Genomic DNA, 72,089 nt, shown 5'->3' with positions numbered 1-72,089 from the left:
GGAACTCAAACACAGCATAGGTAATGTTGGTCACGAGCTTTATTGTCTAACTTTGTCCAAACATAATTATCATGAGTCATCGTCAAAAGAACGGTGTCATTGTATGCTGAATTAAAAAAATTAATTTCCGTCTGTAGTTTCGACATCCACCATCGTTAGATGACAATATGCAATCAATCACCCGAGTATTTCCAATGCTCCAGTCGTTTCCAGAGAAGTCCCAAGCCTAACAGCTACCTGATCATACCCAAATCTCAATTCTTCCTGTCAGTACTAGGGATCCCTCCAACAATTTTTCCTCTTTATGATTTGGGAATACCTACTCTGCATGAGCAAGGTGTGCGGAATTAGCGCTCTTCAGTAAAGAGTATATACATGCGGACAGTTTAAATAACAATTCAGGTAGTTTGGAAAGGTTTTATTCATTGTGCTTGCGTATTATTTCCGATGACGCATTGTGAAGCAATAATTCCTTCTATTTATTTTGACAATTTTCACAAAAAAAAAGGATTTAAATGGTAACAATTGATTTAATATTGATTTGTCTCCTTTGTCTTCCTCCGGAAGTGATTTCACGTTTACTTCAACAGATATTTATCTTATTTGTTTTGTTCATTTACATTCCTTGATCTTTTAGTTCTCATAACAATATAGCACTTAGGGAAGGATTAGACTGAAAGCGTTTCAACGCAACAGCGTTTAAAGGCATAATTTGCCATTTGCAGATGAAACAAAAATCCAGCATTAGTGCTTTAACATAGTTTTAAAATGTGAGTTAGAGATAGAAACAACAACTGTAAAAATTTGAATCAGTAAAACAAATGCTAAATATTGTTAGTACATATGCAGAATGTGAACGATACTGCAGTTACATTTTATTGAGAAAAAATACTGGTATCTCCTAATATTTTAGGCTTTATTGCAAACCTACACAATCATATGAATGAAATGTGATATCTTGAACATTTTTTTAAATCACTGCTCCCAAAGGTAAACAGGACCTTTAACTGCTGCATGCCCTATTACTTTCCTACCAATAGTAATGTGTGTAGCTTGTGCTCATTCAACTCATTGACATAAAAAGGGTTAAGTATATAATTAATCAAATGGTGTAAGTTGTGATCCATCCAGGTAACGATCAATATATAAAGGAACCAAAATTAAATCCTTCCCGCCATCAAATCAGACGAGTTGATGAAGCGTCCAGGATCGGACGTGAAATCGTTCTCGGAAGTAAAACAGTAAGTCCAGATGAATTGATTGAATTTTGGTTCCTTTATATAATTAATCAAGTGATTAGAAGATTTTTTTCTACTTTTGCTTAAAACAGGTCACTTGATGCATCGATATGATTCTGTTCAGTTGAATGGATCATTTTTTATTTTATTTTTTTTGGGGGGGGGGGGCAACAGACCATCAACTAAAAATAAGTGACTCATAGATATAATGTACAAGAAAAAAATTAAAAACAATATGTCTATATCAAATTCTATGCAACTCCTCATTTTACTATAAAAAACAAACATTTTATGTCCAAAAAGAGTGAGGGGAGAGACCGTCTAAAATTGTGAATTCATACAAGACGCCCAGGCTTATACGAAAGGAAAGATATTTTGTTCTTCTGTTCTGTTTTCGTTGAGCACGACAAGCCTATTGCCTATTATTGTCAAGTTCCAAGTTTACATTTTTGTTCATATCGCGTCAAAATGTGTGTTTGTGTGTGTGTGTGTGCGTGCGTGTCTGTGTGTATGTGTGTACATGCTTGCGAATTGGTAGTTGGAAAACTTGACATACATCACTCTATCAATATCTATTCGTTAAAAACGATACAGCAATAATCATGATATATTATGTAAATATCATTAATGTAATAATGTTATATGTTATCATTTTATTGTGTAAAAGGTGTTATCGCGAAATGAAAGTTTGGAATATAATTCAAGGAAACGTATTCTGTGATAACGAATAACCTTATCCCATTTCATGGAGCAACATTTATGTCTAATTGATCCCATAACTGTTAGTTAGTAGGACCATTATGTTTAATCATTTCACGACGTGTCTTGAACTAAGGCTAGCGTTACCCTTATGTGAAGACAAGCTTACATCTTAGGTTTCCCCGCTCCGGTTCCACCGATTCATGCGTCTGAAATGAGCCAGGGGATGCAGGGAAGTCATCAGAGAGCTGAAGACAGATCTGTGGGGTGTGTGATGAGGAGGAGCATGTTGAGGAGATGAGTGCTAAAACGAGATGGATGCAGTGGGTCTATTCCGGCACCATCCTCATCATCATCCTGCTTAACAATAAATCATTTAAAAAAAAGAAGACGTCTTGAATGTCATCAGAAGTTATTTTTGACGTTAGAGTCTGATGATGGCAGTTTAGTGTTATAATACAAAGTGTTTGTTTCTCAAGTAAATATAACATGCAGACATACAAAATACCATACAAATGTTCAGATCTGTAGTGAAAACTACAGGGGACTGCATTCTACACTGCAAAAAGTCCGGTGTTAAATGTGAAACACCGAGCTGGTGTTAAATTTCCGGTGCTCATTAATGGTATTAGATTAACACCTCCGGGTGTCATTTCAAAAATCAAAATTGTTTTTTGAATAGTTTCTTAGTTACTGCACTTCTTGTTAATTTTTAACTTCAACAAGACGATAACGAATTTGCCGATAAAGTACTTGATTTTTGAAAAAAATGAGTAAACACATTTACACCACAGTAACACCAGTTGGTGTGGTCCCCTATTGAAGCTGGACGGGTCTTATACCATTGAAATTAACACCACCAATATCAAATCAACACCATGCGGTGTCATTATTGAATTAACTCTAGCGCAGTGTCAAAAATATCACCAGCCACAGTGTCAAATTATTAATTAACACCACGAAGTGCAAGGTGAACTCTTTTTAACACCGTCACAATACATTTTCTACACCTGTGGGTGTGGTCCTCTATTGAAGTTTGATCGGTGTTAGATTTAACACCCATGGTGTTAAATCTAACACCGATGTTTTTACAGTGTACAAGCCAGGCTTTTTAGCAGTGTCCCCCATTTCCGACATCTTTTCTGTGTTATGATTCAGTTACAGTTTGCCCATACATTTCTTTAACTAAAAGAATGTTTTGTTCCATTGTAAGAAAAAAAAAAGATCTGCACTTAAATCTCATTTGAATATGTAAAAGTCACATTGTACTCTATTTTGTTAATATGCAAATGTCATATTCTACACTTTTGTCGGAAATGAAATAAAATGAAATAAAATGAAATGAAGTAAAATTAAATGAAATGAAAACGTAAGCCTTCCTCTACTTGTTTGTTTGTTTGTTTGTTTGTTTGTTTGTTTGTTTGTTTGTTTGTTTGTTTGTTTGTTTGTTTGTTTGTTTGCAGTCTCATATTGGAAGGAGATGAGCCCTCGGACCTCTCTCGGTTTATTCAAAAGTTGAAAAAAAAAAGGAATGCCTTTGGTCCATGACTTTCATAGGCAGCACAACACCCTTCTCATTGACAGTCCTTTTTGATAGGCTAATATATTGTTTCCATTTGAAATTTGATAAACAAACAAACAATGTGAAATCATATAGGTGAATATAACTGAGTAGGTAAATGGGAGATATATAAGATGATGACGTCATCACCTCCATTGCGTAAGTGGCATATTTTTGTAAAATAGTCTCTCTACCATCCTATTGTGTTTGTGGTCTACATGAATATCTACTAGTCAGATTGTTTACTTTCACTCTATCAAGGTCAACGAGACCAAAAATGAAAGAGTGGCATTTTATTTAAAGACAAACGGTCTTCTTTCCTTTCATTTCATTTATTTTCCATTTCTAAGTGATACTATTACAAAATAACAATGACGATTTGCACAAGCAGGTGAATTGGCAAATTGGGATAGTAGGCCTGCAATGAAGTAAATACAAATACGTACATTTAAGAAATATCAAACAATAGTACAATATATGAATATATGTACGTATGCAGTGCACACCTGCACATTTTCGATCAGGAAGATGCTACATTGAAATCAGGACATGGATGTTTACATACGTGATTCAATGGTCCCTTTTCAGTAAAGAGTCTGGAATAATAATAAAGATGAGAACGGGTATACGACACTCCAAAGCCCAGGCAAAATGCAAATGCCGACGAGTGTGCATACCATTAACCTTGTCTGTGCCAGTGAGTCAAATTTGCACAAATTTTGCTCACAAACCTATGGATAGGTAACCGTTGTGACACACAGTGGGTTAATGTAGTTTGACACTAGGTTATCTCTTGATAGTTCACCAGATTTTGCCTCTACTGCCCAATGATGTATGGAAGTGACCATAAGATGTCCCTTAGTACAATGTCCTTTTTTCTGCAGCTGTTTAAAGCTGTACACAACTGAGCTAATTTTATCTTTATCATATCAACATAAATAAAATCTCATTTCTAGCTATTAAAAAAAAGACTCACAATGTAAAACAAAGGATCATCAATTGTTGAAATAGTTACGTAAAGCTACGGTCACAAAGGTTCGTATGAACGATGCGTTCGTACGAATGTCACTGTTCGTACGAATTCTGGAGTTGTAGAGATTCGTACGAACGCTCTTTAATTCGCAAGAACAACTTAAGACCTTTTAGAGAAACGAAATGATTTTCAGTTACACAATGGCCTTAGAATTCGTACGTTTTTTCGTAAGAATGCCTGGAGTTATTCTTTCGTCAGGCTTACGGCCATCTTACAATTCATTTTTGTCGTAAGATGGTCGTACGTGCAACTCACGGCACTCTCAAGTCATTCGTAAAAAGAATTTACGATTTATTTTTTGGGGGTATATTTTGTCGGGTTGTTAAAAAGACGCTGCTGTGTCCTGTCGAAAATTCTGTAACTGTTGACAGTTTTATACTTCAATATTTCTCCTTTGGGGGTTTTCCCGTTATCTCATCTTCACCACTATCACCCTGCCGTCTTGATGGTTTTCCCTCCTCCTCCTCCTCCTCCTCTTCCTCGTAATCTTCCACAGCCTCCTCCCTGTCACTTTGGATGTCCACCATCTCTTGAGGTTGTTGCTCCAACTCTCCCCCTCTAGTTCCTTCCTCCTCATCTCCCTCCTTTTTTTTCTTCCCCTTCCCCCTTTTCCCTTTGATTGCCTTTCCTTTTGGTCCCGTATTTAACAGAGATGCTTTCTGATTGAACACCTAGAACAGAGTGAAGATTTGATCTTCGCGCGTTTGGCTTTATACCCCCTAAAACACGTCAGTTACACAAATTGTGTCCCTACGCCTTACGAGTCCCTTACGAACGCCTCACAAACTCGAAGAGTTGTTCGTAAGGCGTTCTTACGAAATACGTAAGAGCCCACTATGAACGACTTAAGGCGTTCTTACAATAATTGTAAGAATTTAAGGCTTCTAGAATTGTCTCTCGACCCTACAAAATCTTGCATAGTTCTTACGATGTTCGTACGACGTTCGTACGGCCGCCTTACGAAGAGAGGGTTTCGTACGAAGTTAAAAAAAATCTTGGACAAGACCGTCGACCAGGCTACGAACTTACAAACAGTCTACGAACGGTCTACGAAAGCTTGTTTCGTACGGCCTTCTTAAGAAGATCTTACGAAATTGTCTAAAAATCGTTCGTACGGCGTTCGTAGCAGTTCTTAATGGTATTTGTGACCGAGCCATAACATAAGTTCCCTGTTTGTGGTCCCTACCCATATTAGTATTCTCTAGACTGCTAAAAGAAGAACAAGAACCCTAGAAGTTTTGTGAAGAAGTTTTATGTTGTGGACATTCTTTTCTTTTGTTCTTTTCTTATTCTTAGAAGAATCCTCTTAATAAATGTCATCGTCGCTGGATCATAGCATCATAAGAGAATTTGATCAGAAGCGCACACGTTCCTAATTTTGGGATGGGGGAGGAGATGCATAGATTACAATACTGTATAGTCAAACTTTGAGTGTAAGTCAACAGGAGACTTTTGAGAACGTGAAACCGTCAACTTATATAGGCCTAGCTGACACATTACTGTGCTTGTTACTGTGATATCACTGTCAGGGAAAGCATGTGAAACATAAAGTTTTCTATTCATAGTAGATGATTTCCATAAATTCCCACTCTGATGAAAACTCTAAATTTAGTTCAATTCAATTCAAATGAGATTTCATTTCCAAAAGCACATTTTTGTTGATGCAATTTCAAGGGGAAAAAAGTACAATGTATTACAACAATATATATGCATGTTAAACTAACCTTTGTGTTATTAGGAAAGAGAGGCCCACGTAAAAGACGAGCTTGCAGAAAAGAAAATTTCTCCGATTATTTAAGTGATCTCTATTTTTACTAAAGCTAACATACAGGGACATGTGAACAGGTGTTGACTAGCATTTGATACTGACTGGCAAATTTGTTATTTTGATTTTCTGCGATATGCTGAAAATAAGGAAATAAAAGTTCTCTTATTTGCATCGTCATTTCATAATACAGTGGCTCTACACGTGTTTCAAAATTTTCATCATTTTAATAGCCGAAGTAAGCCTCTTGTTTGGAAAAGCCGCGTTTGTTGTTCAATACAAAATGTCTACAATGGAGTTTGATCGTAACTTTGGAGATGCACGTGTTGAACGAATTCATTTTAACTTAAAATTGCGGATGAAATGAGGGCGAAAACCAGCGCTTCAAAGGAATAAACAAGAGAGACGACACTACTAATCAGCATAAAAACGAGATTGGGCGAAGGGGAGCACGTCGAGTCGTATCGGGCTGCCGAGGCCGCGGCGGAGATAAGAGCTTCATCAGGGTCGCTCGGTCCGCTTCGCATAATGGCAGACGACAAACGTGGAGGGTGATAAACGACGACTACTGAGATGCTTCTTGTTCTCGCTTCCCGCCATCATGGTTGGGCCAGATGCGAGGATGACAAAACAAAAAAAGCCTGAAACTTGTCGTCTGCGTCGAATGTTCGTCGAGATGAGGAGGCAAGTTGGTGTATTCATTACCCTACCCCAACCCACCCCACCCCTTCCTTTTTAACGACTGATTCTGATAATGAAGTATGTCCCGTGTGATGCTGTTTGTATATGGAAGGGCTGAAAGATAAATTGCGATTTATCAGGGATGAGTTGCAGAGGGAAATCTCTCGAACGACGGAACTCTACCATGAGGCGGCTGAAGGAGAAATGTTGTCGATGAGAGAACGATGCAATTTCACCCATTCGACTTTCACGAGAACATGGTAAGATCGAGGACACGATTGCAACGGATCGAGGCGAGAATCCGCATCAATTGGTTTCCATAGATCTAATCAGACGATGATTTGACAAAGATGAGATATTTACCCCCCCCCCCCCCCCCCAAAAAAAAAAAAATAATAATAGCTAGGGAATATTTAATATTTGCAGTTATGTGGTAGAGACTTCGCTGGAAAGAGTATGGATGGTGAATTAGAATGATTCAGTATCACGTGGTAAGGCTGTACCAGTAGCTCAGTTGAGTCGATTGCCACATATAGTACAACAACGTCTTATATCACCCATCGGAACACGACCCATCGAGAGCAGTTGATGTGTCATTTAATTGGATGTTTAAGTGCATTCGAGGGTGGTTGCCTGATTTCAAGAGATCAGAAAAGTCATGAGAAACGTAGTCAAAAGATCACATTTATGACAGCTTTGCTGGTCACATATCACTGATCACCTACATGTTTCTACCTCATCAGCAAAGGCACAGAGTGGAACAGGTTACAAAATGTGTTATTAAGAAATCCGAATATGCCAATATTACAGATTACATCCTTGTCAGCTAAACGAATCATGGCTAAATGTATATTCATCCATATCTGTGATTGTGGTCTGGGGAAAATAACCCCCTGGGCAATTACCCCGGACCCTTCCTTGACCCTAACCCTTATTCTAAGCCTGAGCCTAAACCTAACCCAAAGCTTAATCTTTACTCTAACCTTATCACTAACCAATATTTAGCCGGAGGGTAATTGCCCTCTTGGGGTAATTGCCCTGATACGATATACAATTATCAAAATATGCTAATTGATGCCAACGGGCGCGAGCGACTACGTGCTGAATATAGTATGACAATAATAACACCAGTGATTTAACAATACTGACGACAATAAAAAATGACACCTGCGATGACAAATTCACTTCGTATGGACAGACCTGCATCAATTATACCGCAAATAGGCCTCCTGAACCACATCAATGTATTTCTTCTTGCTTTCATTCCTTGAAGGGAGTAGATTTTTGTTTCCATGTTTCGCTGTTTCTAATACTGCCTAAATGAGGCAACATTCGCATAGGAACAACAGTACTTAACGTCTTCCTCTCCAGGCCTTTTCCAAAGAAGAGCGCCCTCTTGAGGAGGGACAAAATGATAATGATAATGATGATAATAACAAATACAGCAAAGGTTGACAATAGAGGGCAGCAGACAGCAAAGTGAAATTGAAAGGTTGTGTAATGTGGGTGTCTCCCATTATCATATTCTTTTTTTCTCCAACTTTACCAAAAGGACCAGATACATAATAAATGATGCAACCAAATGTCTCAGTTATGTGTGACAATGTTAGAATCCATCATTTTACTGTTTCAGAATAAAAAATGGTAATATTTTCCGTCGCTGTACTTGTTTTTTGTCACTATTACGAAATGCGCACTGTTTTCTCGTCATAATAGTTATTCGTTTATACATATATTGTATAACAATCTTCATGACTTGTATTTTCACATTATTCAACAATATGAATTGATAAGTGACTGTGTACTTTGTATTTTGATTTACTTTTGTTTGATGGAAATAAAGTGTAATTGAATTGAATTGAATTGAATTGAATTGAATTGAATTGAATTGAATTGAATTGAATTGAATTGAATATCTGCAGCCTTCATGCCACGAACAAACTGTCAACAGGTCAACAATGATCTATATCAGTAATTGTAATGTATGTAGGAACGATATTTGTGTTGTCCCCACCAGGAATAATAGGGAGCTTTAGATTTTAGACGCGCGGACTTTCAAAGGGAAAAAAAAAAAACATAGTCTGAGCGTGTGCAGTAGCGCACGTCAAGTTACTGCGCACGCTCAGACCAGGTTTTTTTTTCCCTTTGAACGTCCGCGCGTCTAAAATCTAAAGCTCCCTAATGCCGAATGATGCCGACCCCAAGGAGACAATAAATAGTCAGCAAACGGTATTAACCAGGCACATTGCATCATATGAAGAATAAGAATGTTCCGGTCACTACCTATTTGATTTGAAGTCAGTTTTTTTCATAAACAGTGATTAATGAACTTTATATGCAATACCTTTCTTACTTGATTGTTTTGAAGACAATTCACATTGGCGTATCTCGTTGATGGCAAGTGTTTATAAAAAGAAATAAATGACATTATGTTGGCGCAGTTGATGTTTTGAAATATAATCAAACTGATGTTAATGAACCAGCAAATGATAATGCTCATTAAACATTAAAGCCGACTCGGTGTTATCTCACGTACTTTTGTACAAGTAACCTTTCGTTATCTCAGCTGGTTAGGCACCATTTAATTACATTATTGTTGGCAAATAGCGCTTTACATCACATCGTCAATAAAGCAACTTATGGAATTCATCAATCATGTTCAAACAAATGATGAACTTGGGTAAATCGGTCAATTACCACCATTTCCCTATGTTGCACTAATTGAAAGTATTCGTTTTCCCGCTGTCAATATTGCTACATATCGGGCTTGCAGTCAGGTAGATATGCTAGCAAGCACCATTTATAAGGACGGTGAGTTGGCTCAGTCGGTAGCGCGTCTGCCTCACGATCCTAAGGGCCCGGGTTCGAACCAGAGTCTAGACTGAGCAATGTTGTGTGTAATCATACCGTCCCCTCTCGCAAAACACTCTGTCCCTCTGATAGGACATAAAAAATATGGAGGTTCCGTGTATGAGAGAGTAACAACTCATGCACGTAAAAGATCCCACTTCATTCATTCATCGCATGGTGTTTAACCCGGTGAAGTGGTCCCACCTCACATCTAACTGGACCCCATAGAAGACCAGCTTAGCGTAGCTGAATATGAGCTATCCAGCCATCTTCTCAGATGGAAAATGAACAATAATAAATGAATTAGCAATACATGCTTGTCTCAGTGACTGTTGGTACCACTAACCTTTTCTGCTCATGAGCAAAGTGGAACTCAGAACTGGCCTATGAAGGGGGAATTTTTCATGGTGTCTTTAATTTTTTACACATTCAATATGTTGAGGGCCATGATTGCGCTCTTTAACTGCCTTACCTACATTTAGGTGATAGCAATATGTATAATCATTCCTCCCCTCCTCTTTTTCAAGCTTATTATTTCTTCTTTCACGTCTTCTTTTTCCCTGTTCTTGTTTTTGTTTCTTGTTCTTCTCCTTCTACTCCTTCTTTCCGCTCTTGTGCCTTCCCGTTGTTGTCCTTGTGCTTCTGTTACCACTGCTACTACTTCTGATTTTGCTCCATTTCGATATTCATCATCATCATCCTTGTCCTCCTTGGCTTAAGACTTCACTCTTCTTCACTCTTACAGTGCTTTTAGTGCTTCTACTCATCTCTATATCAAGAGTCTTCCCCCACTATCCAAATAAGTACACAATGGTACGTGTATATGTTGTGGTTTAGGGCTCACACCTGTAAATAATTAATTAATGAATGTCCCAGACCCCTTCACAAATTCGTAAAAAAGATACCAAAATAAATGAAGAAAAAAATTAATTAAAAATCATTAAAGGACAAGTTCACCTTCATAGACATGTGGGTTGAGTAAATGCAGCAATATTAGTAGAACACATCAGTGAGAGTTTGAGCAAAATCGGACAATCCGTTCAAAAGGTATGAATTTTTGAAGTTTCTGCTCAGTCACGGCTGGATGAAAAGACTACTATAGCTTGTGATGTCACATGAGTACAATGATATAAAGAAAAAATAAAGAAAATTCAACATATTTCCATTTTTCTCGCATAACAAAAGAACACTCGACTTCTCTCTTTCAGAAGGCAGGGGGAATAATATTACCCTTAACATATACGTCAGTAGCAAGTCGAAGAAATGTGCACTTTATTCAAAAAGTAAAGTTTTGTCAAATTCTCCTTTTATTTTCCTTATATAGTTGTACACAATTTTTGACATCATACACTGTAGTAGTCTTCTGTTCCAGCAGTGACTGTGCAGATACTTAAAATATTCGTAACTTTTGAACGGATTGTCCAATTTTCCTCAAACTTTCACTGATGTGTTCTACTAATATTGCTGCATTCTCTCAATCCTTATGTATATGAAGGTGTACTTGTCCTTTAATGCAGTTTGGCGTAAAACTGAATAGTTGCAGAATTGAAGTATGAATTCCTCTAGAAACTGCATTTGGGTTTGAAGATGAAAGCTTTTCTCATGGAATTTGAAGGGACTATATTCCATTGGGTACGTGTACGGAAAATAGGTGATTTTTTGAGTGACAAGAACTCGTAGTCTGGCTTTGCGGGCCCTTGGACAGAGTTTGAGCAGAAGAATCTGCCTTGCAAATTTGGTGGATGACAGGGTATAACTCACTTATTCAGGTTAGTGATGATGAAACACCTCATTTCTTCCAGCTATTTTACAGAATCTTTTTGAAATTTGAATTTTAACACACGTCTCTATGGGGAATTATTTACCCGTGTGAGCCCTATAGAGAATGCACGCAATGCACACAAGTCTATGGGAAGTATTCATCCCATACAAGCTTTGCTGGGTTATGTTGATCTATTGTGCCAGATCTCTTCCTCCCTACCCCCCCCCCCCCCCACCCATCTCCTCTACCCCCCCCCCCCCAAAAAAAAAAAAAAAACTCTGCTTGGCTACAATTTGTTTTCTTATTATGTTCTTGTGGTACTAGATCTTAGTACATAGCAGTCATCAGTATCACACAACTTTGAATGATTATGTTATTTTAATGTATTTCTTTGTTTTGGCTACCACTGAAACAGCTCAAAATACATAAAATGTAGTCTGTTTGACAAATCAAAGTCTTTTAAAGTACTTTGTAGGCAATAAGGTGATGATGACACCCCCATAATCAAGGATAACTGCCTGCATCTATGTATTCATCTTATGAAGAACTAATCAACACTGCAAGATTTATTTTTGAAAAAATCCCCAAAGGGCATGATTTTCAAAAGTGTCCCTTTGAGAAGCTTTATAACCCTTGAATGTGTAATTTCTCATATGATGTAGGGGCAAATATCATCAAAAATACATTTATGATGTTAAAAAATCAAATAAGAAATATGACCTCCACTATAGAGAATGCACGCAGTGCACACAAGTCTATGGGAAGTATTCATCCCATACAAGCTTTGCTGGGTTATGTTGATCTACTGTGCCAGATCTCTTCCTCCCGCCCCCCTTCTCCTCCCTACCCCCCCCCCCCTCTCCTCTACCCCCCCCCCCCCCAAACTCTACTTGGCTACAATTTGTTTTCTTATTATGTTCTTGTGGTACTAGATCTTAGTACATAGCAGTCATCAGTATCACACAACTTTGAATGATTGTGTTATTTTAATGTATTTCTTTGTTATGGCTACCACTGAAACAGCTCAAAATACATAAGTATTGTCTGTTTGACAAAACAGTCTTTAAAAGTACTTTGTAGGCAATAAGGTGATGATGACACCCCCATAATCAAGGATAACTGCCTGCATCTATGTATTCATCTTATGAAGAACTGATCAACACTGCAAGATTTATTTTTGAAAAAAAAAAAACCCAAAGGGCATGATTTTCAAAAGTGTCCCTTTGAGAAGCTTTATAACCCTTGAATGTGTAATTTCTCATCACAATGTAGGGGCAAATATCATCAAAAACACATTTATGATGTTAAAAAGTCAAATAAGAAATATGACCTCCACTATAGGGCTCACACCTGTAAATAAAATGGAATGTCCCAGACCCCTTCACAAATTCGTACCAAAGATACCAAAATAAATGAAGAAAAAATTAATTTGATTTGATTTGATTTATTTCTGCTTAATTCCGTTACATCAGATATGATTATGTACATGTCATTTATGACAAACAGTTTATCGACACATAGTTTTTAGTACAATTATACAAGACATTTAAATACAAACAGTTTATGGAACTTAAACAGAAGGGTCTCCAAAATAAGCCGAGGCTTGACGGTATGGAGACTATATGGTTACCTACTCTGGATAGAATAGGGAATAGAGAAAGAGAAAAATAGGGAAGGGTAGGGGGAAAAGGGAAAGTTACAGAGTGTATGACTGTGTACCACTCCAACTACTTTACAATAATAGTAATGATGATAAATATGATATGATAATGATATTAAAGTTAACACGTTCAGTTGCCTTTGCCGGAGTAATGACCGAATGTGCACTATGAAAATAATAATGTGTGAATACAAAGTATCCTATACATATTGTTATCTGATATGGAATGAAATATATCGTGCTTATTTTATGTACGCAGTAATGGTAAGGCACATCGTACACATACATATACATGCTCATACAATATACATGATGTACCTATCCTATACATACATATATATTCATATTCATAATATGGATAGATAAATAAATCGATATAAAATATGTATGCACACAAACATGCATCATGTACCACGTACATACATTTGATTATAATACAATAAAGGAATCAGAATGTTATCCTGGGGAATACTGCTTAAGGAGGTGAAGTTTTACAGCCTTCTTAAATGAATACATAGTGGTCATTAATTAAAAATCATCAATGCAGTTTGGCATAAAACTGAATAGCTGCAGACATTGAGTATGAATTCCTCTACAAACTACATTTTGGTTTGAAGATGAAAGCTTTTCTCATGGAATTTGAAGGGACTATATTTCATTGGGTACGTGTACGGAAAATAGGTGATTTTTTGAGTGACAAGAACTCGTAGTCTGGCTTTGCGGACCCTTGGACAGAGTTTGAGCAGAAGAACCTGCCTTGCAAATTTGGTGGACAGGGTATAACTCACTTATTCAGGTTTAATAGTGAAGATGAAACACTTCATTTCTTTCAGCTATTTTACAGAATGTTTTGAAATTTGAATTTTAACACACGTCTCTATGGGGAATTATTTACCCGTGTGAGCCCTCTAGCGCAGGAGTAAGGTTGGTCACTCGAGACTTTAAAAAACCTATCGCAAGAGGGCGACATGCTGAGCGAACAGATACTTTACATTGACACAAGTGATCTGCCCAGGTCTGGACTAGAAGGGCAAGGCGCTGGATTCACTGTGTAAGCAGTCCTTTGTTTTATGATTCGTTACCTTCTCATCACAATTTAAAAGACCAATTTGTCTGGTAATGTCTAACTTCTTACATAGACACCGAACACGAAAGAAAAAAATAACGCAAACATACATTGTGTGACTTGTACTGCATAAAATCATTATAATATCCAATGATGCATACGTTTCATATAGTTTTGCCGATACTTTGTTAAGTTTTGTTACACTGCATTGAAAATGGAACCCAGAAATTGAATAAAATCGAATTGAACTAAACTAATCTAGAATCATTCCATGCCTCCCATCACATATTAGTTTAATGCATAACGGGCATAATGTCTGAAGAATTAAATTAGAAAAGAAAAATGAGCTCTCTGACAGCGAGCACTTGACAATGCCTATGAAATGACAAAACTATTATCTCGAAATTCCAGAAATAGACTAAGAAAAGGCGGTATTGGACTAGGTTCGTCATCCTTGGTTTAGTATAAAAATTGATGCTTTTTTTATACTCCGTAGTCGCGCGAGGATAAAGTCAGAGACGATGACATGTCCAGCATGGTCCATGTTGGGTGTAATACATCTTTTCTGCTTGTCACAGCATTCGCCTCATTTCACGATAACTAAATATGTTAAACAGGCTTGCTTTCAAATGCTAACTTCTTCCATCCATCTTCATCCCCGGGCAGACGATGCTAACATGCAGGTAGACACTGAATAGAATTAAATGCTGCAATTTTAAAGAAAGGGTGCAGCGCCAGCTACGATCTCAACACCGCATGTCGCATTCTCGGTAAAGTGTTTCATCACAATTTCTTTCTCTCCTTTTTATCGTTACCCACATGTTTGAATTTCCAGTTCTAATTGTCCTTGCTATATGATTTTTAAAATGGATATATTCTTACACTACCAGTGGTGATCACGACTTTTTCATCTTTGTGTTTTTTATTTCCATTCTGTGTGATACAGAGTGTGCATTTAAACGTTAATGTCGTCAGCCAGTATCTAGGATAACGACTGAATGCCAATATATGGATCCAGATCGACGCAGTGCCAATGTCATTTAAAAAAGCCCTAAGTGTTCTGTGCGTATTAACTATTAGGACCAGCACCCTTGCATTATTCCCATTTCTATGTCAAATAACTTTGATAATAATCTTACAACATTGGAAGTACATAGACTCCTTTTCAACACATTGTAAGCCCATGCCAGTTTTTTAAATGTTTTTAAGTGGGTCATTACAACACGCAACGCTATCATTTTATTTTTACTCTTATATAACGGAACACACACAAACATAATTATGCACACACACACACAATTTCCTTGTCCTAGAACGCTTCACTTTCAATATGTCAACGATATTCTCAGGGACTTCAGCGCACCTGACAACCAATGGCTGGCGAGGGTGGACGTAGAGTTTCCCTTCACTGTTGTAGCCTTCTTTTCTGAGCGGATAGAGGCAGCATGAGATGTGTTCAAAAATGTAACCCCGAGCTCTCTGAATCTTTCTACACGAAAATATGTTGTTCTTCAGTTACTCGAGCAGTTACCATCCGAAGAGAGGGAGACATTAGAAGAGAGAGTAAGAGATGCCGTTTCTTAAACGTAAAACAGCAGTTCCTTTGGCCAACATATAAGCACTTCTTTTGTTTTGTTACTTTCCGTTCCATCTGTCAAAGTTTGTATAGATGAATCCGACTTCAGAGCACTGTAACCTATGACAGCCATAACTGGGGACTTCCAAAGAAGAACAAAAGCACTTTCAATGGGTTATGCAATGAGCCAGTTGTGTTGCTACGTCAGTATCTTTAAGGCATACTTGAAGCCCCCGGTCAGAAATTACCATTAAAAAAAAAAAAAACAGTACCCACATCGAATGGGTCTATAAGCGACGCATATTATATAGATATTACATGAGTGTCCTGGTGTTCGTGTGAATACTTGTCTGTCTGTCACTCTGTGTCTGTCTCTAACCCTCCTCAACCTCTTTCCATGATGAACTCAGGGCAGCGTGTCCTTGGAAAAATAGTCAGAAACAAATATAAAAGTTTAAAAAAAAACCAATACAAACAAGTGACAACCAACAGGATGCTGATGAACCTGTACAACAGAGGCAGGGCTGAGGTCGATGTCTTCATCTTTTCCTAAACCCAGATGATACTGAGCGGGAAGACCCCTATACCACCACTTGCTGCACCTGTCAAGATTTGGCGCACCTATCATCCATTTAAAACAAACTGCTGCATCATTATAACTGTTAAGGTTTGACGTATGAAAAAAAAATGTGCCTTTGATGTAATGCGATACTGTGACTGCAGCAGGGGCATTATGTGTTTCAGCAATTTTTCTGTCAGGAAAATCAGAGCACGTGGATAAACAAAAGACTGTGAAGTGAATAATTGCGTTCCAAAAGTGACCCTATTTGATGACAGGAAGGAAATTTAGGAATCGTTGGGAAAATACATCTCCACAAGCGCTTTAATCAATATACTGTATGGAACTCTCAAAATTACTAGATTTGAGAAAACGTATGTGTGACTTCATTCAACCAATCAAGTAGAAAAAGAGTGAAATTATTTCCCTCCAAATGCAAATCTTTGCAAGAGAGAAGGTAAGAAAACAAAAGAGAACAGAAAAAGGAATTGATATACGCATTGCTGTGTTTTGCTTCTTCATTTTCATCACGAATTTTATTTTACATCTCACGATAGCTGAAATTCGAGAACGAAACTGATCGTGATAACGATCGCGTGCTTCTGTTCCCAGAGCAGCAAAGGTCATGTGATGATGGTGAGATGTTCAAAAGAATAAAAAATTCAACAAATGGCAGGCCCTGTATCAGGTCGGTTTGCGGTTTGGGGTCCTTCTCTGGGTTAGCGTGGTGAACGTCGCCACTGTATGCTTCGCCGCCAGACGTCACCATTACGCGCACTCGCAGAAAAGCGCCCACGCAATAACGCACGCACGATCACACATAAACACAAGCACACATGTTTTCATGGTTCTCTCTATTTACCATTATCTATACACATTTCGTAAAGTAATTGTCACACGGTAAGTCTTTAAAGAGAGAGAAAAGGGGCATTTGTTGACTCCACGGAGGCGTTTGGGTTTTTTTTTTTTTTTGTTGGTTTTGTTTTTGGTTGTTGTTGTTTTTGGGTGTTTTTTGTGGGGGTGTAATCTTTAAAAATAAAAAAAAAAACGCGTTGGGAATATGGAGAAACAAATCCTTTGTATAGCAAAAGAATATAACCAAACATATATATGAATCTAAAAACCGAGTTTGCAGGTTTGCAAGTAACCAATGAAGTAATTCGCATGGGTGACCTGTAAAAACAGAGTCATGCAAATAACGCTTGACAAAGTCGGTGATGGATAATTAACTCTTGTATTCATATGAGGGAATCAAATGAAACATATGAATGAAAGTAGAATCCTTCAGATAATGGCATCTTAAAACAAAAGTCAGGTAGGCGATAAGATTTGACATATCAGGTGTAAGATAATGAGGAAGAATAAATTGTAGAGCAGACATGGTCTCGTTGCCAAGACGGCATCTTCTTCTTTCTTTCTTTTTTTTTCTCCTGCCGGATATGACAGACGGTGTACGTCAACTTTTGAAAACATAGAAGATAACCTGTGATAGCGATTATGCCTTCCAGGTTTCTTTGTCTGTTAAACTAGATGATATGCCAACTAATGAAATCTTTGACGTTAAGGTGTGATATTTTTTATTACTATTATTTATTATCATTCGCAGGGTGGATGGCTCTTTCAATTAACATCTGATTTTCAACGTATTAAAAGAAAACAACAACAACAACATTGGGGTCAATGTAAAACAACAATCGCATAATTTTACGGAAAGAACTAGAAATAAAAAACAACAACAATCAGCAAAACACAAGACATGATATGTGCGTGCTGTGGCTATGTCTTTTTAATTTACCATCATTCACAGACGGCCTTTTCACTAAACATTTGATTTCCAAAGGGGTCCACGTATAAAAAAGAAACAAAACACACACAAAAAAACAGTAAGGTACAATGTATAATAGCAAATGCAAATTACGTAAATAACCATAAACAACAACACACAACAAAATACAAGACATATTCGTACCTTCAAGGAAGATTACTTCTGCTTGTTTATGCCTGTACCTAAACTCGTTCAAATACCTATTACTATGTGCCAGATGTGCACTGGCATTTCCTGTACATATTTTGTAGGAATCTTAGAAGTGAGGTAGTGTATCTGCCTTTCAATAAAGTACTCAGGTTCTGACGCAAGTTCGAACCCAAGGGCGTTTTACTGAGCATTGTTGTTGTTGTGTTTTATTTTTAACTTTCCGTCCCCGCGTGTAGAGTAAAAACACCCTGTCCCTTGGTTAGGACATTAAAGGTACTGTCAACCATTGGCAGCAGGTACGCGTTTTGATGCATGCCTTTGATGCATACATTGTATATGTACGTCGGTAGTATCACAAAACATGCTACCATATAAAAATTTTCGCAAATATAAGCCTGAAATATAAGGAGATATCACTATAACTATTGTTCACATTCTGTATATCTAACGACATTTAACATTGATCATACTGACTTAAATGTTTACATTGGTTGTTTCTACATGTATCCTTAACTCATATCAATTTGAACTCTTTTGAAGCACTAAAGGTGGGTTTTTGTTTCATCTGCAAATGGTAAATAATGTCTTAAAATGGAGGTCCCGTGTGTGAGAGAGTCACAAGCCACGCACGTAAAAGATCCCGCTTCATTCGTGCATTGCGAAGACCAGGATGTTGAAAACCCACTGAGGTATATAGTCCGTCCCACGTCCTCATACAACTTACTAGACCCCATGGAAGACAAGCAAGTGCAGCTGAATATTGGCTACTACTCAGCCATCTTGTCAGATGGAAACGGAAAACAAATAATCAAGAATATAGACATGAGTATCCGTGGCCTCTGCCACACCCTACAGCCATCTCATCTCGAAAGGATACCACACACAACGCTAATGTTTCCACTTTGTTTGTCACGGTTAGTATTATCGATGATATGATAACCCAAAGAAAACGTCACGCATTGTTTTGAGGCATTGTACAAGATAAGATAAAATAATGATTGCTGTTTCTGTTGTTTTCTTTATTTGTATATCGCCGCGACATTTTGCTGGAATGGATACAAAGGCTGGCAGCTTGTCAGCAAATCCAAAGGATACCACACACAACGCTAATGTTTCCACTTTGTTTGTCACGGTTAGTATTATCGATGATATGATAACCCAAAGAAAACGTCACGCATTGTTTTGAGGCATTGTACAAGATAAGATAAAATAATGATTGCTGTTTCTGTTGTTTTCTTTATTTGTATATCGCCGCGACATTTTGCTGGAATGGATACAAAGGCTGGCAGCTTGTCAGCAAATCCAAGGTCTCCTGATTTCAACAGCAGGTTTAACCCCTCCGACCTCCCCACGTCTCCTCGCCAGATCCGAAGGTTTCGAACCTATTCATGCGCAGAGATTGATTTCAAGTGAACCATACTGGAGTGCGCGAGTACACCTCGTCGTTGCTAGAGAGCAGACTGAAGAAAGGAAAGGAGTAAAAAGAGGTACTGAAAGAAAGAAAGAAGGAAAGAAAAAGGAAGAAAGAAAGAAAGAGATAAGGAGAAGAAGAAGAAGAAGAAGAAGAAGAAGAAGAAGAAGAAGAAGTGATGTAAGAGGAGGGGAGGTTGTGGAAAAAAGGAACAGGCATAATGATCAAGAAGTGAAGATGAAGACGACGAAGATGTAGGAAGGTGAAGAAGAAAAAGATGAAGAATGCATATTAGTAGTATAATAGTTTAGTAGTAGTAGTAGTAGTAGTAGTAGTAGTAGTAGTAGTAGTAGTAGTACTTAGTAAAGTAGTAAGTAGTAGTAGTAGTAGTAGTTGTAGTAATAGTTGTAGTAGTTATAGTACTTAGTAAAGTAGTAAGCAGTAGTAGTAGTAGTAGTAGTACTTAGTAAAGTAGTAAGTAGTAGTAGCATAAGTAGTAGTAGTAGTAGTAGTAGTAGTAGTAGTAGTAGTAGTAGTAGTAGTAATAGTAGTAGTAGTAATAGTAGTAGTAGTAATAGTAGTACTACAATGCAGTAGTAGTAGTTGTAGTGGTGGTGGTGGTGGTGGTGGTGGTAGTAGTATTAGTAGTAGTAGTAGTAGTAGTAGTAGTAGTAGTAGTAGTAGTAGTAGTAGTAGGAGTAGGAGTAGTAGTAGTAGTAGTAGTAGTATAGTAGTAGAAGCATCATCCGCAGCAGTAGTAGCTTTAGTTCTGGCGACAGGAAAAGATGACGAATATGGTCATGCATTGTGATTGTGATATTGTAATGGTGGTGATGATGATTAAAAACGAAAGTATGCTCAACTCATCAATCTCTAGGATCACAACATCAAAATGGAATCTACGAAACGACGCTGAACAACGAACACTTAACAAATACTTAGAGGCAATCAGCCGATCATGAATTAACCTTAGCTCTATTAAGGAATTCTGCATTACTACAAGGAAATTATGAAACAAACAAACATTGATAATACGACAACACAGATTCAGATGCGCACAGTTTGGTCACTATCAAGAAGCCTCAGAACGAATTCTGTTCACGGATGAGCTCGTGTAGTCCTTGGCAATGAAAGTGTGAATGTGGCTTAATTGCCAATTCTGGTCTTTTGGGGGTTTTCCCCCCTTCACTGGCAAATCTCTTTTCCTTTATTTTCTTCTCCTTTCCTTCTTCTCCCTACATTTTTGCCCTAAACTCCTCTCCTTCTTTTTTTATTTTGCTGCTTCAATGGTTTATTGTTCCCTCTGCTCCCTTCGTTCGTTTGTGCGTTATTTTCTTCTCCTTCACTTTCTTCTACTCCTCTTTCCTCCTCCTCCTCCTCCTCTTCTTCTTTTTCGTCTCCTTCTTGTCCTTGTTCTATTTCATCTCTTTCTTCGACTTCGTCTTCCTATATATATCCTCCTCCTTTTCTTCTTCTCTTCTTCTCCGCTGCATCCCTGATATCCCTTTACTGCCCTGCACATTCAGTCCTTTGTCTCTTCTCGAGTTTTCCCTCTTGCTTCCCTTCTCCCTACATCTCATATCGCCTGATGCCCTTTCGCCTCTTTATCTTATCTCCTCTTCCTTTTTTCTCTCCTCCTAACCTCACTTTATCTTCTTTCTTATCCTTTCTTCCCCCCCCCCCCGTATTCATTCGTCCTATTTCTGACCACACTTCTTTTTCTTCCCCTAAATTTTCTTTTCTTCTTTTCGTTCTGTTTGATACTCCTCGTTTGGTTCTTCCTTTCTCCGTACCTCTTTGTCTTTTTTTATTGTTGTTCTGTCTCTGCCATATCTCACCAATGGACAGTGAAAACTATCTTGGCTAAAATCTGTTAAATTGTGACAACTTAATGACATTTGCCTTTGAAAATAGACGTTAAGGCACTTAGTTGAATCAAGGACTTCGTAAGCAAGTAAGGCTCTTTTGAGGTGTTGAAAAATCAAATTAAATCCGGAATAGGTCCATATTCTTCACAGCATTAGCTTTACAGTAACTATTCCAGTGATCTGACGGCTATTCGTTGATGAAGGAGTCAAAAACGTCCCTCCTTCATACGGCGAAGAATGTAAGTGAATGAGACAGACATGAGATGGCGTGGAGGTGGAGGGAGATGGGGAGTGGTAGGGAAGGGGGGAGGGGAGGATGGTTCGAGCAGAGATATGAAAGGAAACAGGAGAGGAGGCAGCCCAAGAAATTTTCCCGCGATGACATGTGAACTGTGATGAGATGGCGCGGCATAGTTCGATGTCATTTGTGATGGGCCGTATCTAGCGACATCTTCGCTGAAACTGGGCTGGAGATTACCGCCAGGAATTGGGCGAGCGCTCCTGTTTCGCGCAGATGAACCTCACCCCGATATCTTATTTCAGGTGCTAAGGCACTATTTACATCCCTTAGAAATGAACCACCGTTACCGTTGGCTATGGAACATAACAACCTTGAACCAATACCACTGCGTTGGTAACGGTTCTGTATTTCAAACGACAGCAACGAAATTAAGTGATACGTAGAAATTCCTAAACAGAACAGTAAATGATCAAAACGTCTTTTACACTATGATGTGCTGCATTTTATCACTGTAAAGATTATGTTCTTTACCACGATACTAATGATGTTCTTCAACATGAATGTTTGGATGCGTCTTGAGTTACCTCCTTCATGTTTTCCTGATCAACTTTGAATTCGTCACATCACATGACATCACATCTTTCCCGAACTTATTCGTCTTCATCGTCACACCTAACTACACCAATAGCATCACCGTTACCATTTCTTTGTTTCATCATCACCACGATCGCCATCATCATCGTTTTCAGTTTCATTGTTTTTAAGAGTCATCGACATCGTCTTCGAGTCATGATGATACAAATTTGAATTTTAGAATAACATCTCATCCCACGTGATATCAGAACCGGCACTATTATCACCGTCATCACTTTGCCACTGGTCTATATCTTCACCTTTTGTATAGTCTCAGTGGCATATATAATGGGTGTAAATCAATTAACAGGCAATGTCTCGATGCCCCCCTCTTCCAGTCAGGATGCTGTTTCTCCATTTTGAAAAGTCCATAAACAGCCCTTACTGATAAGCTTCCCAATCCTTGTCAACTTTTTTTAAAAACTGAAATCAGTCTCTCCATCTTTTGACATGTATTTCGATAATTGAATTAAGGTACATGTAATTTTATTGAAAGATGCTGCATCGCAGATGGCATTAATAATTGTAGTTCCAAAACACTAATGCAACTAATATGTTAGTTACACGTACTGCATAATAAATCTACGCATATGCATACACAATCATGTGTGATGTTATCATAACTTACAGTATATAAGTCCACACCAATAGATAACATGGTTATGTAATTGTTTGTGAGAAGATTCACGCCTTGTCTTGACATTTACTACATAAGTATTACGAGAAATGTTTTTCTTGCACTCGCTGCATGCGGCTTTTAATTCATTTTTCCAGAAATAGGTATTTTATTCAGGCTATCATTCTCAAGAGTTGGAAGATTTACATAATAGGCCGGAATCGAAATGAATTTAAGATCATGAGTCCCTTTGCACTGCAATCCACTTCAAATTGAAATAATCACTACGATAATTACGTTGACTCATACATTTAGTGTTTACCGTAATCATTGCATTGCTTGCAACATAAATAAGAAATTTCCGAACTTTCGTGCAGGATATAAGAACACAACTTCGATTTTCTAACTAACCCTAGCATCTTATTTCTTTATCTGAGAATCTGACCCAGTTATATCAAACACACTACACAACCTTTCCTCTAACTTTGCAGACATAAAGCTCTCCAAAATGGAACAAAGAAACAACAACGAATAACCAGAAACGCAGTACTCTGTAACAGTCACTACTTCCTCCCGACAACTCCGCGTACTTCTTCGCTGGTCGCGCAGAAGATAGGAGGAGTTTGGCGCCGTCTCACCGGCTCCTACCCGATGACCCCGCCTGCCCCAGCGGCGAGCTCATGTCACATGTGATTGGTACAAGCCAGATCGTCAATGATTATTAAGCCTCCAGATCCAGTCACTCTGTACGCAGTCCGCCTCCTATTAAAGGCTCTATTGTCGCCTAAACCCGACTAGAGCTGCCCTTGTCACCGCCGCTGTATTGGCGGTTGAAAGGCGTTTATGTTGTCAAACCGTTTTCTCCATTTCAAGTCAACTCCACCCCCTCTCGCCAGGAACAGGCAAAATCCTTTCGTCAGTTTCAAATTTTTGTAGAAGAGTATTTTCCCCAAAGATTTTATTTAAAAAGGGGACCACTCTTGCCGATAGTTGTCCTTCGTGTATTCCAAGCATACTCCTGAATTGGGCCAGGCGGCGTGACAGTTCCGCCATCTTGCCCCGTCCTTTTCTTACCGATGGGAATTTGTTCATCCGTCTCCAATAGTCAGAGTTCGATGAACTCTCTTCCCCTCTCCCTCCCCCTCCCAATCTCCCCCTCTCTCTCCCTCTATCTCTATCTCTCTGTCTTTCTCAGTCTCTTGTCCCAACCCCCTCTTTGTTGTATGCCCTCAGATCAGTGCCCCCTTCTCATTAACAGATGAGTTTGGCAGCAACCTTCCATATATATCTCCGGCATGAAAGCAATGTTTAGCTTGAATTTATATTCGGTAACAGTGTCGACATTGTGAGGGGTTACCTTCTTTTTTCCCGTTATCGTCATTACTGTTGATGTTGTTGTTCTTGTCTTCTTGAGGGGAAAAAAAAATGTCATTCAAGTTGACTTGCTTACCTGGAAATAAGATCATGCAAGCAGAATACCGATGGCTTATATTCCCGATGATTCAGGGTTGTCGTGAGTCTCGTCGTGAGTCTCATTATAGGCAATATTCATCACTTCGAACATGGTTGATATGGTGAGGACACACTGATACGAAATGCTCTTGAATAATGGTTGTATTAATACTGGGACATTGACATTAGTTGAGGTATCGCTACTGGTGTAGTTTATAATCTGAGGTTTCTGGAAGTGTCTTTCAACTGGCTTATTATGTTTTTGGTTCCATAAAACATTTGTTCCTGCGGCAGTTGCTCCCATGAAATGTCTGCAAGCTAAGCCAATCATAAATTCTACCCACAAACATAAGCCTATATCCCTAATCCTAATCCTCACATCAAACTAAACCTAAAACCCTATCATAAACCAAACCCTAACATGTAGCCCTTTGAGAAAATAAGACCGGAGCAATTGTCTCAGAAGCAAATGTCATGTCACCTATATATTATGTTTTTATCCAAGAGTAGACCGACTTTTTTTTTTAAGAAGGGATTGGTAGATGTATCATGATACTCAGTTATCGTTTATAATGTGTGTTTCTTAAGTCGTTTTGTGATCAAAAGGATCATTGAAAGTTAAACAATGACAGGTCATCTTTCTTGTACGATTATAAGTACAAAGTATCACAATGCGATCAAGCTTTTTATCATGATGGTTATCCCGCTGAATCTTGATGATTCACATCTAAACCCGATGACCCATTGCTATCAAATCTCTTGAAGCCTTCGAGGAAAAATATAATGTATGATATGTCCATATACATTTATATTTTGATATGAATAATATATTATATATATATCATATATCTGTGTGTGTGTGTGTGTGTGTGTGTGTGTTTGTGTGATGTCCGAAAAGGTCATTCAGTCAGATGTGATAGAGTTGTACGAAAGACACTGTGAAGAGAGAAGGGGCTAAGCTAAGCGTCATGGTGTGCATGTACGTGCTGTATGTGTGTTATGTGCAATTGGCTATAGCTATGAGGTTGCTCCCGCCCCCTCCCCAACTTTTGCGACGTTTTGAATGTCAATTCCATGGGATTATCCCTAGATCCCCCTTATGCCCGAATCAACAAGCAAAGGATTGAATTGAGAACCCCTCGATCGCGCCGCACGCGCAGTTCCCGCCAAACGAGATAATAATAGAGCCTTCTGAATGCATCACGTCCCCACGAAGACGTGTAAGATGCTCGACACTTGAGTAAAACTTACCGAAGGGGTGAAGAAACGAGCCTGTAGAGACAGGTATTTTCTATTTTCTTGTCTTTTTTTCAGGCGTCAAAATATTACTTTTTCCCCACAACTATCTTCTGTTTCTCTTGGCATGCTTCTGCCGAAGATCGTTGTGTCTGTTGTTCTGTTTCTGTTTCTGTTGTGCATTCATGTCTGCTATTTTGTCTTCAGTTTGTCAGTCTTGTCCATCCCGTTTTGTCCTGTACAACCTTTTCTTCAGTAGTTGTCTTGTTGTCTAGTCCTGTTTCATGTTTGTTCGCGTCTATGAAAGTGTATTTATCTGGTAATCTAATTTTCAGTGGGCTTCCAGACTTCTTCCACTTTGTTATTTTTTGTATCTACGATGATTCAATTTATCTTTCCATCGATGTTCTTTTCCAGAGTGGCCCACATACTACAAGCTCTGTCTTTTTAGTGGGTCCCTCCATTTTTCGCACTTTAAGCAACGGTATACATGTACTTCACTTTGATCACTTCTGTTTCTTTTTTACTATACAATGTATGATTACTATAGGTCCTCAATTGTTGTACAGTCTTTTCATTTCACTATGTTCTATTTACCTTATTCTCTGTTATCAAAAGAAGTGAAACACATGTTTTGTCGAAAAATGAAATAAACTTTGAATTGAATCGAATTGAATTGAGGAGAAAGAGGAGAGAACAAAATAAGGAAGGAGGATAATTCGAAAAAGATACTGTTGTGGCCGGAAAAATGATGTGAAGTTTATCATGTTTATGGTTTATGTAGGGTGTGTGATTTTGTTGTAAATGATAATCCAAGCAATGTAAAACTATCAGACCAATATTGTCCAGTTTGTTTGTCTTTTGTTATTTTGTCTTTTGTTGTGGTTTTGAGGTTGCTGTTGTTTTGGGGGTTTTTTTGTAAGAAGGTTAATCCATTGCCCTTGCTCTGCCGAAATGATTAAAAGCATGGCTGATGGACTTGTACATACAGTTCCACAGTATATTTTTATGTTTTATTGTTATAGGTGAGAAGGGCTGCGAACCTGAAATTGATTACGTTAATGCATGCATAGGATACGTACAAAGTTTACATAGCTGTGCATACATGATCTAAAGTAGATCAATGTATTTTAATGGTCCAAAAGGTAAATTACGATTTATGCCAGCATGTATTTATCCCATCTGATAATAGTGGATATTGGACGTATTGAAATACCCGGAAAAAAATATTCTGTGGTTTGGAAGCACAGTTTTAGCTGCTGTACATCGATTTATAATGACAAGTCTTCATTTTGTTGATTGGTTTGATTACCGGAAGTCCCGTGTCCTAATTCTGGATCATCATGGGCATTTCACGACATTGGTCAGACATTATCAACAAGGACGTATATTATGTGTATGTGTATAAGAAATTATGAGTTAGAGTCGTTAGGTCAGACACTAACAACAAGGACGTATATAATGTGTATGCGGATAAGAAATTGCATTGTGTGTATAATGTGTATGTACATGATTATGATATGACAGTTTCCTTACGCTACATTAATGCCGTAGCGAAATGATGACGGTGATCACTTCGACACGAAAGCAAACTCAAAATTGATTCATTAATTTCCCGCGATACAGGTACAGATGGAAAGCGAAGTCAATCCAGACCCGCCATGATAGATTAGGAGAAAACGATGAAACCATGTACCAGCGTCATCATCCGGCGTGGTATTTATTGAAAGCGTCCTCAATGACCCAAAATCTAATTAGAATGAGACTAGCAGATGAACCTTAAATCGAAGGGCAGGAGATAAACTGTTGTTGCTGTTATTTTTGTAACTCCACGATGTACCCATCTTTTTTGGATGGGTTCGTTGTTTACGTGCTCAAAAAATGATATTCCGTAATGAAGCGAGAGATTTTAGACTTTGGCACATGGTAACGCTTCGCCTATCTTTTTTTTCTTTTTCTCTGATGCGTAATTGCATAGTGTCCGGTAAATAGATATGCTTTGCAATAATACGCAGCTAGGTTTAATTTCAGCGTATATTGATTTAAGTGTATAGACTGTGTTTAAACGAAAAAAAAAAACAATTTTACCATTTTTATTTTTTTTTCGACCAACCATCATGAAAGACTTCGATGCCGTGTGTATCGTAATGAAACAATACTATGGAAAAATCAGGGTTAACCAAGCGATACCTGGTACGTATACTGTTGTTATGTAATACCTATTATTATTTTATAAATTAAACTCGTTTTGCGTTAGGGGATTTGACTTGTGCATCGTTAGAGTTAGCTGCTGGCATGTCTCAGATCTACTTACATGTCAGTTATATCAATACCGGTTCCATTTTTCGATTAACCTTTCACCGAAATGCTTTAAGTGTTCCTGCTTCGTTAGTTCAGTTATTCCTAAGTCAAAACTCCTCTATGGGGAGAACGCATAACCGTGAGTTGACTCTACACAAATTTGAATTTAAATTCAAACTCAGTTTCAATTTTAATTTAAGTATCGATTTCAAATTCACATCTAAATTCAAATCAAGTTCAAATTTAAATGTAAATTCAAATTTTTATTCTAATTCAAATTCAAATTCAAGTTCAAATTCAAATTCAAATTCAAATTCAAATCAAATGTAGATACATTGATGAACACGATGAAGGTGACATCTCACAATGTCATGTTGATGTAGAGTAGCAGTCCCGTGGGGTTTTAGGATCAAGGTTCTGGACAAGGTATTGCGAGTTCAACCCCCTGCCTGATTGTTTACAACGTTGGAACAAGATGTATGATAAACAACAGCGTCTGTGTTGACTCAGTTGTATGGGTATGAGGCATTGAATTAAACTGTAGTGTTATAGCCGATATTTGATTAGTATCATTATGAAAATGAGGCAAGTTACACTCACAATATTATTATTACTTTCCTTGTCATCTGATTTTTTTTCTCTTTCATGTAGAAATAGTTCTGTGCATATAAGAGGTGTAAAGGACTATGCTCTGTTATGGACCGGATTGATGCCACAAGATGGCAAGATTTGATTGTCTATGGCCAATTTATCATCATCAAACATCTTTAACCTTATTATCAACATCTCGTTATCGCGATTTGGAAACTTGAGGGAATTTTCCCTTCCCAAAATTCATAACTTCAGGTTGTGAAATCTTACCTCAAGCATTCAGCGTATAATTATTCTAAGTACAAACTTGGACCTATTTCTGAATGAACAGTCAATCTGAGTATCCCAGATCAGAAATTTCTCCACCTTCTCGTAATTGAAGTATCCGTTAGATAAATCAAGAACTCATTATGTCTTTTTAGCTGGTACAAGTATGTTGATTCATTACTCATTACCAAACTGTGACTATGCATGTGAGTGTATGTGTTGTACAACGTGTGTGTGTTATGTGTGTGCGCACAAAAGATCATTACCGAGTGCATTACTGCGCGCGCAGCGAAGAAAAAAAAAATGCCTCTTGTCTATTGTGGAAAGTCCTCGCGTGTGCACGTTAGATCTGGCTATCTCATTCCCCCTGCCGTCTGTCTCCGTTTGGCAAAACTCTCAAAGACAGCTCCAAACGCACATTGCACGAGAGAGCTCGTCTGGATGGGGGCCGCCATTTTGAACCGTCTCGCTTGGCCATTGACCCGTTGGGCCGTTGACGCCAAATACAGGTGCGTGGCAATATACGAAGGGAAAATTAGCCAGCACGGAGAAAAACAGACGCCACAGTTTGCGTGCTTTATTGGCTGTGATGGCTTTCGCACATTGAGCGGAGAAACCAGCGCTGAAATGCACTAGTCCCCGAAATTGTCACACGTGTTTTTCAATGCGTGTAATACACACACTTGTCTCTCCTTTCCCCCATTTCGCCCGTGGTCCGTGCATTGGTAATTTGTAAGCGAGTTGTTTTGCCAATGATAATAAGCGATCTATTTTCGTCAGGCAATGTGTCTGGACAATGTGTCATGTTTACACGACTTGACTAATCGCATTTGCGATGTTACAGGATTGTGAGCTTTCTTACCCAACCGCACTCAACATACATTTAGTGTAACGAGATTTCAGATGTTATCGGAAACTACAATTTCAGCTTGATCATTATTATACATTGTGACCAGCATGTAACCTTCATACATTAAAGCAAATGTGCAAGTAGGCCTATATGATTTTTGATAAAAAAGAGATGTGCTAAGATATATACTAAACGTGACTTCAAATTAATAAGACTGGACTAAAAAAAAAAGCACAAGTAAAAAATAATAATTTGCCTCTTGTTAATGACTTATGATTTAATTATTTCATTTCAAAGTGTGATGTACAGCAGGCCTACTCTTTGGAATCATCTCTGGTATTTGTTATGTGTTGATGAAAAATGTGTTACTATGATTTTCACTCTAAGAATATCACATACGAAATTCAAAAGTCAAATTTCACAAGATATTACACTTTACATATGAAATTATCCTTGACATTGAACACCTGACTGTCCTGTATTTGATTATTTCTTATTATCGTATTATGCAAATAAATAATTAAGTCTAATTCTTTGCGTTGACTGCTTGAGTTGTCCACAATGACCAAACACTGCTTTTAGTGGACCCCTCATTTTTGTGTTCCTCAAATCATATATGATGCAATAAGTCTGGCTTTGAAGGTATTGTTTACAATTTGGAGCAGTGATTTAAAAAAAAAATGTTCGAGATATGACATTGGATTAGGTGAGTTGTATCACAAAAGAGCATTGCGCAAAAATTGCGCAATAAAGGTTAAATTAGAAGGAGATAAATCACTATGTTTTTTTTTTCATTAAACCATAAGTGTAGACGATTTATTCTAGAAACAATTTTATTTATTATTATTGTTCACATTTTGTATATTTAACAATACTTATCATTGATTATACTGATTAACGGTTTTACATTAGTTGTTTCTATATATCCCTAACTCACATTTTAGAACTATTTTAAAGCATTAAAGTTTGGTGTTTGTTTCATCTGCAATTGGTGAATGATGCCTTTAGTACCCACGATGCAATGCCCAAGATCATTGAATTCGTATTTTCCTTATTCTATGATCTGTGGAACAGAAATGGAGCAACCTTGGACAGGCTTCAATTGGGGAGTTATAATCTGTAACTTACTCTATTGCTTTCAAATTCAAAATGTCGATTTTTGTTTAAAAAGTGCTGAAAGATCCTGCAACAAAGATGTTTTCATCATAAACAAGTTAATTATCCCAGTATACAGATCTGTATCTCTTCGCAGATACAAACTGTGGTATGTATAATTGCAATGATGCTCACCCTGTTTCCAAGTCAATTCAATTCAATTGTCGTTTACTTACATTCAACGAAACGGTGAAACAAAATATAAAGCATACATTGCACAAATCATACTGTTTTACCAATTTGTAAGAAATACTAAACGCCGAGTGGATCATAAAGCATGTAATAAAATATGTGTAATTAAGTAGAATACCAAGAACATATTCTGCAAGGATGACAGGAAAAAAAAAAATAAGTACGATGGAAAAGAGAGTTCCACAGAAAAGCAGGGCTTATAAAACGTGATTCACTCAATACATAATGCATTATGTAAGTATCATCCAGAATCTACTCACGTACATTTCGAACAGAGCTGTTAAATGTAATGCAGGTAGTAAGCACATCATCATTATTTTGTAAACTGTAATCACGTCCAAGTACAAGGAAATACAATTTAAAAAGCTATCGATGTCATAATTAACCTACAGACACTTTTCATTAAGCAATGTATTCCCTAAAAATATGGAGAGAGAAAAAAACAATAATACATACACACACACACACACACACACACATGCACTTGCCCACATAATATGCATAAAAACACGTGCATATTATACATACACAAAAAGATATCATTCATTTGATATAGCATTCATATTTCCTGAGTTTGTTTGAAGAGTAATAATCGCTCTTTCTGTAAATCTTATACAAAATTTTGTGATTGCCCACGGTTTGAATTCGCAAAACATTTGAGGATGTATTCCTCACAGTTTTAGTTAAAATTCTGTGGTCATTGGAACCCATGCGACCATGACATTTATAGCGTTGACTTTTTGTTCAAACATATATTGATGAAACCATTATTGATGTTAAAAATCATAACCAACCAATAAAACATTTCAACAAAATTAGACATGTTATATTCATTCAGTCAGTCTTTAACAAAATGGATAGATATCACATCAAATTACTTTCCACATGCTGTAAATATATTTTCACAGCAAAGATTTATACCTTCTTCCATTTAGTTGCCAAAATGAAAAAAAAAACAAGCAAAGGAGACAAATGATTGTCGAATGAATATTTAACGCCAGTGTGACTGAGCTTGAAACATCTGTCCATTGGTTCTCTAAATGCAATTTTACTGAACGTCGATGAACTTATATCTCAACAAGTTAGTTTTAAAAATCTGTCAAACAGAGAAACGAATGACCCTAGAATGACCGACTTTGGGCCTAAATAAGCTAGCCATTGGCAGTAATCGGTGTACAGGCAAGTGAGTTATCCGCCCAATTTTCTGACTTCTGCTGATGGGGAGACCTCACGTGCGATACCACTTATCTGCATTTCAGGAAACATGGGCAAAATCGCCCTTCTTCTACCCTAAGACCCCCCCCCCTTCTTCTCAGTAGATGTCTGTCTGGTACAGTGTATGTTTCCTTAAATCAGGTGATCTGCTCGCCTTTGTTCTCCTTTGGTGTTTGGTTTAAACTCCCTCCTCCTCCGCCTCCTCCCCCTCCTCCTCCTCATCGCCTCTCTCCTCCTTATCTGTCTTTATGTTCTAATCTATTTTGGTCATCATTTTGTGAATCTCGCAATCAAACAGCTTGCTTTATAATAGCCGACTATGGAAATCAATCTCTCACGTAGAAGGTGATAAGATTTGATAAATAAAGTGATAAATATTCTTTTCGAGACTCATGGTTAATTGCAATGGATAAGTATTGTGTGTAATTAGTAGCTTCAAGGAATATTACAAGGCATAAATACTATGTGTCTTTAAGAGCTGGTAGATATAAACTTACTACTACTCTTCGTGATTCGTAATGAATGGTAGTACGAAGGATGACAAACAAATCCAGGCGTTTGATAGAATGCTATAATATGCTCACTGCAACCATCATATCATGTGGGCAACGAAAAGCTGATGTATCGATAGATTTAGTAATCCGGCCTGCTTAAATGTTACGTACGACACGATATGAGTTTAAATGCTATCTGTAGACATTGATGGCTTCGGGAAGAAAATAGTAGGATTGGACTAGATGTACATGTATTATGATGTACACTCGAACTGAAATATCTGCGTTCGGTTCCAGAGATCAGTTAAATACACAAAAAGAGAGGGGGAAATGCTGCAGGTATTGCGCAAACCTGTATCGCGCCTAAACAGACATAACACCTCTGAAAATAATATTTACCTTATGCTTCTTGTGAAATTTAGAAATTTGTGCATGTCATGTAAATATGAATACTGATTGGTATATAAATGGAAATCAAAGTCATTTCAGATAGTTTTACAACATGTGTTTTGTGCATTTTTGCTACGCTTGCACTTCGCCTTTAAGCCTGCCGGTTGGATAACATTTGTGTGCCTCTCTGGAATCTCTTATCGAGCCCTCAGCTAATTCCAGCATCGAAATAAATGTCGTCGAACCGTTCATTGGGTCGTCTCTCTCGCCACGGCCCGTTGCCTTGGGGAAGTTCGGATCCGGTGGGCTTGGAGCGGCCAGAGTACAGACGGCCGACTGTAATCCCCGGCACCCTCCACCGGGTATTGGATCTGGAGTCGGGGGGCTAGCCAGCCAGGATCCACGTACCCGTCGTGCTTCTATCATCACTCGACCAGGAGCAGCCCCGGCTGACATCAAAGTTATGTCGAGCAGATATTGCTTCTATTTTCCTCCCATTCATTTTTTGTTCCTCTGCATTCTCGTCTCTTTTCCTTTTAGTACCTTCTTGTTTCCTCCCCCCCCCCCCTCTTCTTTGGCCATATGTTCTCCATATCAATGACGTTATCTACCAAAATAAATTATTTGTGGTCATTATATAGAGGAAAATAAGCGATAACAATTTAATTATGATCTATACATTTGAATATCATTATACGTGCTATGGTAAAATGTCATTCAGGTTTAGGAGTGTTTTTACTCGCACGTCAGTTCAGCGAGGAAAGGTGGGGGTATCGCGATATAAGCATGGCGTATATTTCCATTTTCATCCTCCCTCTCTTCCTCTCTCTCTCTCTCTCTCTCTCTCTCTCTCTGCCGGCTGTGTTATTACTGTTCCTAATCAAGGCCATGTTCAGTCACATCCAAAGACAATTTGAAGGCAGTCATGTGGTATGTTGTTCCTTTTTTACTGTGATGTTATGCATCATCTAACGGTCTGTTCTGAGGCAGAAAGTTAATCAGTCTGCGCCTTTTTGATACTGGGCAATTCTTGAGGCCGGTAACATAATAGCAGTACACTTATCAACCCTCAAATTCTTACAAAACGTCATGTTTTCTATCCTCAATATAATCCATGAGTTAATATTTGTTTACTCTACATGTCATGACTAAGACAAAGAAAAACAAAGAAAAGCATGTTTTAACGTTCAAAGTTTGGGCCTCTATCAGTCTATAAGCACTGCTTCTTCTGGGGTTTATATCATGAAGTTTAACTGTTCTTTCTTTCTTCTCCGTTTACTTTGTTTATGATTATGTATTTTTGTGTATCTGTTTAAGGTGAATAAATTGAAATTGAATTTAACTGAATTAAAAGTGTCTGTCACGTCCACTTCACTATACTCAATCATTATCGAAAGGAAACCTCGCCCATAAAAGAAAAAAAAGTCGTGACATAAACAAAATTTCTGTGATTGTTTTTTTTTCCCAGAAACGTCTCCATGATAACGAGAATAGTAAGTATTTTTTCCATCATCATTCTTTTATTAATAGATTGCAAGTCCGAAACAGTTGAAAAATGGTCTGAAAAGACAGAGTAATATATTACAAACATAACAGTAAAAATTTGATCAAAATCTAATATGAATCAGGTGACTTACGAAATATGATTGTGACGTTTCACTGATTTTTACAAAATGTTTCATGGACAGTCAATATGAATAGCCAAATGAAAAAAGTTAATGATGCTATATACCCTGACAACTTGCCATATTTTTTAGCCGTGGTTGTACATAAAATCTTGAAATGTCCAGTTGTTTTTTGTTGTTTTTTTTTTTTGCTGGTTATAACGCAATCATGTTTCAGTCTCAAGTCCTCATATATCTGACTGATCATTAATTTGAAGTAATTCAACCTTTAAACACAATATTTTACACTTTTACAGTAGAAGATTTGAATTTTCTTCAGTTTCTTTGAAAACGATCAATGAACAATTATGAGGTAATGACATTATTAGCTCACTCATTCGTACATTCATATACACTGTTTCAGAACTCTCTTAAACTCTTTTAAAGCTGTAAGACCATATACCTTTACTTCCATAATCATATTACTCAGCGTGCTATTTCAAATTTTGCATTTGCATAACGATGGTCCACAAACAATAAGGAGAACGTCGCAGAAAGAACCGCGAATAACATGCCTTTGTATTCAGGACAAGAATGTTGGTATTATCGATTTCTGGGTTCTTTTTCTTTTGTTTTTGATGGTCTGATTCAACGATTCCATTATCTTCAATTGTGATACACAGGTGTGCCTGATAAAGGCTGGGAGTCGGTGTCTGTGTGTTTGTCTGTATTGTTTGTTTGGTTTATTTCTGCATTTTCTTTCTCCAAATACAATTGCAAATGAAAACAAAATGATACAGATACATACAAATCAATACAAAAAAAAATCATTTGCGTAACAACATTCAGTCTGAAGTGGCATAATTATGAATCAAAATAACATATTAAGGCTTACTGTATCTAATAACAAAGGAGAAATCAATACAGGGGACCGTCATCATAAGCAGAGCTTGACGTGGATGAGGCCCTATCTGAATATGTGATACCAATGTAATACAACACCAATTATATATGTACTCATAAAACTCTTAATCTTAATACACAAAACACATTTTGCTACAGAAAAAAAAAACAGAAAAGAAAAATAGTGACTTGGCGCTTTAGAACAAGAAAAAAAAACAGCACGCAGCACCATTGACTGCTGCATGGTATAGTAGACAATAAAAGTGTATGCCATGTGAAACATCAAGCTAATTCGACATGCAAGCATATACAGTGTAGACTCCTAAAAGAATTTAAAAAAAAAACTCTCATCTACTTTTAGCCCAAAAGGATCAATCATAACTTTCAAAATAGAGCTATGGAGTAAAGTCCATTTATGGATTTAAAATGTAAGAGTTTTCGCTTATAAGAGGCCAGATGTAAAGCGGAAAGCAAAATAGTTTTCCCTTTGTGCCCCGCCTCTTTTGTGTGTAGATCCTTGAGAGTTTTTTAGGCCGTTTTGTCTCGAAGATATGGTTGTCATCACATCAAGCATAATTATGTATGTTTATTTATGACGGCCTCTGCAACATGTCATGGAAAAGAAAATGCAACAATCTAGTGCATTTTGTATGTAAATGATTTATTCAATTTGTTTGTAAAACCTGAAATTTTTGGCAGAAAATATTATTTCATTGTTATTGCTGTTTTTGCTTTTAGAGTTTACTCTTGAAAGAAAAAAATAGGAATGGGCGGTTGAAGTCAAGACTGAGTTGTTTGTTATCATAGAAAGTATTCAACATTGTTGTTACTGTCTCCTTTCAATATCTCGTTTAAAAAAAGATGAGATAAACAACAATGAAAACAGCGCCTATTCTCTCAAAGCCAATTCTTCCTGAATTATCCCACGGGAATGCATTTATAGTGAGTTCTGAATACCATACTCTGAAATTTAAAAAAAAAAGAGATGCAACTTTCTCCTTGTCATATTCACACCCTCCGCAGACTAGCAGTGACTTTGATCAATTATGGTAAGGAAGTTTTCCATTGAATCTCACCGCGGGGTTAATTGTCTTCATGACATTTTGGATGGCGCTCAAACAGTCCCCGCCCTCCTGTTGTAAAGCACCCCTCTCTCAGTCTCCCTGAGCTCCCATCCTCCTATCTTTTCTTTTCTTTTTTTGTGTGTCTTTTCCTTCTACTCTTCCCTCTCTTTTTCCTTCTCCGACTTATCTTCTTTCCCTAGGTACTCCTAACCATAACTGTCATGATAAGATAGCAAATAGAATACGTTTTAGAGACATGAAAGAAATTAATAACTATAGTATAATCTGTAAAACTTTTTGGAAGAGTTTATCTCTTTTTTTAACTATATTTCCCTTTATAAATGCTGAGTTAATCTATCATAGTTATTTGTTCCTTTTTTCCCGATGGCAGCGAGTATCATATATCTCTAATACGCTGAGATGTCCTGTACACTGCTAAGGATTTCTTTGTAGGAAAAAGCAAAAAGTAGAACACCACAACGAGTAAGACACGGACAGAAATAACAACAATAACGACATCAGCAGCAACAACAACAACAACAACAACAACTGCAACGTTTATCGCTCGCTCCTATAATAAGCAGAGGAATATTTGAGACAAACGTGGAAGTCTGCTCAACGTCTGTAGCCGCTCTTTCTTCCGAGCTTGAAGGCTGCGCACAGGTTGCTCGTGTCTTCTGTTGTTAGTCGATCCGGGCCCCTTGTCGCGAGTAAATCTGGGTGGATTTTCTCTGGGAGTGCTTTGAAGATTCCCGCGCAAGTTAGGGAGTATATAGGCATGGAGACGCTCGACCAATTCGGAATGCAACTCGGACATAATTCCCTTTGAAGGAATTCTGTAGCGATGCAATCAAAATTTAAAACACAGCAAAAAGAGTATGTGTATGAATATCGAAGGGTCTCCACAAAGTTTGTGGCCCTGCGTCTTAAAGTCACACCGATGAAGTTCGTGTGGTCAAGCGACACCAGTTGGGCGACCTCTGCCAAACGGGCGCCAAGAAGTAAAGGTTGAACTGTTTGATTATAGTCTGTACAGGTGTTATAAGGGGCTAATACAAGAGGGTTGATTAAGAAGGGCTGAAAGTGTCTCGCGCTGTATGAAGAGAACCGTGAGTTTGGTTAACATGTATTCTAACGACTGCAGTGACATTACTCAGTAACCATATAATATTCATAAGTATAAGTTACGGAATGGTCTATTACAGTATACAGCTTGAAGAAATTCTGCGTCGTCTTTGAAGAGCTGAGATTTTTTAGATACTATTTCTCTGCTCTTGTCGTTTTACAAGGCAGGCATTTCGTCAACAACGATCCCTGAGAGTAGAAAAGAAAAAAAAATATTGCTGATGATAGTATAGTAATTAAAAATTGTATCATAATTGGTCCGAATCTACACGTTTCCTGCTTCCTACACAATTATAGAGTTGAGAGCTTTTGTATACCGCATGGTCATCTTTAATATTTAAAAAAAAAACTGTATAATTTATTAATCATATCTATGTATGTGTGTGTTATATTTCATGCATTTTTCATTGAGAAATACGAAAATAGACTTAAACTTGAAAAAGATGTGTACATATATATATATATATATATATATATGTGTGTGTGTGTGTTTGTGTGTTGTGTGTGTGAGTGTGTGTGCGTTTGTGTGTGTATGTGTATGTAGGTATGTATACATGTATGCATGCATATGTTAACGTGACAATTCCCTTCAATGACTGGCAACAACACTTTAACTATATGTATAGGTGTGTATTAGTCAGCTGAACTTTCCCTTCCATAAAGTGGTCAGCTATTGGGAGACTTCTTTTCGCTTTTCCAAGTTTTTGTGTCGTTCACAGTATCTTCCGGTATGATCATTCTTGCGTGCGATTAGCAGGCAATTTTTAGCCCACAATGTGGCAAAGTGTATCAAGGGAGTTGGTACCTAAAGATGGAGAGGGGAGGGGGAGGAAGGGAAGGGTTTTTTTTAACCCATTTTTGTTTGTTTTTTGTTCTTGTTTTTTCTTCTTTCTCTATATCAATCTCTCTGTAGATATTTCTTCCTTTGGTGTCGGTGGAGCCAGGAGTTTGATCCGTTTGGTCGGTGGAGAACTCCGGAGAGACCACGGCGGAATCTTGTTGGAGGCACCGGCCTGTCTGGTAGCCGCCAGCTCTGCCTACTGTCGCCCGCGGCTCATTTTCTGGCCTGGTGAGATGAAATTCTCAACAGGATCAGTTTAACCGAAAAAGGTGGAGTCATTTGCAAAGCAAAATAGAAAAACAAATGTATGAAAACATGTAAATCTTAATATACATACACAAGAACACACACACACACACACACACACGCACACACAAATATGAACAATTTATATAAAGAGAAAGAGGGGGAGAGACAGAGATAAAGAGGTAAATAGAAAGATAGATAGATGTGCATACGATAATTTAGTGTGTAAATACACGTCGATAGTTTTGAATAGATAGATAGCTCGCTAGATATAGATGTGCATAACGTATTTAATTCAATATGTAAAATGTCATCGATAGTGTTTATATACTAAGTTTTCCTGACATTGTTTGCGCTTTGTCAATTATTATGATTCGTAATTGAATAAGTACTAATTGTTGACATTGACATGGAATTTGTGCAGATTAGCCGAACTGAGTACATCGTGAATTGTGGATCGCTTGATTAGCCAAATGGCGCCAGTGTCAATAGCTTTACTACTCCACCGTCAGCGTACAGGACTTTAGGAAATGACTATGAAATAGTTCAGTGAGTCATAGTAAATAATTGTGTTTCCGTTCATTATATTTCCCTTTATCAAAATGTTGCATTTCTGTTGCATTTAAAAAACTATGTGTATGTTAATGTTATACTGTGATTGTACGTTGTAAGAAATCAGAAATGAATGATATTAAAAAAAAAAAGAAAATGAATGAAAACTCCCAATTTTTCTGGTGCCGCTTTTCACACTCTTCAGGAAAGAAATTTCAAATGACTTGGGCAATATTTTTTTTCTTTTCAAGGGGAGTCAGTTTTTGAGCCCTGTTTGAAGACGAGCATGTCTATTTCTTGCCCTAGGTTAAGATCACGTGAATGTAAAAACCCTATACACGTGTGCTCGGCAAATTTAAAAAAAAAATGGGGGGGTCTCGAAGATGCCAGTAAGTAGTCGAAAAATACGATCAGACTAATAATAAAGACTTGATTTAAATTCATATTCATAACCTCAATCGCTGTCTCTGGGCTGACATTTGGGATGATGCTTTACTGATGCTAACAGTACATAATTTTCGAGGGAAATATTTATGAGAAAACAATGCAAGTGACAATTATCATATTCCAAAAAATGCATTGATACTGAATATTGTGTTCTTCATGAATCTTCGTAGTATTTTTGAGAGTTGTGATTTGTGGGGTTTTTGTTTTTCTCCAAGACTTGACAGGACTTTGACTATTAGAGAAAAGTACTTCACATTTGTTCTGCGTAATGCAACAACAACTACAACAACAAGTGCAGAAAATGCAGTGTCATAGTTTGCAATGTGTGGATTCAGTTTCAGTGTTTTCGAGGGTTGATAATTAAATGTCAATATTCTAAGCAGATTTTGCTGGAGTGGGGAAAAGTATTTTGAAGAGTGACTACTTAAACTTTCAGGAAAAATAACGTTTATGAACACATGCCCAGTCTTCAAGGGTTCACAAATCGGATTCAATCCGACGCTAAAGTAGATTTAAGACGTATTGCAGCGTGATGTATCACAAGGGATGATTAGATTTCGATAACAGTGAGGCGACAAAAAAGCAGGATAAATGTCTCTATTACTTGTCCGCCATGGTAACGTCAGTTCTTGGTCGATATCATCGCAGACAAACAACGGGCGGGAATACCAGTTATCGTCTGAACATGGAGAAATACGACCTAACCGCGGACAGATGATGTACAGGGCCCCGAAAATTTGTCACGACTCTGCGCACAAAATTCGCAACAACTTGTTACAGTGGTTCGTCCTCTATTTACCAAGGTCGAGTCGTGCTAAGCTTTCCCCCTTTCCACACCCTACTTCACTCTTTGACTTTCCCTTTCATAGATGAGTTTCGACGTTCAAGTTAGAGAGAGAGAGAGAGGAGAGAGGGGGGTAGAGGGGAGAGAGAGTGAAGGAGAGGGGAGAAAATCGTCCTCACCTTCAGATGCAAATACCAAACACGTTTCTGTTCGACTCCAGTCGTTCACACTCTCAACAGTCACGCCCTACTATTGGTGGGCAACTGTCACGTGATCGGTGCTGCCAAAAGCGACATCGCCTATTCTTTCCTTCTTGCTCTCTCTCTCTCTCTTCTCCTCCTCATACTTGCATCTCTTTCCGGGGATCATGGTGTCAACTTGGAGCCAGATTGAAATAAATTGTTCACTGCACTGACATCGGAGCTTTCACGGCGATGCAGGCAGTGGAATACTACGAACGCGCGCCGGCGATTTACGGGACGGAGTATTTCGGGAGCCACAATGGGCCAGCGAATGGGTACGCCTACGGGAGCAGCGCGGGCCACCATCACCACCAGCAATACTTCTTCCACGACCAGGGCCAAGGGGCCGGAAATGCTGGTGGCTACCACGGATTAGACCCTCGAGAAGCGGTCGAGGCTGGAGGACTTTACGGACCAGGAGGAAGTCCGGACAGGGCAAGCTCCGGCGGAGCAGGTAGTGGCGGCGGCGGTGGAGGAGGAGGAGGAGGCGGTGGTGGCGGGAGTGCAGGTGGAGGTGGTGGAGGAAACTCGTGTGCTGAGCAAGATGTGTGTGCCGGTATGGTGAACTGTAGAACAGCTGCTGTAAACGGTCAAGTTCCAAAGACTATTTATCCCTGGATGGTTGAGTCGAGGCAAAACGCAAGACAGAAGAAACAGCCAGAATGTGGTAGGTATAAAGAGAACGAAATCCATGCCGAGTGTGATGGTTGCGATTTTTACTACAAAATGTGACAGCTTCAAAACAGCATTTATAACAAATGAATCGCACTTTCTGTGGCATTTGAAGTTGTGCTAGTTTAGATGCATCTATGAAGCTTTAGACACTAGATCTGTACTGGCGCCATTAAAAAATGAATCCTAATAACCATCTATACTGAAATTTCTTCATCTGCATCTATTCTGAAAGTTCTTGTATTCCAACATTTTCAAACACGAAAATCACAGAACTATCTCTGATAATATCATGTTAGCAACTACAGCAAACTTAAGCAGGAAAACAGTGAAACGTGTAGTACAAGTTTAAAGTGTTGCAGATATTTTGATAAGCAGCATATTCGACATGTTTAACATTTCTAAGTGATTCTACAAATACGTACACACACAAACACGCACACAACCTTAACATCCATCAAAATTATCCAGCAACAATGCGCTTCTAGACAGTCAACAAAAATGCATGGGTAGTTTCTTTGTTTTTTACTAAATCAGTTGAACTTTATTGCAAATAACACAAAAGTAATTTGAATATTACAGCAATAACGTACAAAGCGTGGATGCGCTCGTTTTTTTCTCAGTTATGTTATTACTTGTTCTGCAATTACGAAAATTCAACCACACCCTCTCTTACAATTATTGCAAAGACATGCTATCTTTATTTGAGAAACAACGACAAACTGGTATAAATTATGTAAGCTATCTAAGATGATTATGGTGACTATAAAGTAGGAAAAGAAGATGATATGATACCACGAAATAATTCAATCCTAATCAAAATGATACATGTGTTCATATAATTCATTTCGTGTACACCTAAAAATTTGATGACAAGAAGCAATGTCAGCAAAATTGATCTTATGCTATTAAATTGCATTAAGATCTCACCTCGAAACAAGAATGAAGCATGATTCATGATAGATACCAAAATTCATCGTATTATCGGTTGAATTTAAGTTAATAAATGAAAAATCAATTTGCACTCTTTCGGTTGGAGCCAGTAATTTATTGATACTACATTGCCAGGAATTATAGCGCGCCATTTCACCTCTCTATTTTTATAAAGCTGGAATCCCGAAAACCTAGAATAATATTAAAAAGGTGATTTTAATGATGTAAAAAGCTAAGAAGAGGAGAAGAGAAGATTATTCAATAATCAAGAATGTCATGTCATGACATGAAATGATGTTTCAGATACGAGACATGTTCTTTTAAGGCATTGAAATAGGCTATAACATTTGGGTGCAAAATTTTCCTTTGGCATTGCTACATAGGCGAAGCTTCAAAGCCAGTTTGAAGGGGGAGTTTTTAAGTCATATTCAGCTTATAGCCGGCTTTCACGCCGTTTCTGTGCGAGGTTATAGAAATAGATTTAGGCAAATTATACATCATTGGAAAACTCATGGTGTTTAAAATACCATCATCGAAAAAGAAATCAATACTCCTTGAATTATAATCGTGTTGTCGTGCTCATGTTTGTATTGTGTGTACAAGGTGTTGTAGGTCAGCGGTTATCATAGGTAGGGTATAACAAGAAAGCCATATAATAATTACCTAATCATTTATACACGTGGATTAAGAGTAACATTATATAGGTAGAGAATGAATGCACGCCCGGTTAAAATCAAGAACCTTCTTTAGGTTCAGAATGTTATCAACTAAGCCACTGTGGACAGCAATGGTAATAGATCATTCGCGTCGCCTGACAACATTCTTGACTTTCTGAATTTGCCGTGACACTTTTTCTTTCCTAAACTCTGCCAAAGTTGAAATTACATCGCGCAGTCACATTTTCAGATTAATGATTTCTTTCCCTGTTTACGAATGAGAAAACACAAAAAAAGAAATAATTATAATTATACTATGTGATAACATTATCGACACGCTATCACAGACTTGATGAATTGCATTTCTGCTTTTTCACAGTTCGAGAAACAGTTTTTTTCTTCAAATCAGTCAAATATCCATCAGCACCACAAAATATAGAAATCCATGAAGAACAGGCAGATATTTCTTTAGTATTTTACTGGAAAGAAGCACTGATATTAAAATACGTGGACATCACGGTGCGCAAAAAAAAACACGTATAGGCCTACATAGACATACAATAAAAATAACACAGGAGATAACAATTATTAGAATAGAAACAATGTATTTCCAGACTTTTTCATGTTCATAAAGGTTTAGTTTAAAAGTTGCACTCTAAATTTGATATCAACATAGGAATTTTAATATAATCCCAAACTGTAAACAAAAACAAAAACAAAAGTAGTGTACAATGAAAAAGAATCGATTTTGCCACATATGTCACATAGTTGAGCGATTTCTGAAGGAAAGATTTGTAGCTATAGACTCGGCGCCCTCAGCGTTCGATAAAGGCACGCTTGTTGAAGTGTGATTGTTTGATAAAACTATCCTTCTTTATAGTTTGAAAAAAAAAGATCTTTTGTTACCTCTTTGTCCAAACAGTAAATCCTTTTAGATTACAGTTTTATTTGTGTCTTTGATTTACATAAGAGTTTGACAATCGTGTTTCATGCTTCGCAGATTGAACATTCCTCATGTGCTTAGTACAAAATATTTACTTATATTTATCCTAATCATCATTTTCATCTTAAAGAATCGATTTCTTTCTCATGTTGGAGTTTATATTGATTTTTTATTTCTTTGCGTTTAATTGTTAATGCTTCGCTTTTAGCCGAAATATTAAGTTATCCACAGGTTCTGTACATTTATTTCGCTATCATTTCAAGTCATTCTGCACATTCAAAGTTACTTTGAACCCTGAAATTTTATAATTTCAGGGTTCAAAATATCACTGCCTCTAAAGATCAAGTCTAAAAATGATCTGGAATGAAATGTGACCTTAGTTTCATTAAGCATTGACAAAACAACTCTGGCAAAATATTAAGATTGTGTTTTTGCTTTTGAAGCGCGCATGCAATAAATTCAATTCTTCATTTATATTCAAGTTATTTTTTTACCATGTTTAAAAAGCTTATAAAGAGCCTAGATTTTGCAGAAAGATTTCCTTTTCAATCCTACTAGATGATAAAGTGAAATTGAACTTTTCAGCAGCTACATTCAAAACACTGCTCCCTCCAAGTAGACCTATATTCTTCTGAATTAGAATAACAGTGTCAGATTTTTCTGGGGGTGGGGTAGCCGTAGATTGACCTTTCATAAATGCACTTTCATTAGGCAGGTAGAATGATCATCTCTTCAGGCAAGTATTCTTTTGTCTCATATCAGCCCTTGTGAAAAGTTTTAGTTTTTACTTTATTAGCAGAGAATATAAAGGAAATTTAGACAATGTAATGACAGCTTAACGATTTGAATTTTGTATGATTTGTTTTAACAAAATCAATTGGCATATCTTCATAATTGTTATTATGATAATAATTATTTTAATGTGTGTCTTTGAAGTTATTATATTGTATACCTCGTTCAAATTCATTTAGGGGTAATGTATACGTTCAATCCTCCTTTAACTGCAAAATTAGTTTATTGAAATATTTGACATCAGATATTTTTGCTAACTGAAACAATGTTACAGTTCATGCTCTGTAAACATTAAAAAAAAAGTAGCTGCATTGTCATTGAGTTAGCGTCCAGTCAAGATGGGGCAAGAAACGCTAAAATTATTGCAAACATGGCGTGAGAAGATCGAAAATGGATGATGAAACAACAGAAAAATACACCCACGGAAGAGAATGTTTCACAGACCCTCGTAAATTGCTTCGACTTTTGAAAAGTGACCATTGTTTTTTAATACGCGTTCACTCATGCATGACTTAACGGATCACTCTTATTTCCATACATAAGTTTGTCAATGTACGTGTAGAAATCCCCCTGCAAATTATTATGCTTCAAACCTTATCGCTCAAAAGTTTCATTATTTTTATTACGGGGAGTTACTTTTTTGTTGTGTGTATGTAATATATTGCATGATATCAGATATACGATACATATTATATGTCTTGCATCATGTATTACTTTATATGTAAACTATACACTACTCGGAATCGTAGTCTATGTCTCTCAGGTTCCTCTCCTACTATGTCATAGCGCTGACAGCCACCACGTGTACGTGATCACAAGGAATGCGCGCGTGCTGTATTTCATTTACCACCGCATCTCGCTACATCTTCATTTGCATCAAATAGACATAGCTCTCTATCACTCTCCCCGTACCCCAACTTTCCCTCCCCCACCCCCCTTCCTCTTCATTCTGATGTATATGTTAGGTCGTCGTTTGTGTGCTGCATGGTTAATTCTTACCATTCTTTTAGACGTTCATTCGTTGTTATAATGACATTTATTATACTTTCTGAAAATATTACGAGAAGGTGGGGCCACCGTGGCGTAGTGGATAAGGATACTGATGTACAGTCGGAGGACCATGCAGAGTTCGAATCCCATCTAGTGCCTATACGTCCTCAGACAAGAGATTTTTATTCACCACGTCTCTCTCAACGTATGTGTATAGTTGGCTACAATGCTATGATGATAATACTGGAAGGGCCCTCTTGTAGAGCAGTGGTAACACTGAAGAGGCTACTCTTGACAAAGAAGTCCATGTTTTTATCATTAAATTCAATTTAAGAACACTCAGTTTGCAGACATATTCACACACACACTCTCTCACACACACACCACGCATGATATGTTTATATATATATATATATATATATATATATATATATATATATATATATATATATATATATATATAATATATATACATGTATATATATATATTAAGGAGAGAGAGAGAGAGAATGAGAGAGAGAGAGACATAAATGCGTGCCCGGATCGATGATGGGATAAGCAGAGATGCATTGTTCAACGTACGCTGCTTGAATATTTAGCCATGGAAGTGGAGGGAAATGTGTCATCGGAGCGGAATGCTTCAGTTTTGTTGAGGTACGTCCATCGGTGTCTCAGGGTTTTGTTTTGTTTTGTTTTGTTTGTCAGTGTGTTAGCGTTTGTGTGTGTGTGTGTGTGTGTGTGTGTGTGTGTACATATTTTAACGTGTCAATTCGTCACAGCAACTTTAAGAATTCTGACTCGAAAAGATCAGTAAGAGAAATAATATGAGAAAAAAAAAATGAACAGAATCCCATTCACATCCAATCGGGGTCGGTCCTTCCCCGAGCACTTTGCAGAACTAAAAAGTAGCTTTAATTCATTTGGCGTCGGGTTAGAAACAGACAGAATCAACGGGGAGATTGGGGAGGGGGTGTAGTGGGCATTTTGAAGGATACATGAAGGGAGGAGGGGAGGAAAAAAAAGAACCAACTGCATATTCTGGCAATGAACGAGGGACGATCTGTCGAACTCATCAGGAGCAATCACACATATGTCGAGGCCCTGCAGAGGGACCGTAGAACAGAGACACTTGACTTCAGGGGTCATGGTGTCCTCGTGTGGAAGCAGCAAGGTGTATTTATATGGAAGGAACCAGGAATACACTAAACATGCAGACGGAATGCCACTCAGTGTATTTTTTCCCCTTGTGCGTTGCAGTAGCTTGAGAAAGAGCGAAAGAAGGAGAGACTCAGGGAAAGAGAGAGACACACACATATACACTCACACAGAGAAAAAAAAAAGGGAGAGAGAGAAAGGGAGATGGCGTATTTTTACGTGGGTGTGTGGGAGCTTTATTGAGTTACTTTATTGCTTGCTAAGTAGATCGAGCGACTATCAATACACGACATTCTCTTCTCCCTATTACATTGGGGAGGGGAAGGGGAGGAAAAATCCGTCAATGTATACCAAAATGTTTCCGAAGCCGGTTCATTTTGGCTATTGCCGACGAAAGAAGAGGTGTGTATGGAGGAACACTTTGTCTGATGATATCATGCTATTCAGCCACCGGGAATCGGACGTTTGGAGGACGTACATGATAAGAGGTGTGCATTAAGTATCAGCGAGACACCTTTACATCACGCTCAACTGCAGTTTTTTTTTTTCCTGGGGCTTGTAGGAGAGGGGGGACCCAAAAGGTGCTCAATTATGGAAAGCAAAATACCATGGCTAGTTTGATGCTCTTGTCTCTTCCCACCTCCCTGTTTTAGTCGCGTTCTGCTTTTATATGCCTGTTTGTCTGTTTGTTTGTTTGTTTGTTTCTCTTGTTTGTTTGTTTTCATGTCAGTGTCTGCTAATTCTCTCGGTAAACTAAGGTATGGTCTACAGACGCCTACCCTGTGTTCTATTGTGTTAGCGTTGTGAGCTAATGTCTAGTGTGTTTTGTGCTTGTTGTGCACGTGGAGTGCAATTTTTAGTCTCGCATTATGACTTTCACTGATATTTACTATAGAGTCAAAAAGATGATACACAATCGACTACCATAAGATTTGAGCATTTTAACGTATAGTTTTGATGGAAAATTTATTTGTTATTCTATAATGTTTATACCCAAAATTGAACAGGCCAGGGCAATAAGGGTACGCAAAGTCTCTCACATTCTCAGTGAGACAATTTTAGTAGAGGAATCACACAAACGACAGTGCTATGCTTTTAATGCAAACAGTGGTGAAAGAGAGAGAGAGAGAGAGAGAGAGAGAGAGAGAGAGAGAGGGAGGGAGAGAGGTGGGGGAGAGAAGGGAAGAGTGAGAAGAAGAAAAAATGTACAAAAGACTCAGATCATTTTCATTTATTTCATTAAAGCATATCAGCTTAGCATGACGTAATTTTAGCGTAAACGACGACAATTTCGAAATCGATTCGCATTTCATCAGAGTTCGCACCGCACGAGTCGTTCTTCATTTATGTTATACAGTTTAAGAATCGAGTCTACAATCATGACTCTGGGATATGTTGGCAGTAACATAAAGGAAAATAAATGAGATTACTGTGAGTTCTTAGATGGAACCATAACAGACGAATTAAATGACCCATGATTGCATATACGCGGTATAAGAAAACAAACAACTGACTTTCAGTGGGATTTGCCAATTCCCCCTTTTCGTCAACCCCCATCCCCATTGAGAAAGAAAGAACAAAACAAAAATGTGTTAGCTGGTATTGACTTAAGATTTCAAAGTACAGATTGACAGAAATATTAATTTCCCAACGCATAGATCGCAGTCAATAGCGAAACTATAATGTCATGAATACTCATTACAAAATCAAATCAAAGAAGACATTAGTATAAGCAATTAAAAAACACACAACACACACACAATCACAATCACAATCACAAAATTTTGAAAACACTATCATCTTATACAATGTAATTGTCAGGGATATTGACGTTGTTAAGCTTGACTAACCCCTTTAAGTTCGTCTAGACCGATATTCTCTATAGCTCGAGTGCGATGAGCCAGCGTCTTAATCCGCAACACATTCGCTCCTGATTTAGGAGAAAATCGCTTAAATTGAACCCAGTCGCGTTGAGTTCTCGTGGAAAATGCATGCACTTGACCTTTTCCAATCAACCCGAAAAAGCTCATCAAATCGTCGTTAGCCGCCAGATTTCGTCTGCTAGAGATTTGCAGTGACAGACAGTATACAAGCCCTGATGTTTAGATCGCCTGAAGAGAGGGCGAGAAGGATAACTCTTTGTAATAATCCAAAGTAGTAGGGCAAAAGAATTGAAGTTTTGTTAATTCATTGTCTCATTTATCTTCAATCATGTTTTGTCACCTTATTGAAAGGAATTGGCCCTCAGTTGCAAAAATTATGGGGTATTTCGAAAAAGAAATTTTGTCCATGGCAGTATGAATCAGTCAGACGTATGGTGGTGCCCATTTCACAAGAGATTCATGGTAAAAACTGAAAACCGAATGATTGACTTAAGACAATAGAGGGCGGTTTGTCTTTACTTTATTTCATAGCTTTATTTGTTTCACATCTTGACAAATAATACCCTAGTGTGTCACATCATCCAAATCAAAAATCTTTGAAATAAACCAAGGGAAAAGGAAGATGATTATAAGTGAGTTTTTGTTGTTGTTGTTGTTGTTGTTGTTCTTGTTCTTGTTATTTCCTTTCAGGAAAGGAGGATGCCTTATTGAAATATGCTGTACCTTGAATATTAAAATGTGAAACTATAACAAGTAATCAACTGATGCATTAGCGAATTCAAACCAGCATGAAAACAACTTGAACATAAGTATCAGATCCAATAGCATGACAACGGATGTCTATAACAGCTAAAGCTAATTTGATCTGTAAAAAAAAAAAACATCTGCAAATTCCGAATATGCTATATCAAAGACTAAAATCAAGCTCATCACAGTTGACGATAATAACTCGAGGAGACCTTGTCAATTAACCATCAAGCTTTTATTTTTAAAGCAAGTTGTTATATCGCTATCATATAACTGGCATGTGTCTTTTCATATATTGCGGTGGCAGGTTGATATCTTCATCAAAAAACAAGCTTCTACCTCAATTAGCAGAAGCAATGGTTTGTCTACCAACATTCGCCAACGGCAATACATTCCTATAGTTTTCAGATTATAGGCACACCTATTGTATCATTCTTGAAGTGATTAGGATCTCATTTGAACTTAAGGATGTAATATGAAATGTTTTTGCGACGTGTTAACTATTTCTTTATATCAAACTGGAATAGGGTGATTAACTTTACATTGTTAGAAACCAGGAAATAGATAACAAAAAAGCACATCGGATTCGTTTCTACCTTTAAATATCATGTCATGCATGTTCTCGCAATGGCGCCTCTGCTCTGCCTCAATACCTTTTCCCGTAATTATGTGCAGCGAGTTATAGCCAAGATACATCTGAACTCCTCAACGAAATATTGGAGTCGGACTGCGCACATTGCACGGTTTCTACACCCGTCCAGAGTGCGTGCGACAATGAACTTAGTCACGTAGGCCACGCTGCAGCCGACAGAGACATACTCGTGTGTGTGTGTGTGTGTGTGTGAGCGCGCGTGTGTGCGTGTGTGTGTAGCTTCACGCCTGACTTATACCTTCCTCGCATTCAACAAAGCGAAAAGTGGCAAAAACATTGGAAGAGGGGGGGGGGGGGGATGAAGGAGGGGTGGGAGAGAAATTGCTGGGAAGTGGGGGAGGGCGAGAAGAGAAAGTCCCAAACGGAAATACAGAGAAAAAGGCTTTATCGTACATTTCCCTTACATTTGTTTAATAGATACTTTATTTTCTGCAAATCAATAAATCAATCAGCAAATCAATATACATAAGGCACATCATAAACATGTGGGAAATATACAAAATAAATTCAAAACAGAGTCGTTTGACTTGCATAAACAAGGATATAAAAGGAAATTAATGATACAATATACAGTATGCATGTCTTTGCAGCGGGGATTACAACAACAATTATAATTATGGAGCGATTATGCAAAGGGCCGCCATTGTAAGCATAGCTTGAAAAGATGGCCGGCCCGAGGAAAAGGTAGGGACGTATACTTGTTTCGTAACAATACAATACAATACAATACATTTATCCCTATGCGCGCACAAACACTCTTTATGTAATTCAAATCGTGCGTTGTTAGGTAACTTAACCTTTTCCCTACATGTATGTATAACGCTATAGGCTTTCTGTCCCAATCGGTACCCAATTGACAGGCATTTAGTTTATCTATTAATATTTAATCAATTTCATTTGTATCTTCAAAATGTATCCTGATGCACATGAGAAGTAAGTCAAACCCGCACACCCACACCAACCCACACGCTCTCTCTTTCCCACATACACACACACACACACACACACACACGAATATAATTATATAACAACAAGACAGCGAGAATTCTGCCCTGTAGTAATTAAAGGCGACAGCATCATGTTCAAGTTTAAGTTCATGTTTTTTTTTTTTTTTCCCATTTCAGCATAATCCATAGCACACACGCATAATGTAGATCAAGGGAAAGAGATATCGATATAAGTGATCAAAAAAGCAGGGTACTTTATACTTTTGATGAGGGCCAAAGAAGTGAAACATCTGAGTGACAAATGATTGGGGGAAATGGAGCTGGAGAGGGGGGGGACCCACTAAAAAGCACAGTTTGTCGAGATGCTTTGGTTGGAAGAAAATGACGTGCGTTAACCATTATTATTTTCTGAGACTTTTGGTCATTTCGCCTATGGAGACATTTACAATGTCGATCGCAATGATAACATCATGAACAAATCTGAGCTATATCCATAATACACATGCAAATGCATGCATGTATTGTGTGTATTCATGTAATGTGCACATATTAATACTAAAATGTAGACAAACCCAGTGTATACGGCCCTATACACCATCTATACCTCGTCATTATACAGCTATATGAGTTCCATGCGAACTCGCCCCCATAAACAAATCATTATTGTCATTTCTCATTTTCTGCGAAACTTTTTTTTTTGGCTTGCCCTGGCCAGCACCCCATCCTTCAGTAGCTGGAAGGTTCGAGAAAAAAAGAAGAGAAAAAAAGAAACTCTCATCATCCACCTGATCGAAATCACACATGGCATACAGGAAGGAGCAGTCTTAGGGAAACGTGATCCCTTCGTATGTTAATATCACCATGTCTTGCCACTCTCCAAGGCTGCATTTATTTTTAATCCCAAACCAGTAATTATATAGAAGACTGTGCCAGGTCGCCCGTCCAATCATAGAAATGTATCCCCCAGTTTCTCCAAGGCTTTGTTCGTTTTGCTTTGCATCACACTCTTCAAGATTGCCAATGTCAATGAGGAAATACAAAGTTGAAGGAGTTACATTTTTTTAATATTTAATATTCTTCCTCACATCTGTGTATAGAATCCATCCACTCCATCACATCCAGTCTCTTGTGTGTGTTAATTTTACATTACAGTGATTTCGCGTTCAATTTTCCCAGATCGTTTCATTCGAATGGAGGTGTAAGTGCACCATCAGCCATGTTTCAATAATTACACACTTACTGTAGTTGAAATTGTAACCATCACGATCTCTCGAAATTGTGTGAAAATAATGTGATGAGCTTTGACACTCCTTCATGTTCCTTATCAATAAACAAATGTGCTTTTTAACAACTAATAATGTTCTTTTAACATTTCTTTTCGGCCATAACAAGACGATGTTATAAAATTTTATAAGCAGTGACATTAAGTAATAATACCAGTAGCTTTAATAATACGCAATATCCAACCATTTGGAATTTCTGAAACAGTCCAGTTTGTACATTCTAAACATTTTATGTATATAAAGCCACTTGTAATCAAGGGAATTAAAGTGAAGATGAATTATTAAATCCAATGATTGTAAATAAACATAATATCATTTTCTTTTTTTGATTATTTGTTTTCTATAATTCACGGATTTAAATCTCCCCGTTGTTCTTTCTAATACAACCGACAAATACGTTTCAGTGTTTGCTTTTTGTGTTTAAATATTTGTACAATTTACTCCCACTCTCTTTTCACGAGTTCTTCAAACTGAATAATACTGTTCATTCTTATCCCACTCATAATTGGCACAATTTTCATTTATAAATCTAAAGTTATTAATTGCACAAAAATCTATAAGACATAATGGACCAGACCTTTGGAACACACTTCCAGATTATGTTAAATCATGTCAAACGTTGTATTCTTTTAAGGCTAGATTTGAAACTATGTTACTGTCAGACTGCAATCTGTGAATATAGAATCTGAATATAGATCTTGTTTTGTTTGATCAGATGTTTTTCTGTGAATTAAATTCAAAACTACAGCAAATATACACAATGTTTCTGTGCATATACCATTTCATTTTATCCCCTTTACCTTTATCATCACCACCATCGCTTTCATCGTCATTATCACCTCTTTTTTTCTCATCATCACCCTGTTGTCATAATCACAATTCGCCTTATTTTTTTAGTATTGATGCACTAAAACATGATGCACTTATGATAATGTTCAGTAGTATTTTCCCATTCTGCTAAATAAAATATGTATTATGTTGGTAGGTTTCCTGGGCTGCCACGTGTTCAAGCATCTGCTAATAGTGGCAGCCCTTCTTCCGCATAATTTATCAGGTAATCATTTGGAAATTGGTAATACGATGTATATTTTGTAATGGAATTAATCTACACATTTCCTTCTTTGAATCATGTTTATTGTAATCTGTATACATTGTACTGATAAAAGTGATGTATTATACTGAAAAGAATCTTGATTTGTGTGAACTTATGTTGGAAGAAAGATAAGTCAATCAAACAAACAAACAAACAATTTCAGCAATGAATCATATTATTTCAGTTTTAAGTGTTTGAAAAATACATCACGCCATAAAATGTTGTACAATACTGTATTTCTCTAACTTTTATTTCTTTTCAAACCGACTACAGGGATAATTCCCTTTAGTGGAGAAACAAACGTAAATAACTGCAAAGTAGTTATCACGAAAAGATGATTAATATGACTGGTTTAGGCACATTCCTTTGTGCCTCAATATTCTATGATGATAATTTGTAAGGGGAATAAGCAGAGAAAAAATATGATCAAATTATGACGTGAAAAATTTGCCTATATACAGCTAGAAATATGAAGCAAATCGATTTTCAAAGATAGCATGTAATGAATTGATTGAGTTCATGTAAACAAAAAGATTTGGTTAAGCATATTATTTATATACTTAGGGTGTATTTGCAGGGCAGTCAATCTAACTACATGGCAACAATATATTATTAACATCTTTGAGATAAATGTTTGAAGAACATAATGTAGATTATCCATGTGTGATGAGTGGAAATATGACATGTCTTGACTGTAACATCAAAAAAGTCCAGTTGATTACATGATCATGAACCCGAACAGTGAAAAGCACAGCTTCTTACAAATCTAATTAATTTTAGACAAATAATATTTCTTTTGTAAATCTATGTCGATAAAATGACAACATACTTTGTCTCTCGGATGTTATTTGGACAAATATTTAAATGTTCGAACGTAAAGTCAAACATTTTGCAAAATCTTTTTTTTTTACAGATTTGAAAAGTTAAACAGTACTGCTAAAGGATTAAGATGTATTGTTTGTTAAATTATTTCTTCACCCTCATTCCAAGATCGTTTTAGCTCTTTGACAAGTATGCTGACGACCAAATGGAATTCGAAGGAAAGTCTGTTTTTAGAAGAATAAACGTTGTTCAATTTGAATCGTTATCTATCCACATTGGTAAACCGTGTAACTCGAAAGGACACGCCCTTCATTCTGAATACGGGTTACTTCACATCATCGTGTGTACGCGCTGTTCCACGGCTAACCCACGTGTGACCCGCCCTGCATCGCTACGCTGGCCCTGCGGGCAGACAGGCGTCAACTGGGTGATTAATAGAATCATTTTCTCTTCATTATACAAAGCTAACGCTCCATCCGTCATCGCGGCCTGCCTGTACTTAGTTGCGTTGCCGACATGACACGCTAAATACATCCATACAAGTTAATTAAAGAGAACAGAGAGCGCTTCGACATTACTCACATACTTATGATACACACACGCACACACGCATTCATTTCTAAATGTACATATATATATATATATGTGTGTGTGTGTGTGTGTGTGTGTGTATGTGTGTGTGTATGTATGTATATCATATATTTCACATACAAATAGTAATATGATATAATGTAACATGTATAGCATGACATAACATAATATGGTATCATATGATATAAGATAATGTATAATGTAACACAAAATGATATCAATTGTATGTGTTTTTATACATGATTATTTTCCTATACATTTTTGGTAGGAATCTCTTGTATTCCTTTTTTTTGAAACACTTGCAGGGGGTTAAGTCTGTAAGCTCCCGTCATGCATTTTTCTGTTGTTGATTTCGGTAGTTGGGAAGGTGCGTGGTTGCAATTTCATCTAACAAAAATGTATAAATTCTGAGTTACTGTAACTGTAAATTGCGTGAATGTGTGAACTGTTGCAGCTTCTGAAAAATCAAAGCTCACCATGGCTCATGTTGCTCATGGCATGCAGGTTGTTGCCATTTAGCTATCTATTCATTTACTTATTTTCAACACAGATGAGACCTATATGCTATTGTCTCAAGTTTAGATCAACGAGAGGTATTACAAAGAAATTGATCAAGTTCATTTTCTCTTTTCTCTGCTTCATTGAGGTCCCAAAATTATTACACATTTTATCTTTAAACTTTATCTGGAATCAAAAATGAATAAAAGAAAAACAGTTTTAATGCCTTCTTTCCCAGCGTAATCCATTTCATTCATATCATTTCAACGCAGTTGCACATAAACATTTAAATACACATAATTACACTAAATCAATACATTGTAATCTAAGTACTAATACTATGAATAAGAATACAATAAATGTTCTTTTAAATGACAAATACAAAATAGACTCATAGACAATGACTAGTATCTAATTGCTGAAATACCAAAAGTAGCAATTTGCCATAAAAAAGAAAGGCAAAAAGAAATGCACACACACACACAAACAAACACAGGACACCTTTCGTGAAAAAAAAAAGATTATCATGGAAGGAATTGCTGTACCTAAATCACAAAAATCTTTTACCACTAATTTTTTACTACTTAGGCTGCTACACTATCTCTTTCCTCGTGAAATTTCTCAAACTTTCCGCGTTCAGAGAGCTCGCGCCTGTTTTCTGTATTGATGAATGTACTAATTCGTCTGTCTATCTTTTTACTTAATATCTATCAATCTTGGCATTCATCATAATGTTTTCTTATTATCTCAGCGATGGCTCTCTCACTACCTGAGATGTGTTATACTGTGTTATATTTGTAGATTCTGTAAACTTATAATTCAAACCATTCAAAAAGTCTGAATGTGCAAATAAGCCGTAGGCTTATAGGTTTAACGGATGTAACATACATTTATAGATTAACAATGAGAATCAAAATTGAATTAGTTTAGTCTGGGCTGAACATACACTCCGGGGAAAAACATACCTTTTCGTGTTAGCTGCACGTTTGGGTTTACGTACTCAGAAATTTCTTAATTTTATGAAAGAAACCGTACATCGACTCTGCTTGTCTTTCCACTGCCTCTGCTTCATAACTATAGAAAATGGTTAAACTATCTCATAAAATACTTCATCTGTTTGGTTTTGGGTTTTTTTTTTCATTTATTGTCAATATAAGCAAATGATAAGTGCATCTGCAACTTCGTACAAAAACACTACGCCAGTCATTATATCAATGATAGTTCGCCATAGCTGCCGTTGAGGAATGAGAATTTCCTGAAGATAGCTGCACCGACGTTGCATTGCAGCTGTTTATCATGCAATGTAACGGATAATCATGTGCCGTTCTCATCTGCCATAGCGTGTTGACGTGCTAGAAAGACTTGTGTCAATACGGGGAAGACCCGTAGACTCCAAACTGTGCGTTGTAGGTATTCTCTTCTCTACGTTACATTACCAGTTAACGTTACCATAACATTTAGGTCTTTTCTTCTCTTGGTTTGTTCGTCGCCTGCCCGGCAAAAGGCCCTATTATGAAGTTTCACCCCAAAATCTTTTTTTTTCTGTTTGTGACATAATTCGACAGAGTTTTAAAGCTCGTTCATATGATGCGACAATCATTTTTTTTTTTTTTTTTTTTTTTTTGGGGGGGGAGGGGTGCAAGCCCATAAGTCTTAAGGCCCTTCTGCCGGACAAGATTGTGAATGTTTCGCGTGCGTGTATATTGAATGTTGTATAAAATCTTATATTTTTTGCAACTGATTGACAAATTGCCCTACATCGACGTAAATAAGCACTGAATTCATCAGTGTTTTAGTAGTAGCCGTGATAAAAAATCATGGGCGGACGTACTCGAGCAGGATTCGAACCTAAGATCAGATCAGGTCGTAGGTTCGAATCCTGTTCGAGTACGTCCGCCCATATTTTTTTTTTTTTTTTATCATGGCTACTACTAAAACACTGATCAATTCAGAGCTTATTGACGTCGATGTAGGGCAATTTGTCAATCAGTTGCATAAGAACCTCTCGACGGAAGAATTTCATGAACTCATATTTTTTGCATATTATCTGCTTCACTCACTTCACTCAATCGTTTTCATTCTGTGTTTAGCTATTTTGTGCCCCTTTTGATCCTCAATATTCTGATATTACATTCGATTATGTGCTTCAGAAGTATGTGCACAGTAGTGTGTCAAATCATTCTCATCGATATCATATTCGTGTCATAAACAAAAATGGTACAGCCACATCAGTGGCCGATGAAACTGTGGTATATAGATCTAAGGTTGTTTTGATTCAGGATACACACCGCGTGCATTCTATAGAACACATGTATTGGAAATAAAATCGTCCCCATCAGATAGAATGAAAGCATAGAAGCAGATGGTATGTAACAGCGAATATTTCTACCAATGAAATAGTCATTCGTTCAATATGATAAATAATCTCCTATGCTTCGAGGTATATACATAGTGGATAACACATAATAACATAGATATTAGTTGATACATGTGTTACTTGATAATACATTGAGTCGTCGCGTTGTATAGGCTGGCTGCTGCCTTTGGGGTTACAAGGTAGAGACATGACGATTTACATGAACAGAAAGATGTAAACACGCTTTAAGCACGTTGATGCATTGGCTACAACATCCATATTACTCCCATGTGACAATATCATAGATGTTTGAAATTATCAGCTGTTACGAGTTCCCGGGGAAAATATCAACAGAAAAAAACATGGAGAAAAAAAAAAGCAGAACTGTTAGAATCATTACAATCGGTAACATGTGACGGCACTTTGTGCTAGAGTGGTTTTGGTGCGGGTCGTAATGTCAAATGCTGTAGCACACATCTCGATCTCACTTTAATGTGTGAAGATGGGTCATAGCTATGCGCCGAACTCCATAGGCTTTAGCTGCCCGAATAAGGACCGCATCTCATCACCTCGTATCCAATGTTACGGGGGAGTTCTCTCTGTCTGTCGCCTGATAAAGACATGATATTAAAAAAAAGAAAGAAAGAAAGAAAGATGGCTCTTACTGTAAATATTGCGTGCAAAATTGTCTTTATATACTTATATTTTCTATTTTGCTTATTTCGTGAGTGTATGTATGTACATCTGCGTGAGTATTTATCTTCGAGATTTTCTCTCATTTACTTTGGTAAGTTCAGGATGCTGTGATAACGTACAGTTTATATGTCTAATCTTCTCTTGCATACAAATTTCAATTTCTCTACCATTATCTTTTTTTTTTTACTTCCCCTGCAATTTCAATTGTCGTTTAAAATTTTAGAATGCATTATTGCTTTACGGATGCACGTTTCTTTTATCCTCATGTCGCAGTATCCGAGGAAAAGAAGAAACCGCTGCATCCACTACCAAGCCAGAACCCGACCGGTGTTCCGAACAACGTCCACGGGGGAACAACGGGGCATCCGGCAGCCAGCAACGGGGTAAGCCCCAATCTCGTCGGCAGCATCGACGCCGCGCGGGAGACCGGAGGTAACGGAGCTATCGGAGGAGGCAGCGCCGGTGGCGGCGGGGTCGGAAGCGGCGGAGGAAGTGGTAGTGGTGGCGGTGGCGGAGGAGGAGGAGGAGGAGGAGGAGGTGGAGGAGGTGGTGGTAATGGAGGAAGCAGCCCAAAGCGTAATCGTACAGCCTTCACCAGCGCCCAGCTGGTCGAGCTGGAGAAAGAGTTCCACTTCAACCGCTACCTCTGCCGGCCGAGACGGGTGGAAATGGCCAAATCGCTCAATCTCACTGAGAGACAGATCAAGATTTGGTTCCAGAATCGCCGCATGAAGTACAAGCGAGACATGAAGGAGACGGAGCGCGCAGAACGCGGCATCAAGGTGTCAGACTCCGTGCTCGCCCGCCAGGCCGAGCGGGCTGGGCATGTTAGCGCCGAACCGTTCCTCTTCGGCTTTCATCCAAGCGGCTCGCACCATACGGACAGGACTTATCGAGGTGCCCCGCCGTACTGCCAGTTTTCCTATTCGTGTACACAAGAACAATCGTTGGAAGCTACACCACATCTAACGCACTTGTGAATATGACTATGAAGACTGATATCGCCTATGTGTACATATTTACAAACACTGTTTTTATGCTATCGACAGGAGAAGACCCGAGAGCTTAAAATTGTCTCTCTCTTTTTTTTTAACCCACGTTCGCTACGCATAGCCGAGTACGAATAATCTATAGACACACTACTTCGCGGAGTATTGCTCCCTACGCATGAAACGAACGTGCGCATTATCATGTATGTACGAGTGACGATAACTTCAGAATTTTCACACCGATGTGTTTGCTCTGTCTAAGATTAGATAAGAGTTATTCAGAAATGTCCACTCGCTCTATCTAAGTCCCACAGATGATATTTGATTGGATTCGTCTGCATTATTTGTAACCTTCGTTATTACGTTCCATAATATCGCGTTTTATGACCTCACTTGTACTGAAATTCTGCAAAAGTTAAACACTACGACTGGCAATGCTGAACAAAAGCATATTGCTAGAACTTGCCAGAGATTTTTCTTTTTCGGAGCCCGAGGTATCAATGTTTTGTAATTGTTGTCTATAGATGAGTAAGAGAAGACGCCCTATAAGGGATTTATGTGTAGCATTTATCCAATGTTGTTACAAGTTTTCTAGATGAAACACCGTTTGAAGTTTCAGTGAATGTCTGGAGAATCCGTCACGGATACATTGCATAAGAAAACTAATAGATTTGATCATGGCAGTTACAGCTGTGGTGTGCTTCGAGTAAGGCTAGTTCTAAGTCCTCTGCTCCATCATCACCTGTTTTTGATGAGTTGTCAATGACACGTTAATTTGTTGAAAGGAATATGGAGCAAAAGAAGGAGTTACGAAAATGTCCTAAGTGAGTTGTGCAAATCACTTGAATCTAAATTCAGGAGATGATACACTCATTGTTTACTTTCCCTTTTTTTACAAGGTGGGAATCCTCAGCAAGAAAGAGAGGAGGTGTCCAGTCTTGTACTATTTAATCATGTTCCGAATCACTAGTATGCTAAGACACACAATGTAAAGATATGGAATAAAGACATTAAGAAAATGCAATTAGGTACCATCACTCTGGATCTCTTGTCATTTTGAATCTCAAATGTTCCGCTTTTCTGGACTTGGAGAGATAGGTAAGTCTGCGGGTTCATCACTTGATTGATTGATCAGATAAATAGGTAAATAAATAATTGATTGATTGACTGATTGATCGATTGATTTGCAATTGAATGGCGGATTGATTGATCAATTCATAGATCAATTGATAGATCAATCGATCAATCGATTGATTGATAGATTGATTGATTGATTGATTGATTGATTGATTGATTGATTGATTGATTGACTGATTGATTGATTGATTGATTGATTGATTGATTGATTGATTGATTGATTGATTGATTGATGATTGACGAGCTGAATGATCACTGATGACATGTTAATTAATTCATCATCCAGCGAACAACTCAGTATAATATTCTGTGTTCAGGTGAAACATAAGAGAGAGAGAGAGGAATAATTCAAAAATTCAGAAGTCGATTTGTGTTTGGCTATGTAAGTTTCTTGGTTTCTTTCAATGTGTTCTACTATTCACAGGTAGAGATTAGACAAAGACTGAGCCAACATTACATGAGTACAAAATAATATATTCACCTCATAAACATGATGATATATATATATTTTTTTTTATTGTCGCGCAAATGAACTAACATACCAAGAAAAAAAAATATCGCATAATTATTGATGCTATATTGATACAGCAGGCAAAAGTAAGAAAAGAAGAACAGAAACTGTCAAGGGGTTTGGGAAATGTATAGACAATAAGAGTATTTTTTTTTTAATGTTAAGAGTACATTTGTATTTTGTATACACACTTCACCAAGCAAACCCATGAAGGGTATATTTGGTATCGACAATATTTGTCACATAGAAGTGGCAATGATATATTTTATACATCATTTGGTACATTTGTAACCTATGCTGGAAGTTTACCGTCTTTAAAGAGGTCTTGAAATAGACTTCTTCTTTCTTTCTATTTTCATTGTAATCATGGTAATACCACTAATATTTCCTTATGAAAGTTTACACAAAGTTTGCCTATAAACTTACCTGGACCGGCAACAAATATGTATGCAACAACAGCAACAAAAACGCAACAGCAAATCCAATAGCTGCTATTCAAATACAGTACATGTACTGTTTGAAGTTTTAGTACTTAGAAGACCGCCGTAATACGTCCATTGTTAATTGTGTTGCGATTTGGTGAAACGCCATAACAATAGTACATAGATTACGACGTACCATTTGCGTCCGTGGGTGATTCCGTGGGTGTCTGTGTTCTCAACTGTGCTTAGCACAGAATTAATCTGAACGTGAGAGACTAACTGTGTTAATGCGTTGTCATGATCGTATATGTGATAGATAATTACAAGGAAAAAAAGGTAGACATGAATGCACACAAACACACATATATGAGTATGTGTATAATGTTTACATATTTACACATTTACATATATATACATCAAACATACATGCGTAGCATGCATCAAGACACAAAGTCATAGAGAGAGACAGAGGGTGTGTGTGTGTGTGTGTGTGTGTGTGTGTGTGTGTGTGTGTGTGTATGTGTGTGTGTGTGTGTGTGTGTGTGAGTTTGGTAAAGACATATATCGACAGCTCAAGGATACCTTTCGTTCCATTGATCTTGATGCTCCTTATATGCACCGACACGTGACGGCGGCGTCACTACCAAGACGTACACTGTATTTTTCTTCGTGCTTCGTTACTTTCTTCCACTGCCCCCTCCCTCCACTCTCCCTCTCTCCATCCTACCCCCCCCCCCTTCCCTCTCTCTCTTTCTTTTCCTCTCTCTCTCCGCTCCTGTCATTCTAACAGAGCCAAACACACGTGGAATATATGCAGACGATTTCTTCGGAGTTTCGAAATGATAATTATTAACAAAATTTGGCTAAATTCACATACACACACACACACACACATAATATTATGACCATAGACTATATATATATGTATGGGTATATATATATATATATATATATATATATATATATATATATATATATGTTGATAAGGTAGTCCACGTGTTGGCAAGATAAAAAGATAAGTAACAAAGCTGCAACAAAGTTCATGCTGTATTCACCAACGGTTTATTTCTTCACACTCTCACACTTTGTGTGAAGAAATAAACCGTTGGTGAATACAGCATGAACTTTGTTGCAGCTTTGTTACTTATATATATATATATATATATATATATAAAGAGAGTATAATTAGTATTCCACGGGAGACGTAGCTTGTTCTTCCTATTTCCTTTATATACAGCAAGCAAGGCAATAGACAGTGCATAGATTAAATCGACAATCAGTTATCAACTGTCAGTTATGAAACTGACATATCGTCATCTTCTTCCAAGAGAGACGTGTCTACATTCGTCTTACTATGAACATGGTTGCCCTTCTTCTGTACTATCCGTTTCTTGTCTTCCACTTTTACAACACCACTATACCCCTCCCCTCCCCCCCCCCACCCGACTCCCCCTCCCCCTTCCCTCTTCTCGCCAACTTCCTTCTTTTATCTTGGTCCGATCCGTCGACAGGTTTTCTCATCTCAGTCAGACGAAGGTCATTGAATCACCATCCCCGTGCCCTTTCCTGGTATGCCAGGATCGGCAAGCTCCGTTGTCAAAACGGCGCGAAGACATATCTCTATCTCTCGCCAGGCTTTAACCCTTCCGTTCCCACAGAACCTTCTGCTTTGCATGATATTACATTTTTTTAATATAGTGTACCTGCAAACAAAGGCACATTGCAATCCATTACAGCCCCCCCCCCCCCAAAAAAAAAAAAAAAATGCGGTCTCTTATAAGGAAAGAAATCAACCTTCCTTGATAATGACTTAACATCTGTAGAAGACCTTTGGGGGAATTTTAATAGAAACATGAAAGACCCATTCATACTTTCTACAACACACACAGTGATTTAAACCTGCCAAGGTGAAATGCGCTGAGGACTGTTCCCCCCCCCCCCCCAAAAAAAAAAACAACAACAACAACAACAACGACAACAACAACAAGAAGAAGTAGCTAGTGAATGTACGTGGTTGTTATCTATATACACATCATAGGCCATAATCATTATCATAATTATATGCATGTACGGACAAACTGTGTTCAAACTGTTGAGTAACACAGTGTTCCCTGACAAGAGAGATTTGCTATACTAAGTGTACGTAAGTATCTACAGACTGGCCCTACCCGCAGTGTACACTAGCAGACGACATCGTCTCCATCTATGAATACAATGTCAGGTCATTGGGGCGCCCCCGCCGGTGAACTTGACGCCCCCACTACTTCGTATCCTGTTTGGTGCGCCATGTTATCGAGGTGGTACATTGAACCCCATTATGAATTTGGCTCTGATCAATCAATAAATTGCCCTTCCTTCCGAATGGGAAGAGGTTCTGTAGTTATAAAGCATAATAATCTAATACAGTAGGTATCGTATGTGAGCCCTTGGCAGTAGCACTTACACTATAATTATTTAAACGTCTCAGAGTTCCTCTGCTACAAACATGGTTGTTTGGTTTGGTTTGGGTTTATATCTGAGGGAGAGAGAGAGAGGGAGAGAGAGCGACTTTGTGGTTGTCAGCTCTGAAATTGAATCTGATTTTCTCCCTCTCTTTTCTTCTTAATTAGGCTTTACAGCAGTCTACAAACCCAATAATCCCAATCTAGTAATCAGAATTTTTATCACTTCATACATAGACATTATCATGCCCATAACATTGTCATGGTTATGTTCTCCTGGACATTGCGCTTCGTTGTATTTCGACCAGACAGCGTGGGAGAAAAACTGCTGGCTCCAAACTAAAGCATCGTGACACGCAGACTTCATTTCTTTGATATTCTTACAAATTAAAGCGGAAGACACTTCAAGTCATGCTCCCCTATGTGTGACTGAAAGCGATGCCTGTAGGCGAGATGTGAGCTTGTAACTCTATAGCCACTGCACGGAGACTATATCGCCCGCCATTATACGATGCCACCAGCAGACCAAGGTGTGGGACCATGGGAAAATGTAGCATCTGATAGGAGTGATGATTGGTTTCGCAAACACACACACAAACACACACACACACGCACACACACACGCACACACACATACACACACATACAATGATGTATGTCACAAATATATACATATATATATATAATATATATGTATATCATATATTTAGAGAGGGAGAGAGGACGCTACATTTATGTATACAATTACAAATGATTCAAGTTATCTATAATGTATTGTTAATTCATGTACACAATCCAACTTATCATGACCAAGGACAGGAAATGCTGAAATCTTGCAATTAAGGTGCGGTGGAAAGCTACGTAACTGGATGTGCAGTCTACTTCATCAAACACATTATATCCCATCCATTCGCATGTTTTACTGCTGACATTGCTTATCTACACAATGTCTTTCTAAAGTTGCATGGATCCAGTAGATGGATAGATTGGCAGAGTTACAGCTTGCCTATATGCATTTCCTTAAACACTTTTTTGTTTTATTGTAGCAAAAAGAGCTGCATTAATTTCGCTTGAATATGAAAAGTTACATTGTACTCTTGTTTTTTGTATATGCAAAATTTATATTGTACACTGTACTTTTGTCGGAAATGAAATAAAATGAAATGAAATGAAATAGATAGATAGATAGATAGATAGATAGATAGATAGATAGATAGATAGATGAATAGATAAATAGATAGATGAATAGATAAATAGATAGATAGATAAATAATTAAATAATCAAATAAATGAATGAATAAATTTTTGGATGTATGCATGTGTGTATAAAGAAAAGACTGTGTGTGTTTGGATGTGTTAATCGAAAATTGACTAACGTGTTGACTATGCTAATCGCTGATCTGAAATTTAGTGAAATACTCTAACATATTCTTACGTATTACTGCATCTGATTCTACAATGGCGAGCAGTTCACGACAAGTGAATCCCCTCTTGATTTGCAATTCATTTCTTTATCTATTCATCTGTCTTATTTTTTTTCTCACGACAAGAAATGAAAAATATGGTTAGTATATCAAATTGTCAAGATTGTAATTTTAAAGACCTTAAAGGCCCTGCATGTTTACCTTGGGGAACAGTGATTTAAAAAAATTTCAAGATATGACATTCAATGCATATGTGTAGGTCTGTTGTACCACAAAACATCCTATCATACAAATTTTCGCGATAAAGCCTAAAATATAAGGAGATATCTGTATTTTTCTCAATAAACCGTAACTGTAGATGGTTTAGTCTTGAAACATTTTTATTATAAATATTGTTCACATTTTGTTTATTTAGCAATAACATCGATTTTACCGATTCAAATTTTTACAGTGGTTGTTTCTATCCCTATTTTAAAGCACTAATGCTGGGTTTTTGTCTAATCTGTAAATGGTAAATTATGCCTTTAAAGGGATAGTAAAGTATTGGTTGAGGTAAGAACTCAGCTCTTAACTTTAAATGTTAAAAAGGCACATAATGCAAGAAGAATTCAAAGTTTATTGGATAAAAATCGTTTTTGAAATGGTTGAGATTTCCAAAAACAAAGGAAAACAAAGCAATTGTAATAAAAGATGGGTACCTCCTTTCATTAGGATTGCCTTGTTTGAGATATCTCAGTCATTTGGAAACCAGTTTTCCTCAAATAAACTTTGAATTCCTCTAAGTATTACGTGTTCTTTCATAATATGAAAGAACACGTAATACTTAGAGGATAATGAGAAACCTCTTATGAAATATTATTTCATAAGAGGTTTCTCATAATCTCAAAAAATTGTCTTCAAAATAACGTTGTAAACCTCAAACCCCATCTTAACTGAAACTATGCATGTGGATTTAATGAAAAAAAAAATATGAAAAGTACACATTAGTGAAGTTTGAGGCAATTCAGGAAATCAATTAAAAAGTTAGCCATTTTTTTTTTCTGTGCCGTCATCGCTTGGATAAGAAAAGTACAGCAATTCGTGATGTCACAGTAGGGGAATGTAATGTAAATGTTAAAGAATGCTAGAAAATTTCATTGTTTTAATGAAAAGTACATATTCCACTTGTCACTCACATGTGTGATATGATGGGCAATATCTCTTTCCCTTGCCTTTTGAAAGAGTTATGTCAAATGGAAATATCCTGATAATTCTCTATGATAGATTCATTAACATCAGCAACCGAACATCATCATTCTCAATATTCTTATTCCAATCTGCGTTGAAGTCGTCATAGATTCCCTTGGTTTAGTGTATTATCCCAATTTCAGAGTAAAGGAGCACCCCAGTAATTTCGCTAAAAACCACAGTGTCACTCGGAAAATCAAAGAGTACTGTCGGCTTGGAGAGTTGACGCAAGGTAAATATGACCACTTGAATGAGCAGTGGAAGGTTGTCGGTTCGATTCCCCCTGACATGTTATCATACCTAGTGTACAGTATGTCCCCCCCCCCCCCAAAAAAAAAAAAAAATACAATCGGATTTTCGCATTGCTAACACCCAATATGATTAAGCTGTCTAAATGCTACTTCAGGGTCTTAAAATATAACATCTTAGCACTATTTTGCAGAAAACCCCATTCAATTTGGTTAAGCGGTCACAGAGAAATGTGGATTGTTGTGAAGCATGTCATGAGTCTGATTCTTCCAAGTTTAGCACTTGGATGCTCGTGGAACTGCATATTAATGTGTGAACACAATATAGACAGAACTTGGAGAGAAGAGATTCCTGACATGCTCTACAAAATTCCTCATTTCTCTTTGACCACTGAAGCAAATCGAATGGGGTTTTCTGTAAGATATGGTCAATGAGTTATAGTTTCATACCCTGAAATTGTATTTGGATTGATTCACTATTTTTAAAGTTATCGTTGCGGAGGGTACCGTTGTAATTTTTTTGGGACATACGGTATGTGAACATGACATTGTTTTCCCCACTGTGGAGAAGAGCAGGGGACATGCAAATCTAAGCAGAGGTCGGGAGAGCCACAACTCCTACACACACAAAAAAAAAAAGAGTTAAAACACCAACTCCTCCTACACAACCCTTAACGGTAAATAGTTTACTCCTCTTAAAAGCTTGGTCCATGATCAACATACAGAAGTGACTTTTGATGTAGTATGAGATCACAGAATGATTAGAATCTATCTTCATTTCAGCCGAGCACGATGAAATACATTTATTTCAGAGGGGCTGATTATTTTGAGATTTGAGAAAAGATGCATAAACATTCTTTGTTGTGTTCATCTCGTAAAATATGTGTATACAACTAGCAGAACTTGAAATAAAAAAGAAAACTTATCCTGTGCAATTCGTGTCTGTTAAAACTGATGTGACCGGTAAGCAGTGAAGCTTGCTTCGTTAATTACCCTCAAAATACGTTCAAAAGATTCGATTATCGGTTTTTCCGCTACTTCTGAATAATCCAGGAGAACAAGGCATGCTGGCAAAAGCGATTAAGATTGTCTTTAGCTGAAATTTACTGTAAATACAAATCGTCATGCAACGTTTGACCATAAACACACTTTTCTCATGTCACTGTTATTGTTGGTGCTGTTAACTCTTATCCGTAATTTAATACCTAAAGTAGTCCATGTGAGCCCTTTGTTCGGCTTCGACGGCAGCAGCGCATCATCTTGTCTTCGGCTAACCGTGACTAGCTGTCGTGCAATATGACGCGAGAATGCCGGACCATTATTCCGTTGGCAGCTGTTAAAATGCACAGGCTGAATTTGCGCCGGTGACTACGCGATGGTAATACCTTCTGAAACGCATTATGAACGTATTACACAGCAAAACGCTACTGACTCAATTTAGCACGGTTATATACGGGTTTTTCATCTCGAAATATGGCGTTGTCGTGTTTGCCCTCAAAGTCTGTTTTTTCCTTTCTTCCCCTCCTTGTAACATCCTGCCACCGTCAGCTGACAACACGTAGGGTTTGTATTATCCAGCCAATTTGTACGCTAATGAATTAATAAAGCCGTCAATCGAGCGTAAAACATTAATTAAGAGGTAATTAAAAGCCCCTTTTTCCCTTCCGGAGATGTAATTACGAAGTTCCACTGCTAAACACCGAAGAAGCTATTATCGATTGACGAGAACGACAGATCGCCGAAGGAGGTCAGACGATGTTTATGGCGAGCACAATCAACAAATAATCGTTTATCGATCATCGATAAGGTTCATTCAGTCCGGTTGTATCATGCATGACACATATCAAAGCATGAAATTTGGCTCGTATGATCCTGGACATATTCAACCTTATAGAATTACACCTTTGGCCCCATACTAAGCATATCCCGTATGCGTGGTAGCTATAGATATGGCGTCACAGTCTAACAGTGCCTAAGATAAGATATCCTTACACTTTCTCGCCGTTATATTTCATTTCATTTTATTTCATTTCATTTATCAAGTTTCCACACATACTATACAGTGTTGTATTTGTAACACACATCCACAGAGATCGATGAACAATTACACACATATTTTGTATATTCAGTATAATCCATGAAGACCACAATAGTATTACATGACACCAAATGAATTTAAATCAGTCCAAAGTATGTTTCATTCATATTGGATGATAAAGATTATGCGTAGGGAACCAATATATGCAGGCAGTGTCTTGAAACCTCAATAATTTTGAATGTGTTTGAAATTGATTAAATTCATTGCAAAAAACAAATAAACAAACAAACAATCAAACAGAGGAGTAATGAATGCTATTAACAACCTGTAACAGGATTGTATTGCAATTGAATAGGCACAGGAAAGTCGTAGAGTCTATCTACATTATGAAGCGGATGGTACCTTGCTGTTAAAACTACATTATTTCTCATCAGAGTTGATGAGATATTTATCTGCCTACCAACAACCGAGATGGGGGTAGAGGTAAGGTGCTCAGGAAACGTTCTCAACAAAGAGGAGGGCAGGGTGTGAAATCCATCCTTCGTGTCTGATACCTTTTAAATGACCTCTGAGCGGAGTTATATCCCTGAAATCAAAACGCCATCCAAGTTCATCACACGTCCACTGACGTCCACTGCACCCCTCCGGGTTCCGTTTGCAATTCATGATTAATGGGTAAACAGCGGACACATCCATTATTTAAAGGGGAGGGGGTTCCGGTTGAGCGCAGCTACATATTGATTTATACCGGCAGATAAAGGTATATATTTTTGTTTTCTTTTCAGACTGATAATGTGTGCCTATGATATTACAGGTAGAGAAGGGATATTACATTTGAAATCCATGCAAGCTGAGGACGACTGTCTAAGTCTCGTCGTTCATCTCATCATGGTTGGGCGAAACTTCCAGTGGTGGATGGTGGTGGTCTAAATAACCAATCTCTGTAGTCCATGTCTATGGGATATCATTTAGGTAGAGCAATTTAGCATTGGTATTCACGCAAGATCTTGTCTGAAAATGGAATTATCTAACACCTCCTAGATTTAGAATTCGATATTTTGATTAACAAAAAAAGAAATAAATTGAACAACGTCATTCCCTAGAATTAGAAAACTATTTGTTAATAGATAAACAAATAAACAATTTTACCCCCAGAATTAGAATTTGATTTCTAGATGAATAAATAAACAAACAAACAAACAAACATATAAACAAATCTCCAAACTGTTCTGAATGTGAAAAAAAATCAACTTTCAAGAAACCACCGAGTTAGAACGATATGCTCTTTTTGTTTCGATTTTTTTTCTCTCCTTTTTGTTGTTATTGTTGTTTTTGTTTTCTTTTATTTCTTTGTATTCATGCTAAATCAAGCTCTTCAAATGAAACTTTGTTTCGTGGGCGCGCTGCACAATGTCGTCATCCGCGCGGACTGTGATGGGCCTCCACAAACCACGACGCACGGTTGCCAGATATTAACATGATGACGAATCCAGATGGTATGCGTGATAAAAGGAAGAAGAAGGAGAAATAAAGGGAATCGTCTTCAGAATGCTTTTTACTTCACCATACCGAGAGTGATTATCACGAACTCCTTTCAGTCTCGTTTCCAATGGTATACCATGCAGTGAAAGTGTCGGAACGGTTGTTAAACACCTTGCAAACATCAAGCCAATGCTTCGTGTCAATCCTTTTTCGAGATCTCCATCATATATCGACATGATCGAGCCTAAAATCGCCATTTCGAAACATATGTGTTTTACGTATGAATATGTATGTATCGTTGTATAATAAATGTATTTATATGTCTTGACGTGCACGAGATTTGTACTGTTTAATTATTTATATGATTTTAACCTGGATTGTAATATCTTATGAATCAAACGCAAATCGCAAACAGAAGAAAACTGACCAGAAATGAATATAATTTATTAGTGGGAAAATGAGCAAAGATAATGGGATTCCATCCGGAGTCGAACCCGAGACCTCCGGATTGCTATCAATACATGTTTTTAATACATGTTTATGTTATGTTACGCTTCTTCCATCATCCGTTCTGCATGATACGGCACTTACACAACACAGATTTAAAAAAAATTGATTAAAAATAGTGTTGCTATATAAGCACCAGGACAATCGCTAAAACGATTCACTTATTCATGTATCTATTTATTCAGTAATCTTTACCCAGGGTAGCCCCATCAGTGAATTACACACTGTTATTCTTTGGGGTTCTGTAACAAACTTACAAAGTAACGATTAATTCAAAATGCACAAAGAAACAAAGCAAGGACATTTTGTTGTACATAGCAATGCTGTGTGTAAATACTTCAACATAAGTCTTTGATGATAATGATATATAAATTTATTGCATTATTTGAAATAGTATGATACCCTTTATACAATATAGAGATATCAAGTTGACCCATTTTTCCACTCCAAGAGAGAGAGATATGTATTCTCTTATGATTCTTTCTGACGTCGAGCTATGTGGTAAATATACAAGATTTATGAACGTATCAATTTTTTGCCGAAAAAAAAATTTAAAACAAAGATTAATATGATAACAAGAGTACTGCCCGACATTGCAATAACTGATGCCTTAAAGGGATTGTATAGTTCTGGTTTAGGTGGAGCTTCAGGTTTCCAAATTTTTGTGAGATAATGAGAAACTTATTTAACCCTAAAGGGGCCGGGGGGGCAGAATCCGCCCCCCTCGACGTTTCGCGCTATAACTCTGTAACGCAAGAAGACCTCGTCCCGAGGCTTCTTGACTTTCTTTGTTCAAGTCTCGCGCAACA

At 37.5% G+C, this 72,089-nt stretch overlaps 1 protein-coding gene across 1 annotated transcript; it reads left to right on the top strand.

Moving 5' to 3' along the window:
• The first annotated feature begins 41,331 nt into the window (after window positions 1-41,331).
• On the top strand, window positions 41,332-60,518 carry LOC139725922 (uncharacterized). The gene is made up of 3 exons (XM_071637003.1): window positions 41,332-41,614; window positions 41,654-41,812; window positions 59,128-60,518. The coding sequence occupies exons 1-3, from the start codon at window positions 41,338-41,340 to the stop codon at window positions 59,832-59,834; spliced, it is 1,143 nt and encodes a 380-aa protein (XP_071493104.1). The 5' UTR covers window positions 41,332-41,337; the 3' UTR covers window positions 59,835-60,518.
• The last annotated feature ends 11,571 nt before the right edge of the window (window positions 60,519-72,089 follow it).

Source organism: Diadema antillarum, unplaced genomic scaffold, assembly GCF_040938485.1.
Source record: "Diadema antillarum isolate AM-2024a unplaced genomic scaffold, OU_Dant_1.0 seq00000069_RagTag, whole genome shotgun sequence".
In the NCBI taxonomy this organism is placed as follows: Eukaryota; Metazoa; Echinodermata; class Echinoidea; order Diadematoida; family Diadematidae; genus Diadema; species Diadema antillarum.
This window is presented reverse-complemented; position numbering and strand designations above follow the sequence as displayed.

Excerpts from the sequence above, each read along its gene's own strand:
- LOC139725922 (XM_071637003.1), top strand. The coding sequence starts at position 41,338 with ATGCAGGCAGTGGAATACTACGAACGCGCGCCGGCGATTTACGGGACG. Across the intron at positions 41,615-41,653 it reads AGCAGGTAGTGGCGGCGGCG|GTGGAGGTGGTGGAGGAAAC; the intron begins GTGGAGGAGGAG and ends GCGGGAGTGCAG. Across the intron at positions 41,813-59,127 it reads GAAGAAACAGCCAGAATGTG|TATCCGAGGAAAAGAAGAAA; the intron begins GTAGGTATAAAG and ends CTCATGTCGCAG.